The sequence below is a fragment of the Bombyx mori genome, chromosome 18, assembly GCF_030269925.1.
Source record: "Bombyx mori chromosome 18, ASM3026992v2".
NCBI lineage: Eukaryota > Metazoa > Arthropoda > Insecta > Lepidoptera > Bombycidae > Bombyx > Bombyx mori.
The window spans coordinates 732,841-804,929 of record NC_085124.1 but is presented as its reverse complement, the minus strand read 5'-3'; the positions used below and the strand labels follow the sequence as shown (position 1 = coordinate 804,929).

At 40.8% G+C, this 72,089-nt stretch overlaps 4 protein-coding genes and 1 long non-coding RNA gene across 5 annotated transcripts in view; 4 read left to right on the top strand and 1 right to left on the bottom strand.

Annotated features, from left to right (window-relative positions):
* The window catches only part of LOC105841600 (uncharacterized), a 9,810-nt gene extending 1,327 nt beyond the window's left edge, over nt 1-8,483 (top strand). The window contains exons 2-3 of the long non-coding RNA XR_009975499.1: nt 7,214-8,142; nt 8,306-8,483. This is a non-coding gene — a long non-coding RNA (uncharacterized LOC105841600). The remainder of the gene's footprint in view (nt 1-7,213; nt 8,143-8,305) is intronic.
* Nucleotides 8,484-12,737: 4,254 nt separating this feature from the next.
* LOC134200609 (uncharacterized) lies at nt 12,738-14,354 on the top strand. The gene is made up of 2 exons (XM_062673792.1): nt 12,738-12,874; nt 12,948-14,354. Exon 2 carries the CDS (start codon nt 13,036-13,038, stop codon nt 14,092-14,094), a length of 1,059 nt encoding a protein of 352 aa, XP_062529776.1. The 5' UTR covers nt 12,738-12,874; nt 12,948-13,035; the 3' UTR covers nt 14,095-14,354.
* An 8,468-nt stretch (nt 14,355-22,822) lies between these two features.
* On the top strand, nt 22,823-39,555 carry LOC692824 (lectin 5). The gene is given in 7 exon segments (NM_001046670.1): nt 22,823-22,872; nt 27,696-27,824; nt 28,979-29,040; nt 29,498-29,619; nt 30,363-30,495; nt 31,316-31,379; nt 39,398-39,555. Coding segments are annotated over 6 exon segments (522 nt in total). The 5' UTR covers nt 22,823-22,872; nt 27,696-27,801; the 3' UTR covers nt 39,516-39,555.
* Nucleotides 39,556-42,682: 3,127 nt separating this feature from the next.
* Nucleotides 42,683-53,637, top strand: mRpS12 (mitochondrial ribosomal protein S12). The gene is given in 5 exon segments (NM_001047027.1): nt 42,683-42,786; nt 42,877-42,946; nt 51,106-51,278; nt 51,889-52,052; nt 52,814-53,637. Coding segments are annotated over 3 exon segments (336 nt in total). The 5' UTR covers nt 42,683-42,786; nt 42,877-42,946; nt 51,106-51,188; the 3' UTR covers nt 52,896-53,637.
* A 4,502-nt stretch (nt 53,638-58,139) lies between these two features.
* Nucleotides 58,140-59,266, bottom strand: LOC105841599 (transcription factor VBP). Its single transcript, XM_012690177.4, has 2 exons — nt 58,867-59,266; nt 58,140-58,375 (listed from the first exon to the last, which is right to left on the bottom strand). The coding sequence occupies exons 1-2, from the start codon at nt 59,264-59,266 to the stop codon at nt 58,140-58,142; spliced, it is 636 nt and encodes a 211-aa protein (XP_012545631.1).
* Nucleotides 59,267-72,089: the final 12,823 nt, after the last annotated feature.

The window sequence follows — 72,089 nt, the reverse complement described above, 5'->3', positions numbered from 1 at the left end:
ATAACACAGGTAATCCTAAATTGGGGCCGGATAATCGTGCATGATTTGAAGTCGTCGTGGCCTAAAGGATAAGACGTCCGGTGCATTCGTATCTAGCGATGCAACGGTGTTCGAATCCCGCAGGCGGCTACCAATTTTTTTAATGAATTACGTACTTGACAAATGTTCACGATTGACTTCCACGGTGAAGGAATAACGTCAACGCAAATTATAATTTGCGTAATTACTAATGGTAGGACGTCTTGTGAATCCGCGCGGTAGTAGGTACCAACCACCACCCTGCCTATTTCTACCATGAACCAGTAATGCGTTTCAGTTTGAAGGGGCAGCCGTTGTAACTATACTAAGACCTTAGAACTCATATCTCGAGGTGGGTGGCGGCATTTACGTTGTAGATGTCTATGGGTTCAAGTAACCACTTAAAACCAGGTGGGCAGTGAGCTCGTCCACCTACTAAGCAACAAAAAATAATTGTTTTCAGTTATTTATTTATTATTTTTTTAAGTTCATTTTAAACTGTTTGCTTTAAAGCCGAAGTAGACCAGTACAATTGACCAATTATTTACGTGTGCTGTTGTGTGTGAAGGTCATCTAGGTTCATCTAAACTAACCACGAGAGTTTCCTTATGATAGATTCGTCCCCCAAACGAAATATTTATTATAATAAGATATGACGTTGTTTTAAAATACAAACCACAAGGAAGTTTTTGAATAACAAAAAAAATACAACCAAAAATAAATTATTTATTAAGTCAAATTAATATATAATTTACATAAACACTACATACATACGTTGGACTGTTAATTTCAAAATTTTGAAAAAGCATTTGATTGCTTTGTCTATTAATATAATAATATTATTTACAATTATGATTATTTAACATTATGAATTAATTAATGGTCTGTAGTTAGCTAGGTAACTTTTGTGTATATAATCAAATTTATTTTGCAGTTTAAATTTATACATATGTTTACTATTGTGGTATAGTAAGAGTGAAGAAGTGAAGAAGTGTGATGTGCAGAAAGATAAATGAGCACAGGGTAAATGCTGTTAAGATACCAGAGCCACCACCATCTCAATGTATGGTGGGGCCAGTGAGACAGAACCATAAATAATTTTGCATTGAAATAACTAATAACCCAAAACTCTTCATGGCAGAAACAGGCATAAGTCACACTAAAGTGTAAGTTCCATGTGAGCTTTGCTAAAATGTATTATATGAAAATAATAAAAAATGAACTTATTTCACTAGCTAGTTAAATTACCTTAAATGACCTAAGCTAATTTGTGAATGTTATTAATACAAAATTTTATTGTAAACTAGCTGACCCGGCAGACTTCGTAGTGCCTAAGCCTAAACCTTTGTATAAAATAAACTTAAAACAAACAATCCGTCCGACACATCAAAAGAAAAACAAAATCGTTATTTTTATGTAATTCCGAGCATTTCCATATTTATCTACCTTTTAAACCATATCTGGGCTTCCACAAATAATTCAAGACCAAAATTAGCCAAATCGGTCCAGCCGTTCTCGAGTTTTAGCGAGACTAACGAACAGCAATTCATTTTTATATATGTAGATAGATAAGAAAACGCGTTGTAAAAATGTTCATGATCCACAAATTTAACTTGAGCCATAAAATAGGGCTTACCGAGCGCAAGGTCCTATGGTAAACGGGTCGCGCCCGGTTGTACCCGTCTAATAAAACCTGGTAACTCTCCCAAGTGACTTTTGAGTTCTACTATGTCGTGCTTCTTATAAAAGGATCCACTAAAGTACAGTACGTATCTAAATAATTCACAAATTCAATGATTTTGTAATGAGCAAGTGCCGCACAACCAGTTTCGTTCGCTATTTCGCAACATGTCCGAGTTTTAAGTATGCTAACACTTCTAATAATATATGTAGTACTTGTACATAGCAAAAGGTCATAGAGCAGTTAACCAGGCGTTATGTGTAACTAACATAGATTCTGCGTTATGCCCATTCCGAATTTCACACAGCTTAATTCAAGAAATAGAACTTGTTCGAGGCAAAAATAGGTAAGGTATCGATGCGGAGAACTTAGGTACTCTGCATCTGGACATAAGTCTTTAGGAGATCGATACCTTGTCGGACAAGCAGTACAGACCTAGTATTTTCTTAGGCCTGCAGCAGATAGATGTAGTCTAACCTAATCTCTTACGATATAATTATTATTAGTCCTTGACCAAGAAAACTGTGAAGTTTTTTTTATTGCTTACATGGGTGGACGAGCTCACAGCCCACCTGGTGTTAAGTGGTTACTGGAGCCCATAGACATGTACAAAGTAAATGCGCCACCCACCTTGAGATATAAGTTCTAAGGTCTCAGTATAGTTACAACGGCTACCCCACCCTTCAAACCGAAACGCATTACTGCTTCACGGCAGAAATAGGCAGGGCGGTGGTACCTACGCGTGCGGACTCACAAGAGGTCCTACCACCAGTAATGCAACTGTGAAGTGTAGAAATTATAAAAGATAAAACAAATAGATTGCGTTCTAGATGTCTATGGGCTCCAGTAACCACTTAACACCAGGTGGCTCTGCAGGAGCTCGTCCACACATCTAAGCATAAAAAAAATAAAAAAATAAATAAAAAATAAATAGATGCGAACAAAAACGAGATTAATTATCGAACTAGTAATGTTCAGTTATTTTAAATCCCTGCATAAAAACCGCTATTAAATTTTAACAAGTGAGATTAACAGGTTAACGTATAATATATTAAACAAGTTTACTCATAATATAGTAACTTCGAGGTATCAAACTCGAAGCACGCGCGATGATTGCCTTCATACACGTAACATTTATCTTTAGACGTTTGTTAGCTGTTTTTAACGCCGCTTCATCAGTAAAAGTGTTAATAACTGTAAATATAATTTATAACTACATTTAGTCAAAATATCTTTGACAAAATATAAATTGGGGCCAATGAACTGTTTTGACTGCATTTTATCTTTATATTTTTACGATAAATCATTGATTAGACGTTGTTTTAATAAATGTGCTTTTCTATTTTATTACTGAGACATTAATTAACTAGCAGATCCAGTAAGAAGTGTGCCGTATGTATACACGTATAGGTGATCATCAATGAGCGTAATTTCGTATAATTTTAACTTCCAAGCGAAGACTAAACCTCTGCTCTGCTGATTTGAAACTGATGCCTCTCCTGAACTTCTGCTCTGCTAATGCATATAAATAGACAAACAGTTAAAATTAATTCTAGAGTATACTCGAGTTTTTTCCCGTCATTTTTCATTACTGGTGGTAGGACCTCTTGTGAGTCCGCGCGGGTGGGTACCACCACCCTGCCTATTTCTGCCGTGAAGCAGTAATGCGTTTCGGTTTGAAGGGTGGGGCAGCCGTTGTAACTATACTTGAGACCTTAGAACTTATATCTCAAAGGTGGGTGGCGCATTTACGTTGAGGATGTCTATGGGCTCCAGTAACTACTTAACACCAAGTGAGCTGTGAGCTCGTCCACCCATCTAAGCAATAAAAAATAAAAAATAAATTTTTTTTTCGGACCTTTTCAACGCTTTACAGTTTTTCGTGATCATAAAAAACGGAAGAAAATACTACAAATAAAAGAAACTGTAATAATAAATTGCTCCGACTCTAAACATATCTGTGTTCAAGGTAGGATTCATGTAAATGAAAGAGAATCAGGGCTGTATAGTTGTAAGATGTCCATATAAAGAAGATAATTTTCACCTAAGTGAATTTAGCTTAAACAAAACTAAATTAATATAAATATAATAAATTAAATCGCCTTTAATGGTGAGTCTTTCTACACTCCAATTATATGTTCTAATGAATCCATGCGACGATGGCAACAGCGCGTGTCAAAGGCCACAGATTTCTTGTATAGAAGAAAACTAAAAGGTATACACATCGGTTGGAGATGCTGGTAACCTCGAGAGGTTAAGCTTAACCGGGCGAGTTCTTTCCACAAATGATGTGCAAAACTACAGGAATAAATAAAAAAAGAAACATGTGTGCAATTCACACGTATTAGAAGTGAAACCTTCAAAAATTAAAATACAATTATCCTAAATGTCTAAGTATATGTAAAATTTTGTCATTAGTAAATAATTGTAAATCATCTTTTATAGTATGAGGTAGCGCCCTCTGTGAATCGATTTTTGACGTCACGTATAATCCTAAATTGAAATTCACTACAAGAGGATTCATACGCACGTTAGTATTAAAAAATCTCATAGATGGCGCTGTATTAAAATTTTTCGACACTTCCGTTGCATACCTGCGTGACGTTACATCTGTAAAAATTGTACCCTCATGCGCCTAAAGAAGTTTCACTTCAAAAAAACATCAAATTTAATAGAGATTATATATCTAATACCATAGATTCTGTGTGCAAATAAACGTAAATGTCAAAAGATAATTTTCACTACACTTTTCATTTATTTATTGCTTAGTTGGGTGGACGAGCTCACAGCCCACCTGGTGTTAAGTGGTTACTAAAGTCCATAAACATCTACAACGTAAATGTGCCACCCTCCTTGAGATAAGTTCTAAGGTCTCAGTATAGTTACAACGGCTGCCCCACCCTTCAAACCGAAACGCATTACTGCTCACGACTGAAATAGGCAGGGTGGTAGTACCTACCCGCGCGGACTCTCAAGAGGTCCTACCACCAGTAAGACAAAAGTAGACATTTTTCATATTGTACACAATAAGAGTAACATTAATAAATGATACAAATTCTGAAATCATCGACCAGTAGCTTAATATGGCAGTGCTGTTTTGTTAATAGAAAATAAACATAGCTAAATAATCTTAAACTAAACGCAAACCAAATTTAGTTCCCATTTAGCCAATCAATGTTAATTTTGGAAAGTTGCCTAGGCTGCCCGCCACGCCGCCGATTTGTCTAAAACATTAATGACTAATTATAGTTCGTAAATCAGATTTAGGCGGTGCGACCAACATTCCGATGCTGAATAAGTTTTAGGTTAGGTTGCGCTAACAATAAGTTTATGTCAAACCATGACACCGCGTTTTCAAATTGATAATAATTTAAAATCGAATATCAAAGTGACATTTGAATTATACCGCTAGTTTTCTGTTTATCGAAAGTCAGAATATGAAATGACTTTTTTTTTATTGCTTAGATGGATGGACGAGCTCACAGCCCACCTGATGTTAAGTGGTTACTGGAGCCCATAGACATCTACAACGTAAACGCGCCACCCACCTTGAGATATAAGTTCTGAGGTCTCAGTATAGTTACAACGGCTACCCCACCCTTCTAACCGAAACGCATTACTGCTTCACGGCAGAAATAGGCAGGGCGGTGGTACCTACCCGCGCGGGCTCACAAGAGGTCCTACCAACAGTGACATCCAAAAACCTGTCTACCCAGCTACACCAGCTAAAATAATTCGAATACCTTATAGATTACAATACAATGTCTTCTTAACAGACGATAGATAACATTCTGTAAATTCCCAGACAAGTTAAATCGTTTATATTCAATAACCGTCTGGAGTGTATTTAAACTTATCAACGAATCTATTTGAAGTAGACCTTACCACTCACGCAACGACTCTTGATGAACTGTCAACTGAGGGGCGAACACGAATGACTATCAAAGTATTCGTATCCTTACCTCCTGATCCATTAACGGTGCTTTTAGGCACCACAAGCACCGGTCACCGTCCTCGTCGAACCGGTCGCTTGCGACAAAGGGCTCGACGAGTGAATTAACCCACAGACACAGCCCACTGAGTTTCTCGCTGGATCTCCTGAGTGGGTCGCGTTTCCGATCCGGTGGTAGATTCTGCGAAGCACTGCTCTTGCTAAGGTCAGTGTTAGCAACACTACCGGTTTGAGCCCCGTGAGCTCACCTACTAGTTAAGGTTACGCTGATATAGCCTCTCAAGGCTATCAGCTTAGATAGGAAAAAAAAAGTATCGTTATCGATAAAAAAGTATAGGGCTTAAACAGCGCCCCTACCGTCCGTAAAAATAATTAATTTCATCAGCACCAATGAATTTACTAACTTTCGGTTCGCAATTGAATCGTCACGTTCTAGAAATTCGAAGCTTATACTCATAATCGAGAGCACGAATATTGTTTTGACATATGGTAAGGTAAATCTCGAAGGCTAGCTGGCTATCGAGTACTGCCGTCTAATGTAGTGATCCGTTTTCGTATCGAAAACTCGATACATTTACATTACGAATTCGATAGATTTTCGTGCTTTGGCGTACTGATGATACCTTTTTAATTATCTAGAATGTAGCCTAAAGTATTGCGAAGCAGATGGTAATAGTATCGGCGTTGAACAAGATAATCCGGCTCCTTTGTCTTCGGCTGCAGTCTCCAATCGGAACTGAGCTTTAAGCTTCCTTAATTACTTCACAACTCGCTTTCGCATTGAAAAAGTTACGTTTTAATCCGTTTCCGGATCCGGTAGAGGAAATTTTGTTTTCAAAATGTCAAGTAAAATGTGTTACTTTTCAACTTTCAAGCTTTATGCTTAATAGAATGCTCGAAATAGGCATAAAATAACATAATGGCGGATAGCAAATACACTCACGGCTCGCCTGTTGTTAATAAGCAGTGCCTATTTTTTATTAAAATAATAGCTGTAACATCCTTCAAACTAAGGGCATGATGAGTAAGCATTAATGCGGCCTAGCATAGACTTTAGTTAAAATAAACCTAGCGTTTACACACTACCATATCGTTTCTTACTATTTATTTATTTACAGCATACATCATGGGAAATAGGCTCACGGTCAACATGGTGTTAAGTATTACAAGAGCCCTTACCGGAGCCCCCAAAATCTTAATTAAAAATTTTAAAGCGGTTTTTTTTTATTGCTTAGTTGGGTGGACGAGCTCACAGCCCACCCGGTGTTAAGTGGTTACTGGAGCCCATAGACATCTACAAAGTAAATGTGCTACCCACCTGAGATATAAGCTCTAAGGTCTTAAGTATGGTTACAACGGCTGCTCCACCCTTCAAACCGAAACGCATTACTGCTTCACGACAGAATTAGGCGGGGTGGTGATACCTACTTGCGCAGACTCACAAGAGGTCCTACCACCAGTAAAAATCGTTAAAACGGTTATAGTACTAGCCCGTGCGATACAAGCGTTCCTTCAGCATTGCAATCAACTTGTCTTAATATCTCTTTACCTGTTCTTTGCAGATGTTTACTCAGCTTGTCATCCTGCTAGTGATGCTTGACCTACCCGACGTCTTTAATTCGCCGTTACTGAGGACCACGGACACAAAGAGTCTTAAACACCCCGTCATACTAACTCATGAGCCGACACACATTCAACACATACACATACTACCGTCGAAATATCCCAGAAAGAAAAAAGCGCCAAACTTGACCGTAATTCCCTTAACCCATCAGCTATACGTTCCCGCAAAATTCCATGTTTTACCGTCCCAGTCGAACGTGCAAAGCTCAGTACACACGAGTGTCAATCACATAGTCAGCAACAATGTCAGGATTCCGGTCGTGACGCAAACCGTGGCGCACAGTAGCAACATCACCCATTCCCCCTCCCTGATCCTGATTCCCATCCAACACAATCTCGTGCCTGTACATGATCTAACCGTTCTTCCGTTGCAAAGAACGGTGCAGAACGAGAAGACTGGACATTACAGGACAGTGGAAAAGAAGAGCGAAGAAGATGAGGAACCGAATCGTTATAGAACTTTTTACGGTGGTTATGGGGCGGGCCTGTTCTTCGGAGGACACGGTGCTGGCCACGGCTTTTATTCTTATGGAAAGTAATCTGACAACATTTCGACAATCAGAATCAATTTTTTTTTATTGCTTTTGATGGATAGACGAAGCCCACCTGGTGTTAAGTGGTTACTGGAGCCCATAGACATCTACAACGTAAATGCGCCACCCACCTTGAGATATAAGCTCTAAGTTCTCAAGTATAGTTACAACGGCTGCCCCACCCTTCAAACCGAAACGCATTAGTGCTTCACGGCAGAAATAGGCAGGGTGGTGGTATCTACCCGCGCGGACTCACAAGAGGTCCTACCACCAGTAATTACGCAAATTATAATTTTGCGGGTTTGATTTTTATTACACGATGTTTTTCCTTCGCCGTGGAAGTCAATCGTGAACATTTGTTGAGTACGTATATCATTAGAAAAATTGGTACCTGCCTGATGTTCGAACACCGGTTCATCGCTCAACACGAATGCACCGGACGTCTTATCCTTTAGGTCACGACGACTTTTAATATAATATACTATATATACTATATAGGTATATTAGATTGATTTTATTTCTAATTTTATTTATACTTCAGAACTGTTGAAATTGTATTGATGAGAGTCGCTTCCTCGAAAGGAGAAAAGGTATAATAATTAATCATAAGACATCAAACAACAAATTTATGTACTAGACGTAAGGAGATAGATTAATAAATTATTTATTGTACCTACCTCTGGTATTATTTATAAATGCGTACAAATGATGTATGCTGTTCCGTTACGAATATTTATTAGTAGTAATTCTGCTCCGAACTGGATTCCGGTAAAGACTTTGATAGATATTCTCTAATATATCTTATAGTAATGTTTTACTTGCAAATGGACATTCTTCTTTTACATAATTGTTGGATGAAATACTTAAAATGATCGAGACAAAATTTTCAAACCTTAAAAGGCAAAAAATACGAGTCCAAAAAATTTGTGACTAGCTTTAAACACAAAAGTTTAGACTCGTGCTGGATGTTTAGACATGACTCTCGATATAGACAAAGAAATAAATAGATACAAAAATCGCGTTACTACCATACGCTACATCATGAGGAAGTGTGAAAGTAGCCTTGGTAATCTACAAATTAAAGAGCGGACGGTTAGCGTGGCATGGACATGTGATGCGTAGAGAGAAGATGCATGTGACTAGGAGATGTATAGAAACGGTAGTGCAAGGTAGGCGGAGGAAGAGGTCGACCGGAGAAGACATGGATGGAGTGTGTGAATGACGATATGAGAGAGAGAGGAGTGAGTGTTGAGATGACGGCTGATAGAAGAGAATGGAAGAGAAAAATTAGCTGTGCCGACCCCACCTAGCAGGATAAGGTGGAGAAAAAGAAGAAGACATCATGTTCGAATATTGAAAATAGTCTTAGGCCATCGCGTTATTACATTATGCTACATCGTGTTCAAGGATTTAAAATAATCTTAAGACGATTTTAACCCATTAGAGAGCCGAAGGCCTCGAAGATGGCATCAGTACTCTCCGTATCTTTTTTTTCCCTACCTATTCGCTGGTAGGCTAAGAGACTATTAGCCTATAGGCTCACGGCCTCAACCTAAGAGAATTTACAACACTAGCCCTAGCAAGAGTAGTGCTTCGCAGAATCTACCACCGCATCGCGACCCACTGAGAAGATCCGGCGAGAAACTCAGTGGGCTGTGCCTATGGGTTAGTTCGGTCATCGAACTCTTCGTCATAATCGACGAGTTGGAACGAGGACGGTGACGGGTGCTTGAGAGGCCTTAGAAAACCGACAGTAAATTCGGAGGGTTCGACAAGACATGGGCGTTAAGGGGATGGATTCATGGGAGAGTTCGGGCAACGGAGGCTTTGCGTTGCCCCGTCGCGGTCGGATAAGTCTCCGTATCGTATTAATGGGCCCACCTACACAAAGGCAAGAAAAACAGAAAACTATGTTTTTTTATGCTCTCGCGTTGAAAACACATTTAAAAGTACCCGATTACATACCCGATCCTGTAGACCGAATGGTAAACAGTCTACGTTGCCCAAAACACGTCATTACGGATCCTCCTGATTCATTAACGGTGCTTTTAGGCACCACAAGCACCGGTAACCGTCCACGTGGAAGCCGTCGCTTGCGACGAAGAGCTCGACGAGCGAATTAACCTACAGACACAGCCCACTGAGTTTCTCGCCGGACCTTCTTAGTGGGTCGCGTTTCCGATCCGCTGGTGGATTCTGCGAAGCACTGCTCTTGCTAGGGCCAGTGTTAGCAACACTCCAGTTTGAGCTCCGTGAGCTCACCTACACGTTAGGGCGAAGCTGAAATAGCATCTCAAGGCTATCAGTATAGGTAGGAAAAAAAATATAAGTACCCGATTTAAATAATAGTCTAGGATGGCGGTGGGACAACAATTTAGCAACCTAACAATTTACCGATCGACCGAGGAAATGTTTAACATCGTAAACAACAGGGTCGTACTCGAGGCATAAAAATGATAGAATTGAAATTAAAATTACTCCTCAAAAAAAGTATCTGGAAAGGTGATGTGAATGAGCGCACTGCTTCCCGATAGTATAGATGAACATTGCTCGGGTGGTGAGTGGTACGATGGTAATAGGGAGATACCGGATCATCTCAAAAACTTGCTGAGAGTACAACTCATAAGATCAAGGGGTATCAATCACAGAGAATCCGAAGCCTCTTGGCCCACTGAGAGGTTCCAAACGATTCATGACAGCGGGATCATTGACAATAAGAACGGCCCTCTTGTGTTTGGAGTCAGGTAAATTTAACTGGTAATTAGAGACATCGACCCAGAGATGACAGCAGTGCTTCTTGCGAGGTCCAGCTGAACCTTTATAAAGCTTAGTTATCGCGTTAAGTACTGTGTTAATACATTTCTATAGTGCATTCTGAATAGTAACGATATTGTAGGAAGTGCAAAACTTTCATATGATATTAAAATAAAATAATAAAAACCCTAATACATAGAAGAATAGCGTGATAGTGTTATAGTTATTTAAAGCAAATCAAATAAAAAAACTACCTGTCATCTGTATGACCGCATAATTCATAGGCTAAAGAGTAATAAATAGAACGTACTAGCAAAATCTTCATCATTCTAGAAATCGACTGGTTTTTCGCGTTCTTTTTTTATTTGTTTATTGCCCTTGTAGGCAGACGAGCATACGGCCCACCTGATGGTGAGTGGTTACCGTCGCCCATGGACTTCAGCAATGCCAGGGGCAGAGCCAAGCCGCTGCCTACCCTTAGTTGTACAGTTGACGAAAGTCGGTCTTTGATACAGAGTTCCTTGAGGATGGATGCATTGGTGCGCAATGCCATCCATGGGATCATTAGGAGACATCTCCAACACCACATCTCCAGTGCATCCATTTTAAGGCGATCCTGCAATCTTAGAGACCAGGTTTCGGCTCCATAGAGAAAGATTGGAAACAAGACATTTCATCAATCTCATCTTAGTCTTCTTGGTAATCCTCCTATCCCTCCAAATCTTTCCCAGCCGGTCTACTGCTGACCTGGTGATGGCGCATCGTCGTCTGATCTCTTCACCACATCTTCCAATGCTTGAGATAGCAGAGCCGAGGTAGATGTAGGTCTACTATCATCATCTTCGTCTTATCTCGGTTAATAGCAAGTCCGAATTTAAGGCTGGTATTTTCAAGACTACTCAGTAGAATTTCCATGTCTTCTCTAGTCTGTGCGAGAAGGGTAGTGTCATCAGCGTATCTCAAGTTGTTTATCACTCGTCCCCCAACTGCAATAGGTACCTTTATCCCATTCTTCCAAAACAATGCGCATAAAGTACTCTATGTAAGTATTGAAGAATAACGGTGATAAGATGCATCTCTGTCGTAGCCCGGCCTCGGTCTTAAAGTTTTCTGAAAAGGTGTCATCCACTCAAATGGCCGCAATACCTTCTTCATATAACGTTCTTAAAATATTTATTAGATGGGGCGGCACACCCATTTCAGCAAGTGTTCTCCAGAGGTCCATTTGACCGTTAAGTACTCTTTGTTTTAAGATCTTAATCCGGCCCCGTGGAACCGAACGAACCATACCGTAACGCGTTGACATCACGGTGACTGATTCTTTCCCGTTATCTAAAGACTGTACACGATGTATGAGCGCGTCATTTCATTAAAACTGTACAAAACTTTCGGTTCGAATATAGTGTTAAATTATCAAAAATACCAATCGATTAATGACAGTGAAAATAACTTTCTCTGCTGCGCTCTTTTTCGTGTCATAACAAATTTCACTAAACTTTTATTACAACGGTAGTAGATATCTATACTTAATTAGCGAACCCAACAGACGTTGTCCTGTGAATGCGTACACAAAAATGCATTCAAGTCAATCCAGCCGTTTAGTTGCAGTACAGAGAAATAACCTAGATACCGCAACGCCATCTGCCGGGCTGATTTGTGAATCTAAACCATCCAGGGAGCCACCCAAATGCATACGAAAAAATTCATTCAAATCGGTCCAGCCGTTTAGGAGGAGTTCAGTGACTTACACACGTACAGTAGAATTACACATGTCGGGTTGAGCTTTTTTTTTTATTTCCCTTGTAGACAGACGAGCATACAGCCCATCTGATGGTGAGTGGTTACCGTCGCCCATGGACTTCAGCAATGCCAGGGGCAGAGCACAAGCCGCTGCCTACCGAAATAAGAACACAATTAAATAACAGCAGACTAGAAACGCGATGATATAAGAGATGCGTGCGATAGTCATTCCACCATCATAGACTAATTTCAAATGTACACGTCATCCACAGATTCACTGACACTTGCCATAAGTCATTGTCTATTGAACGAGTCAATGACAAGTCTACCCATAAACAATTACGATCGCAGCGCCATCTTCGATTTCACCCAATTAATTAACCAGACATTTCCAATCTAATATATATGTAAGCTTGTAAACTGCATGTTGTGTACGTGGCCATAGAGTAAGATGATATATAAGAATGACATTGGCACTGACACACTCAGATAGAGAATTTGATCTTAACCGTGAAGTGATTTATGAAATATTGGAAGTAAAAAACCTTTAATTGTCGATTTTTCTATTTTTAGGTGAATAGATTCACAATGTTTAAATGTTTTTAGTGTTTAATTTTATAATAACAATAAACTTTTCTATTTTTAGATAAATCAAATTTGCGTTATTTACTCCAGTACCATCTGACATATTACAAATCGACAATTGTCAGAGTTTGATTGGATAATAGTAGATCATGAAAAAATTACAATTTGAAGTTGAGCTGGCGGCAGATGAAGACCCGAAGAATAACATCTTGATTATAAAATCAGTAACAAAAGAAGATGGAACAACATATCTCATACCACCATGTTTGCAAGCAGCGAAACATCACCCTCAATTGGTAAAGTTACCAGAATTTTTGAAAATAAAAAAAACATTACAGAGAAGAGGTCATAATAGAAAGATGTGGATGTCCATGCCAAGTGATGTTTTAGCACTATACATGGATGATGCTGAAAATATGGTATTTAATGATTATTTATTACAAGAAATGACTCAAGTCACAAGCCAATCTATTACAGATGGAAAATTATTAGAAATATTAGAGAAATTAAGTGATAAAACCAAGGTCAACAAAGAAAAACATAACAAGTTAAGCAAATTGAATGAAAAATTTGTTTTAAAGAAGTTTGATAACAAAATCACTAACGCCAAACAATGGTTGCAAAATTTTGAGAGTGAATGTACAAGATTTGATTTAAATGATGATACAGAGAAAATTAGTGCTTTGAGATTATTTTTAAATGACTCAGAAAGTGACTGGTATGAGTCTATGTTAATTAAACACAGCTTAAACTCGATGTGGCAAATATGGCAAGCAAGTTTCCTAAACACGTTCGCAGATAAAAGTTGGTCCTCTGTAATGTATGCATTGAGTTTCAAACATTTAAATGGCTCTCTTCTGGAATATGCATTGAAAAAGCAGAGATTGTTACTCGAGTATAATAGTGATATAGATACCAGAACTCTCACTGATTTAATTGTTATAGGATTGCCAACTTATATTACAAGTAAACTAGATAGACAAGAGGTAACCGACCCAACTCTTCTATTTAATGCCTTACGGATGCATGAAAGTCAGAATAAATATGTAAAAAACATTTTACTGAAAAGAAAAGCTCGACTAAAACAGAAGCTGAATATAAAAAAAAAATACCTTGTCAAATATGTTACAAGATGGGAAAGAAAAACAGATTTCACTCTGAAGATTTGTGCTGGTTCAAAGAAGACAAGAAGAGTAACGACAGTGTAAGACACTGCAAAAACTTGATGTTGGAGATTGATGAATTTCAGGATACAAAAAACTAAATATTCCCCCACTAATAGATGTTGAAGTTACACTGGATGACACATTGAACTGCACAGGTATTTATGACCCTGGCTCAAATATAACCTTAATAAATTCCAAATTAATAAAAGTAACAAATTCAAAGAAAAATTACATAGAAAGTAAATTCAACACAATTGGTGGTGGGGGAAAAACAACAGGTTTAATAAGATTAAAGGGAAAAATACTGAATATTGAAAAAGAAATAAATGCATTCGTTTGCAAGGATAAAAACTTCACTCATGATTTACTTTTGGGACTGGATACAATAAAGCGGTTTGGATTGACCCATGATGGGAATTTAAACATCCAACTACAGAAAGGTGCCAACCCAATTGAAAATAAATATGTCAGCCCCACTAAAGAAATGGAAACCAGGGAGTTTAATTATGAAATAAATTTCAATGAGGGCATAGATGTGAATAATTTTGATATAGATACTACTTACTTGGAACATGACCAAATAATGAAAATTAGTACATTATTAAATGATTATAAGCACATATTTGCCAAAGATAAATATGATGTAGGCCAAGTGAAAAACTATGAAGCATTTATAGACCTACAAATAGATAAATATTGCTCAAAAAGACCATATAGATGCTCCTTAGATGATAAAGAAGAAATTGAGAAGCAAATTGGACAATTGCTAAAGAAAGAATTAATTGAAGAATCTTACAGCCCATTCGCAGCACCAGTAACATTGGCATTCAAACGGGATGAAGGAAAGAAGTCAAGATTGTGTATTGACTTTAGAGATCTTAATAAGATTATTACCCCACAGCCACAGCCGTTTCCTCTAATAGAAGATCTAATGGTAAAAACGATAAACTGTAAATATTTTACCACCCTCGACATTAATTCTGCTTTTTGGTCTATACCATTAAGGATCAGCGACAGAAAAAAGACAGGCTTTGTTACACAAGAAGGTCATTATCAATGGACTTGCCTTCCCTTTGGACTGAAAACATCTCCGGCAATTTTTCAAAGAATCCTGACTAATGTAATAAGAAAACATAAGCTGTCAAGCTTTGTGATTAATTATATTGATGATATTATGGTGTTTTCGAAAACTTTTAGTGATCACATGAACCATTTATCGAAACTACTGGATGCAGTTGCTGAAGAAGGATTCCGTCTGAAATTAACAAAATGTAAATTTGCAGCACAGTCTGTAAAATTCTTGGGACACGTAGTAAAAGGTAATACAATCACACCTTTGAAAGATAACCTCAGATCTATAGCAGAATTTGCAGCACCACAAAACAAGAAACAAATAAGACAGTTTCTAGGTAAAGTAAATTTTTATAATAAATACATTCCGAATGCTACAATAACTCTTGACCCAATACACAATCTACTTAGGAAAAACGTCAATTTTGATTGGTCAGCTGATTGTGAAAAAGCTTTCCAAACAATAAAAAAGAATTTATGCTCTGCCCCAATTCTTGCTATTTTCGATCGAGAAGCGACAACCTTTATATACACTGATGCAAGTATAAAAGGAATTGGCGCAATACTAAAACAAACACAGAAATGTGGAGAAATCAAACCAGTGGCATACTTTTCAAAGAAGTTGAATGAATCACAAAAGCAGAAGAAAGCCATATTTTTAGAATGCTTAGCCATTAAAGAAAGTTTAAAGTTTTGGCAACACTGGCTAATAGGAAAATCGTTCACAATTTATACGGACCACAAGCCACTAGAAAATTTAAACATAAAAAACAGAACAGATGATGAACTGGGAGACATGACTCATTACCTATCACAATACAACTTTGAAATAAAATACAACCCTGGTAGAAATAATATAGAAGCGGACTGCTTAAGCAGAAATCCTGTGTTTGAAAGCCACGAAAACGAAGAAGATAATTTGAAAACAGTAAATATTGTAAGGATTGAGGAAATATTGGAGGACCAGAACAAAAATCTAAACATACAGAACAAACATAGTTTTATTAGAGAAAATGGTATATATTACAAAAGGAACAACAAGAGGAAAAAAATCATTTTGTCCGAAGACTACAGTAAAATATTAATAAAAAAGGTGCATGAGCATTTGTGTCATGTAGGAATAAATCAGATTGAGTCAAAAATAAGACCTTTCTACACAGCACCAAATCTACTGGATAATATAAGATTGATTTGCCGTCAATGTGAAGTTTGTATAAAAAACAAATCACGGTTGAATAGGAATTATGGAGTCATGTCACAATTAGGACCGGCAGAAAAACCTTTCCAAATCATGTCCCTAGATACAATAGGAGGATTCGGTGGTAACAGATCTTCAAAAAAGTATCTACATTTGTTGATAGATCATTTCACACGTTATGCTTACATATCATGCTCGAAGACACAACTGGCTAAGGACTTTATAAAACTGGTAGACCAAGTAATCAAGGATAATGAAGTTGAAATATTGCTCTCTGATCAATATCCAGCACTGAATTCAAAAGAGTTTAAAAAATATTTAAAGGACTACTCTGTTAATTTAATTTTTACAGCAGTAGATGCTCCTTTTTCAAATGGTCATAATGAGAGGTTGAACCAGACGCTGGTAAATAGGATTAGATGTGTCCTGAATAGCAAAGAGAAAAGAACAGCTTGGACAACCGTGGCAATGGATTGTGTGAAAGCCTACAACTCAACAAACCACACAGTGACAGGTTATTCGCCTCTATATCTGTTAAGTGGGGAACCAACCGATGTACTACCAATGAATCTAATAAAAAAACAAGTGGAACCAGGAGAACTGGAAAAAGACCGTCATACAGCATATCTCAGATCAAAAAAATCACATGAATTGAACAAGGCTATTTTTGACAAAAACAGAATAAATTACAAGTTTCAAAAAGGTGATATGGTTTACATAATGGACTGTAATAAGTTAAACAGATCTAAAATGGATGAACTAAGAATAGGTCCTTTTGAGATCGAAGAAATGATATCAGATTCAGTATGTAGAATCAACACTGGAAAGAATAAAAAGTCTTTGGGATTGTACCATGTGACAAAACTCATTCCCCAGTTGGATTATTCAAATTAGCCCGAACTAATTTGCACTTTTGAGGGGGGGAGATGTAAGCTTGTAAACTACATGTTGTGTACGTGGCCATAGAGTAAGATGATATATAAGAATGACATTGGCACTGACACACTCAGATAGAGAATTTGATCTTAACCGTGAAGTGATTTATGAAATATTGGAAGTAAAAAACCTTTAATTGTCGATTTTTCTATTTTTAGGTGAATAGATTCACAATGTTTAAATGTTTTTAGTGTTTAATTTTATAATAACAATAAACTTTTCTATTTTTAGATAAATCAAATTTGCGTTATTTACTCCAGTACCATCTGACATATTACATATATATGTCGTGGATAACGACTTTTAGTTGTCGTGGATAACGACTTTTAGTAAAAGACGGTGGTTTTGATTATTATTTTAAATGATGAGATGTTGTTTTGATAAATATCACAAAATGAAGGGTAGACTACGTAACGCCACAGTATAAAATGGCGGTACGTGAACAGAGTCGTGGCATTCGTGTCAGACAGTCATTCCGTCCGTCTCAGTCAGTCGGTCTGTCGGTATGTGCAACGAAACTGTCGGTTTATCCTGTCATTGTGAAAGTTGTGTGTGTTGAGTTTCAATAATTGTTATTCAAAAAGTTTTATTAACTAAACTGAGTTCAATCGAATACGAGTGATGACGGAACCTACCGCTCAGCCATCCCTGACGTGCTCCGACATCAGAAGTGGGATCAGGACTCTACTCTCACTGGCGTGACGTGTTTGAACATGTTCGAAGTACAGCAAAAAAAAAACATGATGCAGATCAGAGTACTAGTAGTGGTACGCCACAAGAGCGTGAATGCAGCATACGTAAGTCGTGTAATAACGTCTCTGTTACCTCGATGGAAGATCTGAGCCACGAAGAAATCGTCACATCTTACGTTCTGGCTCATGTTGCCCAGTTTGACTGTCGACTTCATCACATGGCATTTACTAGCGGAAATACAACACGTAACAAGCTATTGCAAGAAATTAAGGCAAGTGCAAATCTCAAGTGAAACTTCGATCGCAATAATGGATCTGTCATGACGAGTGGGTAGTTCCGACAAGAATTATTTTAAGCGGCTGACTTCTGCTAGAGTTACATGGCACTAGTGCAGTAAAACCAGGACATGAGACTGTGAATTGTCGCTGAAATTTTAGAATCTACTAGATTCAATACCAATAACATTACACGTTCGATGATTTCGGGCTCCAGCAAGCAAGCAAACAAGAAAGCAAGCAAGTTTCCGTGGAGAAGAAAAATTGACACATCTGAAGTCGTCGTGACCTGTAAGATAAGACGTCCGGTGCGTTCGTGTCTGGCGATGCGGCGGTGTTCGGGTTCCGCTGGCGGATGCAGGTTTTTCCGGTGAAGTGCGTGCTTGTGCGTGCTTGACAAGTGTTCGCGGTTGGCTTCCTCAGTGTGGGAGTAACATCGTGTAGGAGAGGTGGAACCCGTAAAATTGTAGTTTGCGTGGTGGCTGGTAAGATTTGTTGCAGTAAGAAGTTTGCATGGTGGTAAAATGTCTTGTGAGTCTGCACAGGTAGCCGGAGGTGAGACTTCCGCAGTCGCGGCCCACCCAGTCCGCGAGAACCGGCCAGATCGCCTCGACGGTACGGAGGCCGGCCGACAGGTCCGCCAAACGACGAGACCACGCCTCCAGCACGGACTGCCGAGATTGGAGCCTCCGCGCTCCGGCTGCACTTGCGCTAGGGCGCGCCGCCTCGTAGGAGACTGTGAGGTATCCTTGAATAGCTCTGACTGCGATCGCGCGCTGCCGGCGTCGCAGCGCGGCGACGTTCTCGTGGGTAAGGACGTGGCACCAGACTGGTGCTCCGTATAGTGCCATCGACCGCACGGGTACCGTCACCCTGCCTATTTCTGCCGTGAAGCAGTGGTGTATTTCGGTTTGAAGGGTGGGACAGCGGTTATAACTATACTGAGACCTTAGAACTTCTATCTCAAGGTGTGTGGTGCGTTTACGCTGTGTATGTCTATGGGTTCCAGTAACCACTTAACACAAGGTGGGCTGTGAGCTCGTCCACACATTGAATCGAAGAGCGTAATCAAACGAAATTAGATACGAAGTTTAAAGGGCCGTTTAAAGTAGTTGAAGTATTGAATGGTGACCGTTACACATTGAAAGCTTTAAATTCAAAACGTACTTACAAATACCCACATGATAGGCTAAGAAAAATGCCAGCATGACACATACCAGTCGAGGTTGATGTAAATGATGATGATGAAGAGCAAGCTTAAATTGTGGTGAAAACTCGAGTAAGGATAGTCTATCGGCCGTATTGTGTTCGACCGTACCAGTAGCAATTACGTAGTCGTAGCCCGGTAGAAATCGGTGTCTCTTGAGGCAACTCAAGTAGTCCGTGGGTGCGCGGTGCGCGTTTGGCTCTGGCGGAGGTCGGGGTCTGTAAAGACCATCGTGTGTAGTCAGCGGGTGATGCACACGGGCGATCCACGCGGTGGATGCGCATCATGAGGGCAATTGCGATTGCTGGTCGGCTGGAGAGCCGTGGCGTTAGATATTTTTACTCGGAAGTTTTGTTTGATCTGAGTTCCTGTAAGCTATGCCTGATTTGTACAGAGTAAATTTGAAGTTTGATGAACGACTGTGGTACGTGCTCTGGCTGCTGAATAGTAAACTTTGTATACCCTATTGTTTGATTTGGTTAAAATGGTATTAAAACAGTTTAAAGCTTTGATGACTTTAAATTTTCCGATAAGTCGTAAAGTGTAGTCAGGAGTGATCGAGCGGAACAAGTGTTCTCGTGGATGTTTTTGATTGTAGGTTAACCATCACACGAGGACGTGTACAATCAGGAAGGCCGTATCGCATTCGACACGTGATTGCTGCAGCCAATACGAGATATGGGACGCAAATGCCGTCTGTCGGCGCTCGATGGGTCAACTATTCACCGGCCGAGCGGAGCAACGTGCCGGTAGCTGCGTAACATCGGGCAATTTTGGTAAATAAGAACAATCTGGTGAGTCGTATTATTTTTATTTGGATTCGGGTGCCGAATGCTCTCTTGTCAAGAAATCTATTAGTAGTAGCTTCATAACTCATCAATTTTATACGATGGTTCTCATAAAGAGTCTGTTGTTTTGACCAAAACTGTACGGAACAAATCCTATGCGATGGTTTATTGCTTACTCATTTTTATGTCACGTACTACCCGATAGTTGTTTTAATCGGTCCAGTGAGATTGAGCATTCAGCGAAATAGAACACTTAAATCTAGTGTCCTTATTCGAAGCCCAGACTTGCGTTATTGATGACCAAGCTCGCGATGAGCTCATAGAATTGTTCTTGACAAGAAGTGCTAGAAGCCGTACATCTTTTTTAAATTGTTCTACCCAAAGAATAACAGAGGCGAGCCCCTTCGAATTCTTAATAGTTCGCGTGCCATATCCCTAAAGGTTTTTACTTAAAATGATACTGAAAGTAAGAGATTAACTTTGACGAGACCAGAACATTGGAAAGTTAGTAAAATTTGATGTTGAATTTTGTGGCTTTAACTGGTAATAGAACCTATGATTACATAAGGTTGCCTCTAAGTAGTGCTACTGACGAGACTGATCAGTGAGGTGAGAGCATCTCCATCGATTGGTACAGCGGAGACCTGGGTCTCAATGGAGACTATTGTTGTGTTGGTCTAGTAATGACTTTGACTCTATATTGTGAAATGATGTGTATTGGTTTTATCATTTGTTTTAATGATAATGTGGGTGGCAATGTCACTAGCTGCGCCGGCAGCCAGGCCAGAAGCGTTCTATACGATTTTGTTGAAACTAGTGATGTAGAAGATGTAGGATCAAATGACCACGATACAACTGACTGATTAAAGTAAGGATTTTGTTGTCCTATTTTGTGTGATTAGTAAAGAACAGTATTCGGTGTCATTTATGACTGGTAATTGAACACATCGCTCGATTTAGGTGATGTGTTCGTTTTATTGCCGGATGGAGGCATTGTGATGTGTTTTATGGTTGAAGTGGGTACTGGATGGAAGTTCCACTTGCGTGCCGGATGGAGGCATTAGTGTTTTGTGTTGAAGTTGGGTACCGGATGGAGGTCCCACTTATTTGCCGGATGGAGGCAATAAATAGTCAAGAGCTACTTGATGGAGGTGGCACTTGAATTGGTTTATCGTCACTCGATATAGGTGGCATGAGTTACTCTCACTAGATGGAAGTAATTGTAACGATAGTTTGTGGTTGATACAGAATACTGATGAAATACTGCTCAGATTGAGTTGTTTTGTAATAACTCGGGTTTCTGCTCAAAATGCTTATTGAGCATTAATGAAATTTTTCAGTTGTATAGTGTATCACTAATAATTGGGTAATTAAGTTATCTACTCACACAGGTTAACATGGTCTGTTAAAGATCTTGTTGAGAGCTAACGTTATGGTTTGTAATGAAAGGAATCCCAATCCTCAATCGTGAATGTATCAGGATTGGCCGAGACGAAACCTGTTTGATATTGCAAAAGGTTGTTTTTCTTGCAGGAGCGTCACACAGGGACGTGTGACATGTCAGAATGGCCGTGTCGTGGATAACGACTTTTAGTTGTCGTGGATAACGACTTTTAGTAAAAGACGGTGGTTTTGATTATTATTTTAAATGATGAGATGTTGTTTTGATAAATATCACAAAATGAAGGGTAGACTACGTAACGCCACAGTATAAAATGGCGGTACGTGAACAGAGTCGTGGCATTCGTGTCAGACAGTCATTCCGTCCGTCTCAGTCAGTCGGTCTGTCGGTATGTGCAACGAAACTGTCGGTTTATCCTGTCATTGTGAAAGTTGTGTGTGTTGAGTTTCAATAATTGTTATTCAAAAAGTTTTATTAACTAAACTGAGTTCAATCGAATACGAGTGATGACGGAACCTACCGCTCAGCCATCCCTGACGTGCTCCGACATATATATATATATATATATATTTTTTGCCTTTAAGGCAGACGAGCATACGGCCCACCTGATGGTGAGTGGTTACCGTCGCCCATGGACTTCAGCAATGCCAAGGGCAGAGCCAAGCCGCTGCCTACCGCTTAATACTCTCCACAAGCCTCGTTTGAAGAAGGACATGTCATAGCACTCTGGAAACACCGTGGAGGGGAGCTCATTCCATAGCCAACACAGCTATTTCCACTGATGCTCTTATATATAAAGATAACAAGTCTTATAAACTTAACAATAAGTCGTACAAGATAATCTTACAAACAACATGATCGTCGGCGGTACAGCCAAGTTATCACAGCCGCGCTGTTTGCCGCTTGGGACTCTTTAAACCTCATTTGAGGAAGACTACGCTGAAATGACCGTGTCAAACCTAAAAGCCCATTTCTATGGTTATGCTGTGCTAAAAAAATTGTATCTTTAAAGAAACTGTGGGTGTACAGAATCAGACTGTAGGATGTATGAACTAAAATAAGCGCTTATTACGTTAATTTTCAATTTTGATAACAAAAAACTTAAAACGTCACATTCCTAACAGTATGCACTAGGCCTAACAAACATGAAGAGACTCACTACATAAATACATCGGGCGTCAATAGTCCATAACACATCCCAATACACTTATACACACTACGCACGTGGCTATATATGGAAAGAGGAAACAGTGAGTTTTTTTTTTTTAAATAATACGTACCTAGTGTTTTTTTATTTAATAACATACAGTAATTCGTCGATCACTAATTAAATTTAGTTTATTTTATTTCATAAAATTTGCGGAAAAAATTATTTATTAATTGGATTGGATGTTTTTTATTTATTTTTTATTGCCCTTGTAGGCAGACTAGCATACGGTCCACCAGCTGATGAGTGGTTACCGTCGCCCATGGTCTTCAGCAATGCCAGGGGCAGAGCCAAGCCGCTGCCTACCGCTTAATACTCTCCACAAGCCTCGTTTGAAAAAGGACATGTCAATATGTTTCTAAAAATGACTTTAGTTCTATTAGTTTATTTGGGAAATTAGTTCACGTGTTAAGTCCGCTGTATTTATACGAAATCATTGAAATACGGAGTTTATATATAATTAATATTCCAAACGTTTGTTTTCTATTCGGTGACCGAAGAACCTCTTTAGAAGAAACATTTATCAATAAAGGTCACGAACTATTGAACACAAACTTAAAAATAATGATTAATTTAACGACATTAGCTTTTCCACTTTGCGTATTATTTTGGAATTTATCTTTGCGATCATAATCTATATATTAATACGTGAAGCAAAAACTTTGCATCCCTTTTTACGAAAATTGCGCGGACGGAGGAGTATGAAATTTTCCACACTTATAGAGAATATAGAGAAGAAGTGCACAATGCTAATATTTTTTTAAGATAATGCATTAAAGATACATTAAATCGATAAAGAAAACATTACACACACTGCATACCATGTATTTGACGCACACACGCATGCATACTATTTATTGTCAAACTTTGTGTTTTTTTGTTCTTGACGTCTGTGGTCAAATTGAGAATAGATTAAAATTAAATATTGTTTGTCTTTATTAATATTTTTTTATAGAGTAGCCTTGGCGAAATTTGTGATTATAGAAGTATAAAATACAATCATAATAGTGTACAAACTTACAATTCCAATTAATTATAGTCGAATTTCGACTACTGCGGGACCTCTAGCCATAACAAATTTCTGTCCAGAAAAACATTTCACTCGAAGGAAGAAAGATATTTATAACTAGCGACCCGCCCTCGCTTCGCTTCGGAAACTGTAATTTATTATTGATTTCTCCACTATTTAATAGATGTTATTATACATATAAACCTGCCTCTTCAATCACTCAATGCCCACTGAGTTTCTCGCCGGATCTTCTCAGTGGGTCGCGTTTCCGATCCGGTGGTAGATTCTGCGAAGCACTGCTCTTGCTAGGGTCAGTGTTAGCAACTCTCCGATTGAGCCCCGCGAGCTCACCTACAAACGTTAGGGCGAAGCTGAAATAGCCTCTCAAGGCTATCAGCATAGGTAGGAAAAAAAAAAACACCCTATCTATTAAAAAAAACCGCATCAAAATCCTTTGCGTAGTTTTAAAGATTTAAGCATACATAGGGACAGACAGATATAGGGACAGAGAAAGCGACTTTGTTTTACACTATGTAGTGATTAAACCAGTTAATAATCAACACTAGTTGTACGGTTTAATCTCACGTTTTTTATTGTCATTATATTATTTCGAATGTTTCGATTACTTTACGGCTTCCGCAGCCACGGACGACTGGACCAGTTAATGCAATCGCTTCGTAATTATGGCCTGAATTAATTCAAACACGGATCAACCGATAATTGATAGCAGTACATAACAATAGTTAAAACATAACATAGATAAACTTTGGACATAGTATAAAATGAAATCTGATTTTGAGTCAATGTAATTAGTGGTGCTGGAACTTGTGGCCCCTTCGTTAAGTAATTACCGGGGCCCAATTGAAACGCTGGCTCGTACATTAATTAACACAATATGTGGTCAAAGTTTCAATTTAATGTATCACAACTGCCTTAATCTTAAAATGCTTTAACTAATTAAACTAACTCATAACTATAGTTTATATATATATATTTTCCTACCTATGCTGATAGCCTTGAGAGGCTATTTCAGCTTCGCCCTAAAGTGTGTAGGTGAGCTCTCAGGGCTGCTAACCCGGAGTGATGCTAACACTGACCCTAGCAAGAGCAGTGCTTCGCAGAATCTACCACCGGATCGGAAACGCGACCCACTGAGAAGATCCGGCGAGAAACTCAGTGGGCAAATAGTTTAAATCAACTTACATCTCCACCGGGAAAGCATTGAATCGCAACACACGTGCCTTTGATGACAAGTATATGGATGGTCGTCATGTGAGCCGAAGATATAGGCAGCGCGTCTTACTAATTTTCTACCAAGTTAGCATTACCATCATCGGCCCACTGCTGTACACAGACCTATCCTAAGTTTCACCACAATTACCCGTCCTGCACCGCCCCATCCATCGGGTTCTCGCGACTTATACCGTCTATAGACTCATAAAAATCTGCACTCACATACATTAACGTTTTAACCTTCAAACAAATTCCAATAAAATCGTTCTTAGAAACTCATATCCAAAACCAAACTAGATAACAATTCGTCAATCAAAAAGTCTAATTAATTATCCCAGCACTTCTTTTATCCTAGATCGTTAGGTCGCCCGGAGTCTGGGTCCAGCAGTAATCACTCACGGGCGGACTCTTATTAATTAGTTTTATACTGCTATCAATATTCGACGATCTGAGCGATTTACTTTCGAAGTTACGTAGAACTTTTGGTGAACTTTTACAGCCGGAAATAGGGACGAACACCCTCGCTATATTGAACAGACCACAGATCCCAGTAGGTTTCCGATACGTGATATCGTGGCGGTGGTTTTTTATATACGTGCAAACAAACTCACCGACCATCTGATCTAAAGTGATTACCGATCCTTTTTTTCCTACCTATGCTGATAGCCTTGAGAGTCTATTTCAGCTTCGCCCTAGCAATTAGGCGAGCTCACGGGGCTCAAACCGGAGTGGTGCTAACACTGGCCCTAGCAAAAGCAGTGCTTCGCAAAATCAACCACCGGATCGGACACTCGACCCACTGAGAAGATCCGGCGAGAAACTCAGCGGGCTGTGTCTATGGGTTAATTCACTCGTCGAGCTCTTCGTCGCAAGCGACGGGTTCGACGAGGACGGTGACCGGTGCTTGTGGTACCTAAAAGCACCGTTAATGGATCAGGAGGATCCGTAATGACGTGTAAACCGATCTCTAAATTGGTTTTATTTGTCTAACGACTGTTGGGTGACTGAGGGTGCGGTACCCTACGTCGCGACATAAATAGTATTCGAGTATCCACCCGTTTAGATCCTCAGAACGCGCTATTATCAGTGACTATACTTGAGACCTTAGAACTTATATCTCAAGGTGGGTGACGCATTTACGTCATAGATGTCTATGGGCCCCAGTAACCACTTAACACCAGGTGGACTGTGAGTCGTCCACCCATCTAAGCAATATAAAAAAATAAAAAAAAGTGAAGTATGACAGCCTATTGACAATGGTAATTATACAGGCAAGTTACTTTTAAGCTATTGGGTGATCTCAATTAGAGCTCTTACAACAACCATAATTGAAGACGTTTGTAATTGAATTCCATAAATATTTCTGATAGAAAGCTTAATGGCTCGCCTTATCACTAACAGTTTCTCTTATCGAAGTTAACTTGCATATCAGTCTTCTAAAGTGTGTAGCTGTTAAATATAACTTTAACTCGACACGCCAAAGATAAGACTGATGAGACTGATGAAATATTTATTATTAACTTCAAGCGATAGTCAGTGGTTCGTCGCCACTGTTAGATACGAGGGATACGCGAGTGAAACACTTGGCTGCTATTAACACACTGTCCTATATTTGTTGTAATACCGCATATGCGTAGGCACACGCACACATACTTAACAGTTACATACCATTCACCTTGACGTGGATCGTCTGCTAGTCCGTTTACAAAAGCAATAAGACACTCACAGCTTACCTGATCTTAGGCAGTTTCTAAAATTCATAGATAGCTTTTTCAAACGAGCCCACAGCACAAGCACACTTATGAGTGAGTAGTTACCCACTTACCATTAAAAGGACCGTTAGCTCGTCTGCCTAGTTGCCTACAAATGAAATATTTAAAAAACATACAGACTAATAAAATCGATCTCTCTGTTGAATTACCATGTCTGCTCTGAACCGGTTTATATTAAAAAGGGGTTTTTACGACGGCCATCGCTCGTAGCTCACCGGATCTTCTCAGTGGGTCGCGTTTCCGATCCGGTGGTAGATTCTTCGAAGCACTGCTCTTGCTAGGGCCAGTGTTAGCAACACTCTGGTTTGAGCCCCGTGAGCTCACCTACATGTTAGGGCGAAGCTGAAATAGCCTCTCAAGGCTATCAGCATAGATGGGGAAAAAAGTAGTAATAGTCAAAGCAAGGCAGTGTGTGGTGTAGAACTATTAGAATATCACCACCCCTCTGACCCTGGGTGTCGTACAAGGCGACCAATGTATTTACCAGAGAATGAGCGGCAGCATTCTCTAAAAACTATAATATCAGCGTATTGAGATTCGCGGGGTTCCGCTGAATGCAGGTAGCGCAGGACCGATCCTTGTGGCGAGGCTTGGGGAGACATATGTCCAGCAATGGACGTCTATGGGCTGATAGAATAGGATAGTGGTAACTGACTCGTAGTCGGACAGGCTCTGCTATCCAGCCAACAGTCGGGAAGTAATCTCGTATTTCAATTTTAAATCAATCGTTACACAATTCAAACTTCGACCTGCTTCAAGTTGGGTTAAGATCTACGCTCCAAAACCACATAATAATAACCGGTGACTCATAGACTCAGTTAGTAAATAAATAACACTTTGATTTCCTTTCAGAATTTCAAGCATTATATTTGTCGTACACCTAAATAATTGCCATAAGGAAATATTTAAAGTCCCTGTCCCACTTGAAACGCATAAGTGAATAACTAATTACCGCGTTATGTTGTTTACAACAAAAATGAGGTAAGTACTCACTATCGTTAAGTATAAGGAAATAATTCAATTTCATGCTTCTTTGTGGTGCTGACATACATACACACTGACGTACACTGATTCGATGTATTTAGACGTATTCATTAATCATTTTTGTCGTTATCGTAACCATATAGGCCATCGGGCTCATTCCATTTAAGTGGTTAACCAAAAAGCGCAACAAACCAAAGCCTACTCCGAAAGACTTTACAAACTTCATTTAAAGAAGTGTAAGACAAGGGTCACGGAACACCGTAGCAGAAATTATGATCTCTCGGGATGTACGGTCTCTAATCGCAACGGTTCAGGTAGTGGAATCAATTCTTCTTCGATGGTGGACAGCACAAAGCACAAGAGAGGATATGCATGTGATTAGGAGATGTATGGAAATGGTAGTCCAAGGTAGAGGGGGAAGAGGTCGACCGAAGAAAACATTCGCTGTGCCGACCCCACCCAGTGGGATAAGATAGAGACAAAGAAGAAGTTGGAAGAAGAAGATTCAAAAAATAAATGACAGAATAATCTTAAACATTCATAAGAACACTCTCACTTTGACAGACAAAGAGATTAACCTTTCAATAGACCCGTTCGAAAAATCGATAATTTGAAATTATTGTACCAATATACTTAGATGTGCATTGAAATATTGGTAATCAACACAGTTAATATTGACGTGAGGAAGTGTGAACTCCATTTTTTTTTAAATCTTCTTTATTTTATTGCAAAATGTATGACTTTGAAAGACAGTACCTACATAACTATTACTATAAGTAGGAATGCGGGCTTTATCGCGAAAAACTATAGGATAATGCGTTATTACTGTTAAACTGTTTGTAACAACCTATCTACTGATTTATCGGCAGTGTCTATTTTGCGAAGTTAGATTTGTCTACAGTTTGTCCATTACTGCTGCCAATCAAAGGCATCACGAGTATCCACAGAAATTGTTTGTATCAGTTAATGTCCTTCAATTTTATCACCAAAATGTACCTGATATTGAAAACCTAGTATCTATTAAAACGCCAATGCTTACTAAATCTCCAAGAATCACCATTCACTACATTGTAGGCTTTGAATTCGTTAGCTAATATAACACAAGGATCCGCATTGCAATACTGAATTTACCTTAGTCTTTTTTGTTTCAGACTGTTAGCTATTTCCTTCTTTTTCATAGCTATCGCATATGTGCAGTCGCAGCCAACTGATGGTAAGTTTGTTTTATTGTTGTACATGGTTAAAAGAGTTCCGAGTCCGTCTGACCCTCTAAGTCTAAGGCATTTTTTAACAGGCCCTAAGCAGTAGGCGCGACGTGGATGACATCACAAACCTTTACACTTCAAGGTTGTTCTGTCCTTGAAACTTATAAATCATACTTCATCTTAAATAATGAGTGGCGGTACGTTAAATGCTTTAGGCGTTCACTCGTTGATACAAAAAAGAGACATCTGGTACACTCAGTCCTTCTGACCGAGGTCGAGATTAAGCCAAGACCCACAGACAGACCTAGATATATTGTTCTGAGAAGAAACAGCAAAACTTATTTTGTCTGTTCTTCAGAGTTCTTTAGAGAATTTCGCGTCATAAAATTTTCGCAAAATCGCAGTGAAAATATTAACAATCTTCCAATTCCTTAAATCTACCAGCCTGTTAATACCATATTTCAGGTTACGTGCTAGAAAAGGATGTTGGTATAGCCTACAAACTGGTGTATCAAGCACAAAACTGGACTAAAGCTAAGGAATATTGTGAACAAGAAGGCGCTAAATTAGCTGTACCTAAATCTGAGGTAACTTATAAATGGACTCTTTACGCTACATACGCTTACTTGGCAGCGCTCTACCATTAAAATTATCAGGAACATTCACCTTCCGAGATGTCTCAAGCTCTATGTATGTCTTCAAAGACCATAAAAATCAACAGTTTGAGCCCCACACGTCACCACGATTTTTGAGCGTATGTACCTACTATACGATTATGTAGGCTTAATTCTTTAATACACTCTGCGGCCCAAGCTACTGGATGGATTTCAACACAAAAGTGGTATTTAAATTCGTCTCAGTTCAGAAGTGAGAGGGAAAAATTATTTGATGATGGTAGCCACGATAAAATAATCAAATCACTAAAACAGTGAAATAAAATTTATTACTTAAAAAAAACTAATATATAAAATAAAATGATAAGAACGTCTGCCATCAACACAAAAGTGGTATTTAAATTCGTCTCAGTTCGGAAGTAAGAGGGGAAAATTATTTGAAGATGGTATCCACGGTAAAAGAATGAAATCACTAAAAATAGTGAAATAAATTTTTTACTTAATGAATATATAATAAAATTTGAAAGATATTATACCTCTGCCATTACCTAAATTTAACATGAACAATTTAACACCTTTAGGTATTGTAGGATGGAGAAGCACAGAAAGAAAATAGTTATGTGTAATTTAAACTTAAATACAAGCTACTAAGGTTGTTTTGAAAACGACGGCTCCCGAAACCTTGAGATACATTAAATCTTAATAATGTTTTACAGGAAGAATTCGCTTTAATACAAAAAATAGTTCGACACATGCACTTTCCCAGTGTGGTTAACGCCGAAATCAAACTTATCGCTTGGCTGGGCATCAACAACCTGGAAAATTACAAAGTCTGGAAGAATATCGATGGTATGTTACACAAGTGAAGTGCTTACTAACAACATAAGGCTCCGTTCATAATGCAACTTGAAAACAACGAAAATATTGCAATCGGTATGAGTGTTCAAAAGTTTTGGTCGGAAATGAAGTTTGTTAAAGGCTATCCTGATGTTTTCGCGTAAGGCAAGTTTGGTTGACTTTGTGTATCGGCTTGGGAACATCAGTATGAACAGCTAGCTCTTTGTCTAGGCTTAAATTAAAATGCTTTAACCTTTATTTCTCAATAAAATTGGTTTTCAACTCTTGAATTACACCAATGTGTACACTGCGTCATCGTTCGAACAACTTATTTTTTTATTGCTTAGATGTGTGGACGAGCTCACGGCCCACCTGGCGTTAAGTGGTTATTGGAGCCCATAGACATCTACGACGTAAATGCGCCACCCACCTTGAGATATAAGTTCTAAGGTCTCAAGTATAGTTACAACGGCTGCCCCGCCCTACAAACCGAAACGCATTATTGCTTCACAGCAGAAATAGGCATGCCGGGGTACCTACCCGTGCGGACTCACAAGAGGTCCTACCACCAGTAACAGTAAACATAATTATTAGGACTGTAATCAGACCGTTTACTCTGTATAATTGTGATCAGCAATGAAGACATGACATTATTTAAAAGCACCACGTTTTGAATAACACATAATTATACCTCATGATAATTGTTATTTAACTCTAAATAAATATCTACAAATGCAAACAAACAACTTTATTAGCAGCAAGCATGTTTTGTGTGACGAATATCACTCTTAGAGCTATTTCAACTAAACACGTTCATTATATTATTATAAAGGTCAAAACATTGAAGACACCGGATTCCACACTTGGACGGGTCAAGATAACGGTCGCGGCTACAGGTAAGGGAAAACGATGAATGAACTCGCCGGATCTTCTCAGTGGGTCGCGATTCCGATCCCGTGGTAGTTTCAGCGAAGCACGGCTCTTGCTAGGGCTAGTGTTTTTTTTTTTTTTTTTTTTTTTTTTTTTTTTTTTTTTTTTTTTTTTTTTTTTTTTTTTTTTTTTTTTTTTTTTTTTTTTTTTTTTTTTTTTTTTTTTTTTTTTTTTTTTTTTTTTTTCCACAGGAGAAAATCGCCGGATCCCCACCCGCGCGGCAGGTGGGGTATGTGGGAGTTGAACCTCACTAAAAACTCCTGCCGCTCACAACCGGCGCCCTACCTCGGACCGGGCCGGAGCCCAGTCGGGGCTATTGAAACGGCGGGACAGGGTTGACGCAGAGCACATTACATCCATCCCACCGTCCCACGGACGCCGGACCGGTGGCCGCCAGCGAAACGACCACCGGTTCCCTCGTTCAGCGGGCCGAGAGCCCGCTTTGATGGCGCCGCGTTACACCTTCCCCCAGAGCGGTCGGGGGAACGCGGTCTACCATCACCCGGCTTCCTATTGCGGGTGAGCGTGCAGAGCACGCCACCCCTCGTCTGGGTCCCTCCCCGCACAAAACGGGTGGGACCCCTAGCTCTTAGGGGGCCAGGTCACGGATACGACCCCGGTCCCGACCCCCTGCTCGGCGGCGGCGGGTTTCTGCGTAGTGAGGAGAGCTTTCCCTCACTCGCCCCGCCGCCTCCTTCTGCGAGATGGTGCACTCGCAGAAGTCGAGCATAGCCTTCCATGACTCATCGCTGCCAAGCATCGACGCCACGACGCCAGGCAGCGACAAGTCAGGTCCTATCTTTGCGACCAGGACACGGCGCTGCACCTCCCAAGCGGGGCAGACAGCGAGCGTATGCTCCGCCGTGTCCAGGTCGTGTCCACAATGGTGACACCTCGTCGTCGGCTCAGCCCCTATCCGGCGCAGGTACTTCCCGAAGCATCCGTGCCCGGTCAGCACCTGCACCAGACGAAAGGTGAGACGTCCCTCGCCACGATTCACCCAGTCATCAAAGACCGGGTAAACCGCCTCGACGGTCCGTAGCCCCCACGTGGGGTTGGCCAATCGCCTCGACCACGACTCGAGCACGGACCGCCGAGAATGGGCCTTCCGCGCCCGCAGCTCACTCTCGGGGACACGCGCCACGCCCCGAGCACGAAGCTCGCTGCGCCACCGATAGTCGGCAGCGAGCGACTCCGCCTCCAGCTCCCATGGCGGCGTCCCCGCCAAAACACACGCCGCCTCGAAGGAGACGGTGCGATATCCGCGGATGACCCTGATGGCAACGGTGCGCTGCGGCCGGCGCAGGAACCGAGCCATAGTGGCCCGGTTGCGCGGCTCAGCCCACACAGGTGCACCGTACAGGGCCATCGATCGCACCACCCCCGCGTAGAGACGGCGCACAACCTGATCCTTTCCCCCAATATTCGGGAGCAGCCGGCTCAAAGAACCGGCCGTCCCCATCAATCGGGGGACCAGCTCCGCAAAGTGAGCACGAAAGGCCCACCGGCTGTCCAACACGAGGCCGAGGTACTTCAACTGCACCCCGACCCCTATCCGGACGCCTCCAACCACGATGTGGGTGTCAACGGCTGGCGCCCTCCGCGGCCCGTGAAACCACAGAGCCTCGGATTTATTGAGCGCCACGTCGAGACCCAGCCTCCTTATCCTTCCGACGACGAGGGCCACTCCCGCTGTGGCGAGACGGGCAGACTCCCTAAAATCATCCCCCCGGGCCACGACCAACGTGTCGTCCGCGTAACAAATAACGCGGAGGCCCGGGAGGAGGGCGCCCCTCAGCACCCAGTCGTACCCGATATTCCACAAGAGGGGGCCGAGAACCGACCCCTGCGGAACACCACGCACGACCGGAAAGCGATGAAGGGTCCCACCGTACCCGGTACATACGACCGACCTGGCCCCCAAATAGGACCCAACCAGCCGGCGGAGGTAGAGGGGCACTCCATGCCTCTCCAGTGCCCCCCCTATCACGGTCCAGGGCAGAGTGTTAAATGCGTTGGCGATGTCAAGAGACACCGCCAGCGCCACCCCACCCCGAGAGACGGCCTTGTCCGAGAGGGACCGCACGCGAAGAATTGCATCCACGGTCGAACGGCCCTCCCGGAAGCCGTACTGCTCCGCCGACAGGTCAGGCCCCACCCCGACCAGGTGCCGAACGATGCGGGCAGCCAGAATACGTTCCAGCAATTTTCCCGCCTCGTCCAGCAGCACGATAGGACGATATCCGGCGGCTGTATCCACCGGGCGCCCCTCCTTCCTCAACAACACAAGTCTACCCGTCCGCCAGAGCGACGGAAACCGTCCCGACTCCAAGCAGCCATTATATAGCTCAAGGAGCCGGTCCCCCAGGGCACCGAGGGCCAAGGCCAATACCCGGCCGTGGACTCCGTCCGGGCCGGGGGCCGTGTCTCTCGCAGTCATCTTGACAACGGCCACCCGGAGCTCTGCCTCCGTAATACGGGGCACCTCAGCAGGAGCTTGGCCGTCGACGATTTCAGACGGCCCGCCCATAGCGGGAGGGACAAAACCCTCCCGCTCCTGCGGGATCAACGCCGAAACGATGTCCCGCAGCTGCTGGGGCTGGAGACGCTCAGTCATAGAGGGGGCCCACGGGCGCAACTTGCCGCGTACCAATTTGTATGGGCTCCCCCACGGATCCGCTTCGAGCGCCTCCAAGAGTCTCTCCATGTTCTGCTCCTTGGCCCGCCTGATGGCCAGCCGCAGGGCGTCCTTCGCAGCGCGATATTCGCGGTGCAGCCGAGCTTCCTCCTCCGCGAACGCGACGGGCTCGTCGCGCCGCAGGCGGCGGCGACGGCGGTGTCTAGTGCACCGGCGGCTCGCCCGAATGGAGACCGCACGCAGTCTTGCAATTTCGGGCGACCACCAGGGCGACTGTCGCCGTCCAGAGTGCCGAGAGCCGACCCGGGGCATCGAGGCATCACATATGCGGTGCATCGCGCCCCGGAACCATTCGACCTCGGTTTCCACATCGACAGGTTGTGGGCGCTTGGGCGCCCACGCCGCCACCATAGAGGCCTCCACCAGGAGCTCCCTGTTCAGGAGCTTCAGTGCCCACCTAGGGAATGACCGGGATGCACTCTGCGGGGGGTCAACCCCGCGGGCACCTGCAGCCGGCGTCGGCGCAGGGGCAGAAAGATCGTACCGGATATACCGGTGATCGGACAACGATTCCGCCCCCACCACCACTCTCCAGCCGAGGATGCGCCGTGCGACGGGCGAGCTCGCGAACGTCAAGTCCACGATAGACTCGCCCGTCCACCGCACGCAAGTCGCGATCGAGCCCCTATTAACGATACAGAGACCGACCGCGACCGCCCACTCCTCCAGCAGCCTACCACGAGCGTCCGTGAATGGGGAACCCCAAGCGACAGACTTCGCATTGAAGTCCCCCGCCAGTATCACTGAACGGGGAGCGAGGTGACGAGCGATCACCTCTAGCCCGTCCAGGAACCGCTCAAACTCGACGGTAGGCCGATTCGGAGAAAAGTACACCCCGATCACGACGATATTTTCTAACTGTACCGCGACGATCCCGGGGCCCCTGGTCACCATCGCCAGGGGGGGGACCATCGCAGTTCTTCTGATATGTATGGCCGCCAAGCCATCAACGTCCCCAAACCAACAGTCATCCGCTGGGGGAACGAAGTATGGCTCGGCGACCACAGCCACGTCAATTGACCACTCCGCCATGGTCTGGAGCAACATGTCCTGAGCCCCAGCGGAGTGGTTCAAGTTTCCCTGCAGGAAGCGATAGGTGTGATCCATTAAGGCTGAACCACATCCATCGCTCCCTCCCCTACTCCATTGCCCCCGCTATCGGGCGCGAACGCCTCAGCGGGGGACAAAGTGCCGGCTGGTGCTCCCCCGGCCAACCGCTTCTTTTGACGCCGCTTAGCTTGGCGGCGCCGATTTCGTTCAGCATTCTTGCTGGCCGGAGGGCAGGCCTTGCCCCCGGCCTGGTGGTCAGCCTTGCGCCCGGCCGCCGCACATAATAAGCAATGCGGCGCAGCCGAGCACACGGCCGCCTTGTGTCCCGGCTGACCACAGCGAAAGCACAATCCGCTGCGGTCAACCGCACTCGCGCATTTTGCGAGGCAGTGCCCAGTGCTGAAGCATCTGAGGCACCGCCAGGCGCGTGGTTCGAGAAGGCGCACGCGGGCCGCTATCCAGCCCACGCGCAACCTGCCCGGTTCCCCCGACGGTCTACCGGGCGGAGGAGCAGCCAAGGAGGTGGCCGCCTCTACCGGGCAACGCACCCAAACAGAGCCAGCCCCGGTATAACCGAGGCGCAGCTCGCCTACAGTTATATTCTCCAGGGCGCAGTTGCCCCGGGCGGCAATAGCCGCCGCCACCTCATCCTTAGTGGTGCAGTCGTCCAGGCCGGTCACTCTCAATTCAGCCATTTTGACCGGCCTGTGCACTCGAACCTCTTCCTCAGGCAGAACCGTACGGAGCTTCGCCGCCAGACGCTCCGCGATGCCGGAACTATCGGCACCGGGACACTCTAGCAGCTTGGCCCCATTGGCCGTCAGCCTACAGCGGAGGCCCTCCCCCGCCCCGATCTCGTCCAGATCAATAGCCGCGCGCGCCCGGGAGACTACATCTCCGTATGACACGCCCTTGGCCTCGGCGGCCGGCAGCAGCGTTAAGACCACTGCCGCCGACCGCGGCGCGCGCGACGACTTCTTCTTCATCTTCTTTTTCTTGGCGGCCACAGGCGCTCGACCCTGTTGGGGAGCAGCCTGAGACGCCGCAGTGGCCGGTGCTCCACCCACTTGGGGAGCTGTCGGTACGGCCCTCTTGGCACCCCGCCGGGCCACCACATTCCACCCCTCGTCCATGTTAGACGGGGGCGGGGGCAGCGGACGGGGTTGAGGCGCTTGCGATGTGCACTTCGCGTTAGCGCCGCCCCCCCGCTTGGCTCTGTCTCGCCCCGGGCCCGCCCTAGTGGCTGGAGCCTGTACGGGGGTGGAGCGGGTCACTGCAGCACCCGACACCGCGGCATGTGTAGACGCAGGCCGTTCAGCGTCACTAGCGACAATACGTTTCGCTTCGAGTGCCGCCAGCCCGCCACCCAGCCTTTCCATTACAGCCTGGACGGTGCGATCGATAATCTCGTCCAGGCTGTAGCAATTCGGTTCCGGCAGGCCCACGATCCGTGGCCCCGCGGATCCCTGCTGCCGCTCGACGGCCGTCGCCTCCCTAGACCGCGGCGACGGGAGACGCGAACGCCGCTGTACCGCGCGCGATGGTGGCAGCACGGGCCACGGGTCGCCAGCCGCCGCTGAGGGACAGGGACCCCGAGGGACCCCGGAGACCAGCGGCGACACAGATGCCGGAGGAGTCCGCGACCCAGCGGCACGCGGCAACGCGGGTGACGACCTCGTCGCGGCTACCCGCTTGGTAGCAGCAACCTTGTCATCGGGCCGCCGCTGCGCCTGTAGCTGTGCTCGGAGCCTCAAATTCTCCGCCATCAGCTGCACCACCTGGTCATTGGCGGAAGCAACCGAAGGCAGAACCTTCGAGACTCGCGAGACGACTTCCCGCAGCCTGCGGCCAGCAGCTTTGGTTTTGGCACTGGTCGCCGCATACGACTTGACGGTCTTCATGGCCCTGCCTATGACCAAGGCAGGGTCCCGAAGACCGCCCTCCTCCTCTTCTGTCGTCCGCCCGTCCAGCGAGGCGACAGACATCGACGCCGATGACGGCGCCGGTGACGGTGCGCCCTTCCCCCGAGCGGGTCTCCCTTTAGGGGGCGGCATCTCCTCCGCGGCAGAGGCCGAATCGGAGACTACCACCACTTTCTCCGGTGGGGCATCCGTGTCAGAGGACGACGTTAGCCCCCCCTTCCCTTCGCGGGAAGAAACTCCCCTCGATTTCCTCTTCCGCCTGACTTTCCCTTTCGGGCCAGCCGCCTCGCAGTCGCTGACGAGCGCAGAGCGCGTCGAGCCAGCGCTGGCACACCTCAGTTCGACGGGTTTTCCGCTGCCCGTCGCACAGCCCCCTTCATCGTGGCATGCTTTGCCCCCCCCAGAATACGTGGGGCAGCATGCTCCCACCGAGGTGGAAGCACGGAGGGATTCTCCACCTAGAGTGGTACCCTCCTGGGGTAATTTTTTCGTTAAGTCTGCCATCATTTATTTATTCCTTTATTATTTAACCAGGGGTCGGTCCCCTGGGACGGCCCTCACGACTGGACACCCTCCAGCCACTCATCCCATCACCGGGCACGTCACAGGCTTAGGATTAGGGCATTTTTTATAGAGGTTTGCATCCTCGCGGCCCCTACTAGGCAGCGGCCCCCGCCCCCCACCAAGTGGGGATTACGGTATGGGACAACCCTTGGGACTAGACTCCCTCCAGCCATTCATCCCATCGTCAGGTGTCAAAAACTTGGGATTGGGGCATTTTTTATAGAGGTTCGCATCCTCACGGCCCCTGCTAGGCAGCAGCCCCCGTCCCCTACTCGGTAGGGATTGCGGTGTGCTTCTTCGAAGCCACGCCGGTAAACCGGTACCCCCCTTTGGGGGGCCTTCCCCTGTAGCCGCCAAGAGGCAGCCGGGGACATGGCAACCAGCGACCGGAAGGGAGTGCCCTCCGGTTCACTTCTCATCCACGTGGGGTCTACCATTACTGACAGACCCACACGTCCGACCACGGTGTGGCCACGCCGGCGTACCGGTACCCTCCTCTGGAGGGCCTTCCCCTTTAGCAGCCAAAGAGCTGCCGGGGACATGGCCTAGCATCCAAGAGGGCTCCAGAAGGGAGCCCTCTCCCGCTTCACACACACTTTGTCCAGCAAAGGTGGGAAACGGGAACACGGTGTGCAGTCTTCTTTGTTCACGGCACCCCTGTGCAGACAACGCTGCTCCACGGTATCGGGGTGCACGCTTAAGCCCCACCGCCGCGACAAGGCGAGACCACGTTCGGTGGGGAGGGGCTAGTGTTAGCAAGTTCTTTCAGGTTGAGCTCGTGAACTCACCTACCCGTCCGGGCGTAGTTGGAATTATCTCTTAAGCTACCAGCAAATAGGTGGGGAGAGGGGGGAGAGGGGAGGGGATGAATAAACAGCTCGCCGAGTATGCTTCTTAACAAAACCACATTATTTGTGAATTTCCGGCTTTGTAATGAACTCCCCTCCACGGTGTTTTCCGAGACGAGGCTTGCGGAGAGTACTTAATGGTAGGCAGCCGCTTGGCTCTGCCCCTGGCATTGCTGACGTCCATGAGCAACGGTGACCACTTGCCATCAGGTGGGCCGTATGCTCGTCTGCCTACAAAGGCAATTTTTTTTTTAGAAGTGAACAATGCACAAATCGCCGTGTTTTATTCAAAAAAGATCGCACATCGATCCTGGTGCACACAATATTTTTTTCAGTTTATTTGAAAGGCAAACAAATAAGCTATGAATAGTACAGCGAAAATTTTATCACCTTGAGATATCAGGTCGAAGTTCTAGTTATTTTTGTGTATCCGCTGTGCCACCGTTTAATCGGGAATGTATCATCATCATCATCATATAATAGAAATTGTCAGCACCGCTCCTGCTTATCCATAGCGACTCACAGTATGTCCTATCAGTAACAATCAAATCCCACTTAAACATAGACGTATTCTTCTTAAGGAAATATGTACAATAGACTTTTTTTATTGCATAGATGGGTGCATAGATAGGTGTGGAAGAGCTCACAGCCCACCTGGTGTTTTTAGTGGTTAGCGGAGCCTACACACCTATAGCATAAATGCCGCGACCCACCTTGAGATATGAGTTCTAAGGTCTCAGTATAGTTACAACGGTTGCTCTACCCTTCAAACTGAAACACATTACGGCAGAAATAGGCAGGGTGGTGGTACCTACCCGTGCGGACTCACAAGAGGTCCTACCACCAGTAAAGAGGTTCTACCATCAGTAATGGTGTAAACGTACCAATGATTTATTTTGTAGTGATGACCCAGCAGAGCCTCACTGCGCCGGCATCGATGCCATCAACCCTGGACTAAGAGACTGGTGGTGCCACCGACGACAACCTTACGTATGCCAAAAGACCGTCAATCCAGTTTAGTTTATGTATTTAGCGAAATAAATTATTTACAAAATAAATATTACTTGTCTTTTTAATTTTTCCGTCGCTGATTATTGACCTTTCGCGAGTTTTTTTTTTGGAACCAGTTCAAAACTTTTTCTTTTCCATTAATTCGGAACGACATGGGATTAGGTTCACAAATTAAAGAAAAATAATATTAAAATAAGCTCTAAAATCAATAGGACATGCTATCCGTGTAGGGAAAGGGGAGATGTGTATGTTGTTTGAGTACAAAAAAACAATAAAATTGATACTACTATAGTATCTCCGCCATCATTAATTTTTTAAGTACCCTGTAAATACTTTGTTTTTATAAGTCGCACAGTACACATTACAAGCTGTTCAGGAATTAAACAAAATGATAAAATTACATTTTTATACATTTATTACTGCTTTTTATTATTTTATTTTATTCGATTAACATTAAGTTCTGCCGCTTATTACTTATGTTGGTGTTGCGTGCGCGTCTGTCCGTCTTCAAGTTTTGTTCGGTCCCCACTCCGCTTCCGCGTGACCCGCTCGTTTGGGTATCGTCGCCGACACAAGCTACAAAAAAAAAGATACACAATAAAGACCTACAAGTAAAAAATCTGGCTTCTAACTTAAGACATTCAGCCACGACTAATCAAAATAAATGTGCTAAGTACACAATGTTCCTTACAACTATCGGATAAAATAATATGACAACGAAAACTAATCTAACTCAAAATGTTATGACAGTAATTCTACTTAATTAAGTTTCAGTAGCAGAGAATACTCCACCTGGCAATAAGCTCGGTGCAGCCATTTTGGAAATTAGGAGGGACAAACACACAAAGTTAATTTAATCAAGTGTAAAAATAACCACATTAATATTGGGAGTGTAACAGCCATTATAATTAAAACAGCTTTTCGGCTTAATCTCGCCAATACTTCGCAACTTTCGTTGTCACCGACGGCTGAGACATAGATAAAACACTTAATACTGTTACGCGCTGAGGTTCGGGATAAATAACAATCCTACCGAATCACAAGTTGACAACTGTATTCAACACTTAAAACACTTAAACACTTCACAAACACTTTAAAACACTCAACAAAAACTTTAAAACTTTCAATTCGCTTGTTCCGCTTCACTTCAGGTGATCCGTTCGCTGTTTCGCTTCGAGTAGTTCCGATCACTAACTGCCTGCGTGTTTTTTTTTTATTCCTACCTATGCTGATAGCCTTGAGAGGCTATTTCAGCTTCGCCCTTACGTGTGTAGGTGAGCTCACGGGGCTCAAACCGGAGTGTTGCTAACACTGACCCTAACAAGAGCAGTGTTTCGCAGAATCTACCACCGGATCGGAATCGCGACCCACTGAGAAGATCCGGCGAGAAACTCAGTGGGCTGTGTCTATGGGTTAATTTACTCATCGAGCCCTTCGTCGCAAGCCACGGGTTCGGTGAGGACGATGACCGGTGCTTGAGGTACCTAAAAGCACCGTTAATGGATCGGGGGGATCCGTAATGACGTGCTTAGGGCCAGAAACCATGATAATGATGTACAGTACATAAAAAAATTATTAACCTTTTACGTTTCTTAGCACACAGAAAAAACTAACAATATCTTAAAGTCTGGCGGTTTGTTTGATTTAGGTTTTTATCTTCTCTGGTACTTCCAAGAAGTCCACTGAACTCTTAGCAAATACCCACTATTTTACCTTTGAATCCTTTTTATTTTATCCCAATTAATTAGTCTCAAACCAATAAATAACTTCATCTCCTTTCGTTTCATATCATTGTTCGTATTGTTCTAAAATTTTCATAATTTTTTTTTTCTTTTTAAATCTATAAAATTTCTGTTAAACTCTGTTGAATATGTATTTATTAACTGAAGACTCATTTAAACTAGTCACTGTAAACTGGAAAAAGACGAGGTCGCAGAAGCCAATTACTATATTTAAAAAAGAAGAGAAGGAACTCAGTCAAGCGAAAAACGTCAGTTATCTTTTAGGTGATTAAACCGTAAAAGTAGATTTAAATATGTCTAGGGTTCGCGAAAACCCGATAAAAATATTTTAAAAGCCATTATTTTGTGATCCTGTTAAGAGACAAATTGATGAACTTTAGCTATAAGTGTTATTTTTGGAATAGTGAAACCAACCGTGTCATTTTCGCTAATTAAGTAGTAAAAACATCGACTTTTTAAAACTAGCGCGTCACCTATCGCAATTTGCCGCTACTACGACAGAAATTTGCCAACAGGAACTTTACTACTTATGCTTTATCAAAATGATGAATGATGATAGTTTTCATTTCCAACATTCATTTTTATTTGGATAGTACAAAACTCTGATACAGACGTTTGAACTGAGTTTTTGTATGCACTATATTTGACTGTCTGTCCGATGTGTTGTAGTTAACTAGTTATGTGCATAGGTAATACAAATAAATTAGTTATACATAGGCAACTCAAGCACTCAACAAAAACGTTTACGGGCGTCGGCCACTAGATGGCTTCGCTTCAATTAGATTCTCAGTGCTCCTGTAGATGGCAGCAAAATATTACCTATCCTATGTTTTATTTTTAATAAAGGATTTTGTAAGTTCTTGGATACCATAATTGATAATATTTAATCAATTTGTCTATAACAAATAAAGACTTGCATGGTTTTCTATTTTCTCTGTTTAGTTAAACAATAATAAAATGCCTTAAGTTTAACAACATATAAGTTTAGGGGCATCCGCTACAAGATGTCGCTGGTTCCCGTACACAAAAAATATTTGTCATAATGTGTCGCAGTTTCAAGGCCCTGATTATGTGTACAATCTATGCTTTGTGGCTGAAAGGCAATAAAAGTAACAAAATGAAATGTTTGGCTTTCACTCCACCTAGCGTACTCTTTGTAAACTATATCGAAACTAGACTTTTGCGTCTCGCTTATTTCTTTGTAACACTAGGTGGCCACACACGACTATTCAGTTCAAACAAATTAAAAACAAATTAAAAACTGAAAATTGTAGTTGACATCAAAATAAGGAACTGAAATCGAGAAAAAGTTATCGCATTAGTATTCCTAATTAAATTACCTACTGGTCAAGTCTCTGAGTCAATCTCAATTGTCAATGTCAGCAGTCAATTGTCAACTGTCAAGCTGAAGGCAGCTGAGCGGTTAGGTTAGGTTTTAGTTGTTCTGGCCATAATAAATGGGATTTGCATTAAAAAATCATAATATTTGGCTGTAAAATAACTTTCAATACAGTATAAAACACAATAATCAAGTAAAGGTAAATTTATTGTTTAATATCCTGAAATTCTATCAGTACATTCAGTCAAGAAAAACTTAAGTTTACTAATAAGAAATTTAACAATTCTAGATGAATCTTATAAGAAGAGGAATGTCGCTCCTATCTCTCGGCTTCAAGACACAGTGCACAACTCTCAGAGGTAACTGAAAATAACGATTCAGAAATTAATTATCACATTTTCTAAAATAAATTTTAAAAACTATATATTTTAATACCTAGGTATTTCAGTTCTATGTTGTTAAAAATATATAATAGTATTCTCAGTCACTCTAATCTCTATTTCAGTTTTAATTTATAAACTTATAATTATAATTTTAATATTTAGTTTTGTGTTGCAAATCTTACTCAATAAGTTATCAATTTTTAAAACTTAATTTGTAATTTGTTTCAAATAATCCTGACAAAAAAATTAATCAAAAAAGGTAAAAAATTTGTAAACCGAATTTAAAATATTTGAACATTTATGAATTTACTTACAACGCGGTTACATTATCTCTGGACCTGGCGAAAGGGAAACAGCGGGGGCTTCACTTTCCAGCGAGGTCCAGAGATGCTTTAATACAGAATGAGTAATTGATGTTGCTAACTTTTTCCATACATGAAACCACAATATTCTTTGGTAGGTTTTTAAGATGCATTACTTTTGTTTTACATAAATAAATGACTGAATTGAGTACATATTAGAAGCTTTTTTTTAACAAGGTTTAAAATTAAGCCTGGATTAGGAATCAAATCACTAAATGATATTTAATAATTCTTCTGTTTTTTCATATGAAGGCAAAACACTAATAGCAACAAATGATTTCAGAAGGATTTCATATTTCTGTATTAGGTGTTTGTATGGAAAGCTGCAATGCTTTGTCCACAAATGTTATATATAAGGAAGTTCTATTTCACTGCTTTTTTAAATTTAAAATTGCATTTTTCAAACATACTTGTGATCTTGGATCATTTAGGTGTTATTAATCTTATACGTCAACGTAAGAAACATCACCATTACTAACCATTTTTTAAAATTATGAGATGGCTGTCAGCAGCATTTGAAATTAGAAATAATAAATACGAGTTTTCCCCTCAAATGTATTTTTTAAAGCCAAAAAGAATACTAAATCACAAGTACCCTAACAATGCATTTAAAATAATGACTATTTGTTGTGGTAGATAAATAACTAAGCTGAAAGTGTTTCCGCAATTCAGTCATAATATTTATTTTTTTGGCAAATTTCTAAACAGTGTAGGTACCCAATGACAATTTGTGGTATGATTTTGTGTTTGTTTGTTCTTTAAAATAAAAATCAGACTGTCTACAGACTTGAGCGACAATGATAGTCCTTGGCACTCACTAGTGAATGGCTTGACATTAGTGATAACCATGAACGACAGTAGCTACTTACCATCAGGTATCAAACACTCATCTGCCTACAACGACAATAAAACAAACAAAGAAGTTTGATTGTGAAAGGTGTAGTATTTTTAGGAGCATCGGTAAGTTGGGCAAATATAGAGAGAACGCTTAGCTGTATCCTCTGATGATTTTTTTTTCTACCAAAGCTGATAGCCTTGAGAGGCTATGTCAGCGTAACCGGGCAAGTAGGTGAGCTCACGGGACTTAAAACGGGAGTGTTGGCAACACTGGCCCTAGCAAGAGCGGTGTTTCGCAGAATCTACCACCGGATGGGAAACGCGACCCACTGAGAAGATCAGGCGGGAAACTCACTGGGCTGTGTCTATGGGTTAATTTACTCGCCGAGCCCTTCGTCGCAACCGACAGATTCGGCAAAGGCGGTGACCGGGGCTGATCTTAAAGAACTTTCGCAGTCAGGAACCGCTTAATGTTATAGAATGATACTAAATGAACACACGCGTACACAGAGCCACCTTGTATGCTCTGATGACCCAGGGATCGCTGGCCTTAGCCATCGATACATACGAAATACCCAAAGCTAAATTCGAAAATCAAATCGATAAATAAATAGGAAATGCAATAACTGTCAATGTACAGTGGGATTTACCGCAAAAATCAACATCTGCAAACCAACGCCAGCTGCCTTCGCAGTTCACGGGAATATCACCTCTAATGCATACAGTTTCTCGTGTTAAATTGTTTTTTTCCCTTATTAAGTTTTACTAACAATAATATTGTGTTTAGGATTGAGACGCGCGCCTGTCATTTGAAACCCTTCCGTGTGGACATTCGAATTGATCATGTACGGATAGCAAAAATGGATGAGATAGAATGACAATTTATTTGATTTGCCAAATAATTTTAAAAATTATCTAGATTACAACGGTCCATATTTGGAATATTCTATTCCATATACCTACGTAGAAATTTCTCTTTATATTGATAAATATTTAATAACCACATATAGTCGACATCTTCAGTTTTGGTCCAACCACCGAAGTCTTTTTTTTTTCAGAAGAAATCATCGAAATATAGAGCCTGAGTTTTATACGGCAAATAATTGAGTAACATACGAGTCGATAACATATCTCGCCTACATGCGATGCTGACACGTTCTCGAACGACCTCCATGGCAAAGGAAATATGTTATTGTTGAATAAAATCTAACTTGAAACTTTATAGTTTATGTAATTAGAGCACTTTAAAACCACGGTGTATGCTATCTTGTCTATTTCCGCCGCGGAGAACTCATACGTTCCGCATTGAAGGATATAAAGGCTATTTAACATGATTGTGTGGTCTATAGACTTCGGTGACCATTAAAAACCATTAGTCATCTACCGCAAAAGATAATCGCCAAATTGAAAATTACTTCTTAAAATTGAACCCCGAATCAACTTTACAGTATCTGAAACGAAAAAATAAGTCACTCGATTTATTTATTTGCAAAAATCAACGTTACAATATTAGAGACAAAAGAAATAATAAACATAATTTTATTTATCTGCAAACGGTACTGAAACCAACTAAACAGTAAAGGGTGAGTGACGTTGCACTTTTCGCAACTGACCGACGGCCAATCCCGGACAGTGTAATCTCTGGCCGATCTGTACACCACCGCCATTCATTCACACTTCGCAACAATTGTGCCATTATGCTTGCGTGACTAGTTGGATTCGCTAAAGCATTAGATTTTGCAGTTCTGTACGCCTTTTGTCTAATATACGTGTTTATTGGGTAGATTTTTTGTAGATATATTTAAATTTTGGCTTTGCGATCCAGGTGAGAATGGTATGCCACAGCTATATTGAAATATCGAAGTCACTGACAGCTCAAACATGTAAACTATCAAGACAGTGTTAGTAAATAATAGTCATTTCACACAATGTCCTTTCGTTACTTCGAACAATGCTCCTTAACTTGCCTCCGCCGTGGGATCGAAACGCCCAATAAATTCACACATGGGTCCATGGTTTGCCATATAGTGTGTGTCTTGGCATTCTGGTCTCCACCATTCGAACTACATGTCCTGCCCATCGTAGGCGTCCATTTTTTTTCCAAATTTTATAGTTTTTATGATAAGTTAAATTGATATTGGGTTTGCACCCATAGACACAGCCCACTGAGTTTCTCGCCGGACCTTCTCAGTGGGTCGCGTTTCCAATCCGATGGTAGATTCTGCGAAGCATTACTCTTGCTAGTGTCAGTGTTAGCATCACTCCGATTTGAGCCCCGTGAGCTCACCTACTAGTTAAGGTTACGTTGAAATGGCCTCTCAAGGCTATCAGCTTAGGTAGGAAAAAAACATTGGGTTTGCTATAACCTGCGTGTAGAAAGTTTTAACCATATTCTTAATAAATTCAGGGAGTGACACGTACTTTCTGCCTATGTAAACCTACAGTAGTTAAGAATACTATTTTTGAGCAACGAATAAAATAACAAACGCAACTGACCGCTGAATATGTTCCGCGTTCCCGAAACGGTCACGTAGTGTCCACTTCTTGTTATTGTTTGGGATAATCTGCGAGAGTTTGTGCCGTCGTATGACGGGTATGACAGGTTTGCATCTGCCAATGCAAAAACTAAACGCGGCCCAAGTGATGAGATACAGCGGTCTGAAATGTTTGCATTGCACAATAACCTTTGATAATAAAGCGATTCTACCATTTTCGATTTCTTAAAAATTTTTATTAGATTTTTATATAACGTTTTAGTGATTGTTTCTATCTACAAAGCTATTTTACTTTTTTTTTAATTTCTAAAATTACTTGGTTACTAGCGATTCGGTAATTTTTACTACTACCACCCTGTCATGCGTATAAGTAGTACCTTACTACACTCGTTACCCGTTTGTACTCCTTACAGTATTATCTAACTGCGAAGCACGGCTCTTGCTAGGGTTCGTGTTGGCAACAACGTCAGGTTTGAGCTCACCTACTCGTTCGGTAAATCTAGAATAATCCCTCGAAGCTACTGGAATAGGTAGGCAAAAAAAAAGATGTGTGGTGTCGTGGGACACCGCATAGGAACGAAGTTACTTATAATAAAAATATTAATTTAAAGTTCTATTAGAGTTATAAAGAACATAAAACTGGAGGTTTCGCAACAGCCCACGGTCATTCGGTAACGTACGAACTTATTATAGTACACTTCATACACGGTTGTTTGCATAAGAGTTTAGTGTATTGCGCAAACGAACGCTCTGAGATCGTGGTCAATGAATGATAAAAAAATATGTTATTTTTTGTACGTTATTACAAAGTTAAGTCGAACGCTGTGTGCATTACTAATAAAAATCTTACGTTACGGACGTTTTTTCCCGGTTAAGGGTACCACTCCGCATCATCCCATAAGGAACTTCGTTCCAAAAAAAAAAGACAAAAAAGATTATCTAAACTTTCCCCGTATCAGTACTTTATATTCTTATTTACGTATGCAAGACCTATCATTACCAAAGAGGGTTAAGGACCTGGAGGACAGGTCGTATTCCAAACCAGACCGGAGTACGAATTTTTATGTACCAGTCCCCACCTAGTTGAAAAAATGGCGAAATTAATAATTTGTGTAAATAAATAATTGCCTATACCATTTCGTTCTACTCTTTAAACTTGCACCAAACCCGTGCAGAGTAGGTACCTGCTCTTTTTGCGGATAATAATCCGCTAATAGTGGGCATTGTCCGCAGATGACGGCCACAGATTAAAAATGTATTCCTTTCTCGCGCTGTGACTCTTTGCTTGGGAGTACCGAGAAAAAAAAACTTCGCACAATAGGCAAGAGTTGGCGTAGCTGTATTGTCGCTACCAGCATAAATCATATTTGTGTAAAGATAACATTTCTCGAATGTGGTTTTGTATTTGAGACTTCGATTTTGGTAACAAAAATTTTAATTTGTTTCTTTTGAATATTATGTCAGTTTCAAAATTAGTTATTTATTTAGTTAATAAATAATTCAGTCGAGGCAATGGTTCAAAAGACTATATCAAATTAAGATCAATAATTAGCGGTAGCGCGCATTGTAAGGCCTAACGGATAGGTATCGCTATATTGACTATTACCGCTACATAACAATTGTGCACTATAATTTTGTGGGGAGACCCGTTATACAAAATAAACTTTCGATGTACATATATACATTCATAAATATCTCAAGCAGGGTGACGGCACTTAAGTCATTCTGTCTGTGAGCTTCAGAAACCACTTAACGTTGAACCCAGACGTAGTTCAAATACAATAAAATTAATAAACAAAGATTAAATTATATTAGATTAGTAAATATGGCCTCTTGTGTTACCGATATACTATCTCCAATGTAGCCAAGAACTCCTCTTCCTCTAAAAGCCAATAAAAAAGATAAGAAAAATACTTTCTTATTTCTTATACCAAAAAACCACTATGTACTCTTTCTTGCAAATAGACGTGTGTTAATCTGTTGTCTCGACAAATTCGAAACAGATTTGAATTTATCTAGATTCATGTCTAGTTATTTTTTTCAATACACTTACTGGCAACCACCGCAGAAGAGATTCCAGAGCTAATAAATATATATGTCTATAAATAATATGAGGGTAGATGTTGCAGACTCTGAATAGGGATAAACATACTCCAGTCCTAGTCTACTCCAGTCTCAGACATTTGTTGGAACTAAATTCGAAAATGTATCCATCAGATTAGCGCTTCGTCCTAGGAAAATTGAAAATTAGCCAACAATTCCTGCGCAGTATTCAATAATAATATTGACAATTGTTGGTAGTTGGGTAAAAAAAAGCTTTGCCGAATAATTGGAAGTCCCGTGAATGACTAATCCCGTACAAACTATTGCACATAACGTTTTCAATTCATAAATAGATTATAACGTTTCTAAGAAGCATTCTGTTTGTTCGTGGATGTATATTTTGGAATCTGGTGTTCAATGGATTATATTTCAAAAGAAAATTGCATCTCTTTATTAGTTTTGATGTGGCCTTAGATTAGTCTACGTTCCAACTAATCTAAATCCTTACAGCAACGTAAACGTCATCACATTGTTGTGGTCAATATATCATGATAAAAGTATGCATATTTACATTCCTCGAGGCCATATAGCGAGCGAACTAACCTATAGCCCCAGCCCACTGATTTTCTCACCGGATCTTCTCAGTGGGTCGCGTTTCGGCGGTAGATTCTGCGAAGCACTGCTCTTGCTAGGGTTAGTGTTAGCAAATTCTCTCAGGTTGAGACCGTGAGCTCATCTACCGGTCCGCGCGTAACTGGAATAGCCTCTTAGCCTACCAGGGAATAAGTAGGGAAAAAAATTGTGTTACATTCACTTAACTCATCCACGGTATTTATTTATTTATTTATTTATTTAAAAAAGTACTTCCACATCACAAACATTTAACATTGAAAATAACTTAAGCTATTTAATTTATGGCCTGATGCATGTGACAATAATGGCGTAGGTACCTACATAACATTGGCAATTCATCGGCTCGAAGATGGAATACAATAATAATAATAATAATAAAAGAGAATATCTAATGAAAACATACTTTGATATTCAAATTTAACAAGTAAAACAGTAATAATTGTTGAAATATTAATATGAATGTCTAATTAATGTCATGTCATATAAAAAAAAAGAAGAAATGTCAATTTAATATAAAGAAACAACAAGTCAGTTATAAAACAACAAATGATTAACGATTAAAGATAAGCTGCGTTTAATCTTTCTTTTCTTATTTTGTCCTTAAATACATAATCAATAAAACATCATAAACAATCAATCAATAAACATTGCTGTACTATTATTTTCTCTCACTTAAACTGCAACGCAATTCGGTGTAAGGACTAAAATACCACAAATTTTGTATAAAAATAAAGACGGGTATAAACAAAACAGTACCACCAAACCGGGACCTCTTCAAGGAGTGACAAGGGTACAATGCAGAATATTAAATAACTGTACTGAAGTGTTCGTAAGTCGTCATGCGCCAACAAAAACCCTTTTTTTCGACGTCACTTTGTGTCGCAGTTTTGAAATTCTGCAATTTTCGTTTCGCAAATATGTAATCCGTCCGTCGTATACGCTTATATCACCTGCTGCTCATATTGTGATGTTTTAATAGCGGTTCGGTCACCTGGAAGTATTGTAATGATACCTAATCCTCCAATTGACGTTCAAGTCTATTAGTAATATATATAGCCAAAGCGAGCTGTAATAACTGCCCCATTAACGGTGCTCTTGGGGACCACGAGCACCGGTCACCGTCCTCGTCGAACCCGTCGCTTGCGGCGAAGGGCTCGACGAGCGAATTAACCCTCAGACACAGCCCACTGAGTTTCTCGCCGGATCTTCTCAGTGGGTTGCGTTTCCGATCCGTGGGTAGATTCAGCAAAGCACTGCTCTTGCTAGGGCTAGTGTTAGCAAATTTTCTCAGGTTGAGCCCGTGAGCTCGCCTACCGGTCCGGGCGTAGCTGGTATAGCCTGTTAGCCTACCACCGAATAGATAGGGAATAAATACTTTTACATTCGCTTCAGTTTTACATTCGAGCCGTGGAGTTCTTTTTTTTTTCTTCTTTTTTTATTGCTTAGATGGATGGACGAGCTCACAGCCCACCTGATGTTAAGTGGTTACTGGAGCCCATAGACATATACAACGTAAAATGCGCCACCCACCTCGAGATATAAGTTCTAAGGTGTCAGTATAGTTACAACGGCTACCCCACCCTTCGAACCGAAACGCATTACTGCTTCACGGCGGAAATAGGCGGGGTGGTGGTACCTACCCGTGCGGACTCCCAAGAGGTGACATCCAGGACCAGAGTGACCAGTGACATCAGGTTCAAACCGTATAAGTAATTTTACTTCTGTCTAGGACTTTTATAAATGACTTTTTTCATTTTGTTCACAGCAATTCAACCGGCGGCTTCAACAAAACCAATCGTGCCATCGTCCAGTTTTCTAACAGCCCAAACTGGCCTCATCTCGAGGGCAATGGCGTCTTTGGCCCAGATGCACAGAACTGGACCTCACATTAAGAAGAGGAAATCTAGGAATCCGCTTAACGGGAATCCCTTCGCTAAGGTAAACGTTAGGCCTTCTGCATATTTCTATGCACGTACCCAATACATGCGTTCAAATTTGATTAACCATCATAGCATAGTAACTACGCCAATTCAATACAGACCATTTCTTATCAAAGAAGATAGAGTAATAAAAAACGTGTCATCTTGTTTTTGACCACCTGTTAGCAGATCACATGTGAAACAAGAGGCTAGATAGCCCGTCCTTCTACATCAGCAATAATATTATCTACTTTTTTTATTACGAAATGGGTAGTCTGCATTTCTTAAGCCATTACAAAATGCACCTACCCAATTAACCGAAACCTGCGACTTTTTGCGCCAAAAATATAGTAGTTAATACTCACATACTCATATATAAAATCACAAGCCGCACTCGCCTGCTTCGCTGGGCATTTAAAATTAACATTATTATTTATTGTAATTATTATTAGGGAGTCCAACACTCATATAAATATTAGCCTATCCATTAAGTACGTGTATTTTCTACATGGATACCGAGTTTCAAGTCAATCGGATGCATGCTTCAGTAGTTATAACGCAACATCCGTAAAAACCACTGTAGATTTATATATTAGTATAGATAAGCACTTATCGAAAATATGTTTCAGGGTGTCGTTCTAAAGACCGTAATAAAAAAACCTAAGAAACCGAACTCCGCGAACCGTAAATGCGTTCTGGTAAGATTGTCAAACGGCAAGGAAATGGTGGCGTATATACCCGGCATCGGACATAACTTACAGGAACACAACGTGGTCCTGGTCAGAGTGGGAAGGTAAATTCATTACGTAAATTTTTTTATTACTTAGATGGGTAGACGAGCTCACAGCCCACCTAGTGCTAAGTGGTTACTAGAGCCCATTGTCTTGATCAAGCCTTCTTGTTGAACACCGACCACTAACACACCAAACAATAGTTGTCTGTCCGATTTTCAAAATGGACTCTTTGTTTGATGTTGCTGAACACAATTAGCTGTTCTAATCAAATAGAACGGGCGACTCCCACCGACAGCGGGAGGAACATTTTTTTTTATTGCTTAGATGAGTGAACGAGTTCACAGCCCACCTGGTGTTAAGTGGTTACTGGAGCCCATAGACATCTACGGCGTAAATGCGCCACCCACCTTGAGATATAGGTTCTAAGGTTCCAAGTATAGTTACAACAGCTGCCTCACCCTTCAAATCGAAACGCATTACTGCTTCACGACAGAAATACGCAGGTGGTGGTACCTACCCGTGCGGACTCACAAGTGGTCCTACCACCAGTAATTACGCAAATTATAATTTTGCGGGTTTGATTTTTATTACACGATGTTATACCTTCACCGTGGAAGTCACATAACATGAATTCTGCATATCTTCTCAATCATGGACCGTAGCCACAATTGGCCAACTTTGCAATAGAACATGGCATAGCATAGCATAAAATGGACATTCAAATTGTTTGTTTGTTGTCGACTAAATACTAATGACACTTTCATGCAACAGTGAGTCAGGCGAATAGATTGGGCAATACGTGACCTAACTTATTTTACAGGTTAAAAGATTGTCCCGGCGTGAAACTAAAGTGTGTGCGAGGCAAGCACGACTTGTCGCACGTCATCAAACAGAAGGCGTAGGTTAGGAAGGTCACGCTCGCAACGATCACAATAATGCTACTGATTCTTCTATTCAAATTCAGAATCATTTATTTCAACTTAGATGTCAGCATAACACACTTGTTGAATGTCAAAATATAAATAAAAATGTTAACTCTACCACCGGTTCCAAAAAGAGCCACAGTCCTGAGAAGAACCGGCGAAACAAACTCAGCGGGTATACAATACAAGCACGATTTCGGACTTGAAGCTAACACTTCCGAAACCTACTTGTATGGTCTATTGAATATCCCGAAATAACCCAAAATAACCTGACTGAATACAATTAGTTCTAAAATGACGTATTGATATCTCTCTATCTCTTTCGCACGCTCGCGTAACTGATTATGACGTCATAAAACAAATGCATCTTTTTTGCTGTTTGACAACTCGCATCGCCCAATTTGATAGGTTTTCTAATTTTGCATCACGAATTGAGAGTTTACTTTGTGTTTTAAATATTGGTATTAAAAATTGTTAACATTTAAATGGTTATATTTTGTAAAAATTACTTTTTTCACGATTAAAATTTCACAAAGGGTTTCATATTTTGTACACATCTCTTTATCCTGCGCTCTTATTGAATTAAAACAACCGCGCTAACCCGACTTTATCCGTGGTTTGAAATGTAACATTAATATTATCAATGGCATATTATTTTGATTGAAGATTATTAGTTTTTTAGTGTTTTAGGTGAATTAAAAGATTGCTAGTTAAGAATAAAGTTTGTTTTATTTCAAAGAATTTTTCTTACGTGTAAATGGAGACATTTAACTCCGAGCAGATTGAGTTGGGTGTAGATTTTTGCAAACGAAAGGAAGGATTGCCATTTTTACTATATTAAATAATCAGGCAAGTCCCAGTTCATATAACGTTAAGTTACCGGACGAGGACGTAGACAACACGGGCATCACACCGACCTTGAGGCGTGAGGCTGGAAGTCTCAATTGTATACGACGGACGAATGGAGTGGAACTGTCTCACGCTCCAAACACATTACTACATCGCAGCAGATATACTCAGATCGGTGGTACCTACCCGTGACGGCTTACAATAGGCACCACCAAAACACGTATATTGTCTCAAAGTGGTATGGACTCAACACTAGGACAATGAGCTACTGCCACTAAGCAATTAAATGGAGCGAACGCAATACACAGTTTTCACTACAGATATAAATCTAAATTGCATCATCAATAAATTTCAAAAAATACTGTGTGTTTTACCCGAGTAACTGAGAGAAGTATTCCCCGAAACGAGTTTATCGTTCAGGTGATTGTTAAATAGGTACCCTCTCAAAAATAATACGAGCCTATTTCGTTAACGAACAACTGCTTTTTTCCCTTATTTACGCGCTGGTAGGCTAAGAGGCTATTCCAGATACGCCCAGACCGGTAAGTAAGCTCACGGCCTCGACCTGAGAGAATTCACTGACACTAGCCCAGCAAGAATAGTGCTTCATAGAATCTACCACCGGATCAGAATCGCGACCCACTGAGTAGATCCGGCGAGAAACTCAGTAAGCTGTGTCTATGGGCTAGTTCGCTCGTCGAACCCTTCGTCGCAATCGCCGAGTTCGACGTGGACGGTGGCCGGTGCTTGAGAGGACTAAAAGCACCGAGAGTGAATTCAGGGGACCCAACAGCCCACCTGGTGTTAAATGGCTACTGGAGCCCATAGACATCTTTTTTTTTTATTGCCCCTGTAGGCAGACGAGCATACGGCCCACCTGATGGTGAGTGGTTACCTTCGCCCATGGACTTCAGCAATGCCAAGAGCAGAGCCAAGCCGCTGCCTACCGTTTAATACTCTCCACAAGCCTCGTTTGAAGAAGGACATGTTATACCGCTCGGGAAACACCGTGGAGCTCATTCCATAGCCGGATGGTACGTGGCAAAAAAGACCTCTGGAAACGCACTGTGGATGACCGCAGTGGCTCCAGGTAGTATGGATGAACTCTACTCCGGTGGCGGGCGGTGCGATGGTAAAAACGAGATGCCGGTATCATCTCGAACAATTCCTCAGAGCACTCCCCATGGAACATACGGTACAAATTACAGAGGGGACCGAAGTCCTTCCGCAGACCCAGAGGTTCTAGACATCTACAACATAATGCGCCACCCATCTTGAGATATAAATTCTGAGGTCTCAGTACCTATCGTTACAACGGCTACCCCACCCTTCAAACCGAAACGCATTACTGCTTCACGGCAGAAATAGGCGGGGCGACGGTACCTACCCGTGAGGACTCACAAGAAGTCCTACCACCAGTAAAAAAATTGCGTTGCCCCGTCTCATTATCGCACGTAATGTATACAACGTTGACGCGTGGGGTCGACGGACTCTCCCGAGCGCTGTGTGCCTGTGTCGCTCAGCTGCTGTGTGAGACTGCGTTCAGCTCAGTTACCTACTCAATTTCGTTAAAATATAAAATAACAAGCCGTACTCGCCCGCTTTGGTGGGCATTTAAAATTAGCATTATTATTTATTGTAATTATTATTAAGGAGTCCAACACTCATATAAATATTAGCCTATCCATTAAGTACATGTATTTTCTACATGGATACCAAGTTTCAAGTCAATCGGCTGCGTGGTTCAGTAGTTATAACGGAACATCCCTAAAAACCACTGTAGATTTATATATTAGTATAGATTAAAACAATAGCTATACGTTCATAGACGTTCTAACTTTACATTTATGACGTAATCTAGGGCTCTGTGCAACTTACAATTGTCGGTACTTCAAATATGTACTTTACAGTTTTCATGGACCTACCGACTGACTTGGAGTAATGATAGGCAATCCTCGTAAGCGTAGTTTTAAACGTGTCTCCGAAACACGAGAACTGAACCAGATCCTTGCCACAGTCTTTGAAAAAACTAGGTATACCTATATTGTAATGAAAAACTCGAAATATGAACTCCTCTGCCCATTTACATTTAATCCGGTTAAAGGGCAAAACTATTATTTAAATACCTTCGTCTTACTTCGAACATGATGTTAAAGTCACAGTGAACTCAAAATGCTGGTCCCAACTACCATAATATCTCTTTATGGTACCGGTGGTCAAGCACCGGTCACCGTTTTCGTCGAATCCGTCGAAGGGTTCGGCGAGTAAATTAACCCGCAGACACAGGCCACTGAGTTTCTCGCCGGATCTTCTCAGTGGATCTCGTTTCCGATTCGGTGATAGATTCTGCGAAGCACTGCTCTTGCTAGGGCTAGTGTTAGTAATGTCCTCAGGTTAGAGCCCCGTGTGCTCACCTACTCGTTTCGTAAAGCTGCCATAGGCTAAGGCTACTAGATTAAAAGTAGTAAAAATACACTGTGTGTGCACGCGGACCTTTAGAAAGATACGACTTTTGGAATTGTATCAAAACGAGCCACGCCGCGCCTACTCATCTTATTTTTTGAGCTTCGGTTACCTATCATCAGAAACGCTGACTCGTGAGCTCGCCAGTAAAAAAATATATCACACTCTTCACTACATAACTTCCATTCTTCATTACAGAATAAATGCCTACAATCAATTACGAATGCCGAAAACACGTTGTTTTCAGTTTGTCCAAGCAACGCGAATTATTTTGTAGCGGGTTCACTATAGAAAAACATTGCAATAAATTGAGTGTGTCAGCTGCACAGGTGACGGTAACATTAAAAGGCACGACAACCAGCTTAACATAATAAAGTTTTGAAAGTAAAATTGGAAATTTCCCTAAGATTGTAAACTTTATAGCGATAGTTGCACCCTTTGTTTGAAAAATGAAAGTAACAAAGGCGGTAGCAATAGACACAGATTGTAATACATAAGAACACTATTTATGGCTCAGTATGCAAAGTAAAAGAGCAATTTTTATGATATTTTTTTATTAAAAAAATTGCAAGTCTTAAAACTAGTTGATGTTGCACACAAGAGCTGGTCATAGACAATTAGGGCTTGCTCTGAGGTCGTACGGGTTAGAACACACTACATCTACTGCCATACTATTTTAGCATGACGTCATTGTCAAACCAAAATCTATGTGCACTTTTTGAGATCTTTACTTTTTGACCTTTTCGTATAGCTCACAGCCCTATCTACCGTACAAAAAGAAACTGTTATGTGTCTATAGCTTTAATATTTATCTCTAGCTTTCATTTGATATAGGTATATCTTAAAAGTTTACCTTCATATAAAATTTTATACGAAAATGTTTTTACTCGTTAATTCAAAATAGAGTTTTTGCACATAGCAGATTTTGGTTTGACAGCGACGATAAGCAATACTAAAATACAATTTATAACAATAACCTAACTCTCATTGCATTGTCAGGTTATGTAACGTCAGACCTATAAATTCGCGCCAAAATTTTAACGCCGAACCAATGACATTAAAATTAAATGTCACAATGAATTCGTTTACAATTTCATAAAACACTTACTTATACTACTCGTTTAGATACGTTACTCTATACGCTAAAAAGTACAACATCTAATAAAGTAATAAACATTTTTTTTTGTTTTTTTTTTTTGTATGACTAAATTGCACAATTACTTATTTCAGACATGCAGACTAGTTACATCGAAAATTGCACGTTCACAATAAACCTGGGTAGTTTTTAATTGTTTATACAATAGATCAAATGAATATAGTTTAATTACAATTTTGTTAATCTTTCGAGAATTTTAATCTATACTAATATTATAAAGAGGAAAGATTTGTTTGTTTGTTTGTTTCGAATAGGCTCCGAAACTACTGGACCGATTTGAAAAATTCTTTTTCCATTAGAAGCCGACATTGTCCCTGATGAACATAGGCTACTTTTTAAAAAAAATTTTTTTTTGTTTTTTTTGTTTCATGTGTGTTTTAATGTTTCCGAAGCGAAGCGAGGGCGGGTCGCTAGTACCCAATAAGACTGCACAGGTCAGTTAGAGAAAAATGAATCAGCTTGAACTGTCTACAAATTAATCAAACTATGCAGATTGAATGTACAAACTTATCGTAAATGATATCAATATATTAAATTTTATTTTATGTCGAAATTTATAAACTTTACATAATCCTTTATGTACAAGAAATATTCCAAAGTCTTAACTACTTATAATTCCGTCTTTTATAGCATTGAAATGCTCAATCAAGAAAAAAAGACAAAAGTTATTATCACGACTGAATTTACATAGAACTTTTAGTCTGCAATTTACATAGCATTTACAATTTAGTATTATTATAATTAATTATTATTACTTAACACGAGCACAGTTGTTGACATTTGACACATCTCCTAGATGCCAAAACAGCTTTCAAACTTGATAGCTCTTTTCTTAAGTAATTCACTTTCAACGCCAAATGAATTTCTCTGAGCTTTCTTCTGTCGCGGCTCTGTTTTGCCGCGTAATTGTTTCTCTCTCGCTGTCTGCGGTATGTTTCATCAGCCGTCTCGTTCTTCGACTGTACAGTTCTGCGCATACGAGGATTATTGCCTGGGAACAATGGAAATTACATTTTTGAAATAAATACATTTTTTATTCATTTATTTATTGCTTAGATGAGTGGACGAGCTCACAGCCCACCTGGTGTTAAGTGGTTACTGGAGCCCATAGACATCCACAACGTAAATGCGTCACCCACCTTGAGATATAAGTTCTAAGGTCTCAAGTATAGTTACAACGGCTGCCCCACCCTTCAAACCGAAACGCATTACTGCTTCACGGCAGAAATAAGCAGGGTGGTGGTACCCACCCGCGCGGACTCACAAGAGGTTCTACCACCAGTAATGAATGAATTAAGAAATAATACAAACTGAATCATAGTACCGACATAATTTAGACATGAAGTAGTCACTTTTAACACTTCAACATATTTACTGTCTACTTTTATATTGTAACTCAAAATAAATACGCTAAAATTAAATTAAAATTAAACTAAAACCAGTAATACACATTTTAATAAATTTTCCAGAAGCACTACGTACCCAATAAAGTCCCTCCATTTTTTTCCGCCATCGTTCTCAGGGCGACACGTTCGAACTCTTGAAAGTCAGGGTCATCAGATAAATAATCAGAATCCACCATGCTCAAACTTCTTTTCCTCATATTCTCGTATTGTTCCGGCGATATTGGGGGCGACAAATTTGTGCGCGGATAACTTTGATAAATCATTTGATCGTGTTGTTGGGCTTCGTAAGATATGTAACTGTTTGCCGATATTGGAGAAATATGCGCTGGATTAGCGTAAATCGGCTGAGGATAGACGACGTATGGAACCTCTGGTGTCCGCGGCTCATCTAGCCTTGTGTACTCGGTCTCTTCTTTCAGACGAGTTGTGGTCAAATCCAACGCAGTGTCGTCTGCGTAAGGTGTCCAAAGAGCCATCTCAACACTGCACTTCACTTGATGTTTCACTCCCGGAAGACGGTGGTGTAATGTTTAACGCAAGGGGTTGCTCACGAGTCTTTCGGTACGAGAGGGGGCGGGGCTTAGTTATAGAGTAGGGGATGATTATTAATGCGGTTGGGCGGTCGTCTCCTTACCTGTTAACTAACGGGATCAGAGATTTATAGTTAATGATTTTAATTAAGCTAACAGACGCTTAATTTTTTTTTCTCTAATGTAAATAATTTTTTTGGAACACATTTAAAATATACAGTTTATGAAATGATATTTAATAAGAATTATGAAAAATAATGAATAAGTACTTTAGATTGGATATATAATCAAATTTTAATATTATGAATTTGCGGTAAAAATCTTTTATTTAATGACAGAATAATAATAATAATATATTTATTTATTAAAGTAACCAGCACTCATTGTGTTGTAACATGTAACATATCTTAAAAATATGTTAGTATCAAAGTAACAATTATGTATGCATAAACGTAAAACCATATCTGACCGAGCGACGGGCCAATGCAAAGTCACCGTCGCCCAAAACATGTCTTGTACAAGAAAATATCAATTAAATTTTTAGACTTTAATTTGATCTTCAATTTCTTGGCACCACTCTATAATGCTTATTTAAATATTCTCCTATTCGTTTTGAAAACACCCACCCATGTGTAGACTTTCCGTACCAATCCCAAGTTAAAATCCACAGCAACTTGCTAATATAAATTATACCTATAACTACAATTTTGCTGTCATGCTATTTTTTTTCTGAAGACTAGAACCTAGTTTGAACCAATAATAATGCCAATACAATTAATAGGGGTTAAATTAAAATTGCCGATTTGTACTGAAAAATTTAAATTCGTTTTTTATTTATTTAACATATTTATTTAATCAAAATATCTACCATTAATATCTATACATTGCTGTCATCTAATAGAAAGGTCATTTATGCCTTTGCGATGGAACTCTGGCGATCTAGATTCTACAAACTATGTGAAAGCATTTAGTACTGCCTCTTAGGAAGAAAACTTTTTATCACGTAGAAAATTGTTCAAATCACTAACTATAAACTAACAAGTTGGCGTAATATTGCCTAACAAGTAGCTACTATGAGCGCCCACTGAGTTTCTCGCCGGATCTCAGTGGGTCGCGATTCCGATCCGGTGGTAGATTCTGCGAAGCACCGCTCTTGCTAAGGCTAGTGTTAGCAAATTCTCTCAGGCTGGGCCAGTGACGCTCACCTACCAGTCTGGTCGGAACTGGAATAGCCCCCTAGGCTACCAACGAATAGGTAGGGAAAAAAGAGCGCTAAGAATTTCGTCCCGATTAGACTAACTAACGGAAAATTCTAGCCAAGTGTTATATCATCAAGAACTAAACCACATTTTAAGACTTTTACAATTTCTGACGAGTCAAAGTATTTTGTGTCCTGACGATAAGTTCGTTTTATTTAATTAAAACATTTCCGATATTTCAAATGCTACTGACAAAGTCATTGGCAGAAATTAAACCATTTGAGTAAGTTTTAATATTGTGTACGACTCGCGAGAGTCAAAGATTAATGCTATAAGGTTTTATTTGTCAATGTTTTTATTGAAATATCGAATAGACTGCTTTTGAGAAGATTCTAGTCGGCTAATCAGCAGGAATACGTAACCACATCTAGCTACCGCTTTCCCTCAACTCACCCTTAGCAATAGGTATCCCATCCCCAGTAACCATGATCCCAAAGCCTTTCAACTCCGTGATTACTCAAAAATAATCCCAATACTATAATAGAGCGTATCGCGATGGGTGGACATCCTCATACTGCCTATTTACGTCACGAATCATTCGTATTCGAAGCATGGAATAAGCACCACCGCCCTACCTATTTCTGCCTTGAAGCAGTAATGCGTTTGGTTTTGAACGGTGGGACAGTCGTTGTACTATAAAACTGCGACTTGAACACATATCTCAAGATAAGTTTCGGCATGTATGTTGTTGATGTCTATGGGCTTCAGTGACAACACTACAGCCGTGAGCTCGTCCACAAATCCAAGCAATAAAAAAGTCGACACCGAATGTACCCTGAAGCCCATTAATAGACTTTCAAAAACAACAAATTAAATATCAAGTTGATTTAGACTACGTGTCGGACTAACGAGGACGTCCCAACTAATGATTTTGTTTTTCACTTCGCAAGCTATCTGAGGATCGTTTGTATTGTTTTCAAATTTTAATGTGTTTTGTTGTTTTTGTACCGATTTAACGATCATTAAATCATTAGCAAAACAAACAATAATATTAGTGATTTCTATTCGAAAATGTTTTTATCTATTTCTATACAAAATATCGGCATATTTGTTGGTGCGTTAACTGGAATATTTGTGTCTGTCTGTAATGTTAATAACGGAAAAAAATCACTAAACCTACCAGGGTTAAAGAAAAGTTAGATAGACTCCTTTTTCATATGCTGTATCGAATAAAGTAGATACTTAATTTGACTGTGTTAATTTAATAAATCTGTGAACTAACACGAGTCTTGTCTGGTCGATCTTCGGCCTGTCTTTTGGAAAATAGCTACCATTCACATCTCATACCATAACATATAGACAACCAGTAAAGCGAGCAGTTAGGACGGTGACCGGTGCTTGAGAGGTCTAAAAACACCGAGAGTTAATCGGGGCTCAGTCCACCTGATATTAAACGGCTACCCGAGCCCATAAACGTCAAAACTTGAACGCCGCGGCGCCGCTTCTCACTGTAAGACAAAAAATCAGGTATCAATAGCGTTGATACTCTCTCATTGATCTCATACATCGACTGTCCCACCTCTAGGACCCCGTAAGGGCGGCAGAAATATGTAGAATGTTGGTACTCACGCTGACCTCTTATCAGTTCTACCACCATTACAAATCAAACACGCACAAAAACTAGTGGTTCCCACGACGCATCTACTGTTCAATGTAACGTAATACACCAGCGTTTCCGGAAATCTAACAGATTAAGCCATCAGACTGTCTAACGCTCTAGCAAAAGTACAATATCATAACTAAAAGGATTGAGTAAGGACCACCATGACAAGATCGTTTCATATCATTCATCTAAAGTTTAAAAGGATTGCGCTTGAGTGACACGCCGGAAGCTGTGTCCATTTCGCATCTAATGACAGTTGCGTTAACGCTCCAATGCCCAATGTTAATGCTGAACTGGACCCAGTGAGGCAGTGGACGGAAATTATGGGCTTTTTTTTAAATGACCATATGTCCTTCGTCGCTAATGATATAGTTCTTTTGAAATGTATCGTTGCAATGGTCGTATATTTTGCATTTAAGATTTTTACAATCATAATTTGATAATTTAAATGTAGACTTTGAGCTGGTCACTCTGCAGAACAATAGAAGTCTTACGGTCGATATGGTGTGTATACAGTCTGGACACCACTCGACAGCAAGTGGCCCGTTAGTTTATCTGCATCACGGTAATGAAATAGCTAAATGATAAGAAAGAAAAGTTGTATTCGAATCACGATCCGCACGCATTAATGTATTCTACACATTGACACATGAATTGTTTTGTGGCGAGTCTTGGAGGAGGACGATGTCCAGTAGTAGACGTATGTGGGTTGATAGATAGATAATAAAGTGTTTTTAAGAGTTATTGTCAGCAGTTTATCAACAGCGTGTCAACATAGTCATCTAAATCTCTTTAGCCACTGATTATGTAAAAGATGTACCAAAGTAAGTTGAAAGCGCTTTCAAATATTTGTAAGTTTAACAAATAATGCCGTTTACATATATATTTAGGTATTGGCTGCAGGGGCCCGACGGGCGCGGCAATCATGGTAATACTCGCGTACCTAAGCACTTGCAGGATCCGCTGTCGGGAGCTTTTATAACATTGACCATATCAAATAATTACAAGTCAATGAACAAATCCAGATTGAAGCGTGTTCTGTGAGAGAATATATGAGGACCACACTATTCAATAAATCTATACTAATATTATAAAGCTGAAGAGTATGTTTGTTTGAGCGCGCTAATCTCAGGAACTACTGGTTCGATTTGAAAAATTCTTTCAGTGTCAGATAGCTCATTTATCGAGGAAGGCTATAGGCTTTATAACATCACGCTAAGACCAATACAAGCGGAGCACTAATATAGAATGTTTCAAAATCGGGGCTATTTTTTCCTTTTGAGAGCTTCCGCTGTGTGCGCTGTAGAGACGGTTAAAGTTTCGCTAAATAAAGCATTATTTGTAAACTATTCCAGGCGGACGAAGTCGCGGGCAAAAGCTAGTTAAATTATAAGATGAAGGCCGCTAACATAAGTCATAACTGAAAGCAATAACCACCCGTTTTTCTCGTGAAGTAAAACAAAACAATTTTTTTCGATAATCCGAACCATAGTTGAGACTTAAAATAAGACCCTGGGCATCAACACAAAGGAAAATCGAGCTTCAGTCATGCCCGCATAACGAAACTCTTTGACGACATAAAAAAACGCAATTCCAATCACCATAGCCAATAAAACTAAAGATTTTACAACCGTCAGACTTAAAGTCGGCGGCCACAAGAGCCCCGCGTCAAAAAAACAGCGCAAATAAGTTTAATCCGGTCCCTTTTCGGAAATTTATAAGTAGCGTCCTGTGTTTTGGTATTGGCCGTTATTTCTATGGGCCCATTGTAAGGAGCCGGTGAGTAGCAACTGTTTATGACGTCTCTCTGAAACAAAAGACGGGGCTTTTATGACCTTTCGCGCAGGTAAGTAAGTGGCACGTGCACAGACGTGGCTGGCACTGACAATTTTCAACCCTTTCAAGCCCTTCAAATATTACAGTTTCATTTTGAAAATTTATATTTTCTTTAAGAGTTTCACATATTTTTATCATTTATAGAATAAAAACATTCTCGAACTACGGTCACCATTCGTCTTTTCGCATTAAAAAGTGTACAATTTACTAAAATATTCAAAATTGAGTTGATATGCGGAATTATTTGGTATCACCAGTATTTTTCTCATAAATGTCAAAAGTGTGTAGTTTTGACTATCATTAACAAAATTAATGCATAATTTTATCTTACTTTAATACACAGATAATGTAATTGATAAAAAATAAAAAATTAATGTTGCAAAGATCATTAATATTAAAAATATCACATGTTAAACCTTTAAAACGCTCTCCTGTAAAATTAGTAAGTTTTGAGATTATACAGTTTTAATGCCAGAAGACGAATTAAGTTTCACTCGCGCCAGCGTCAAGTAAATCATTCGAATCAAACACCGTAAATTGATGGATTCCCATTGAATTACTCGTTGGATCTTCTCAGTGAGTCGCGATTCTGATTCCATGGTAGATTCAACAAAGCCCTGCTCTAGCTAGGGCTAGTCTTAGCAAATTCTCTCAGGTTGACCCCCTTAGCTCCTACTTAGGTTACCAGCAAATAAGTAGAGAAAAAATAAATAAATTACCTAAACCTTTTGTACTTTCTAAACAATTAATTACAAACCACATTATGTTTACCTAATATACAAATGCACTCAATTTCTTATATTCCCATCAAATTTTTTCGCTCACATACAAACAAGAAATCCTTTGCAATCACAAAACTACGGTCACGGAAATCAAGATTACTGTACTCCATTGTTGTATTTACACCTTGAGGACGCATTGACACATCAATCATGAGAGAGCTCTGCATAACAGTAAACCCATCGGATACAAGTTATTCAATTCGCTCAATGTGCGGGGCGGGTGCATTGTCGACTGACCACACGGGGAGATATGTGTTGATCGCGTCAACGCATAGCACAGAGCAACAGTAACTAGTCTAAGTTTTTTTTAGTTAGAACTTTTTGAGGGCATAGCTTTTTTTTCTAGTAACCTCGGGGGCTTATTCTAGATTCACCGAGCTAGTAGGTGAGCTCACGGGGCTCAAACCTGACAATGTTGCTAACACGAAGCAAGAGCCGTGCTTTGCAGAATCTACCGTCGAATCGGAAACGCGACCCACAGAGAAAATCCTGAAATTTAGCTTGGCTTGGGCATCGCAAGACGCGTACCTAATCACGCGATGTGTTCAACTTGGTCTTAATTACATCGAAATTCTAGATTTCAAAGCGTAACGTACAATCCTTTCGCAACTAAACTCTAAACCTCAAAGAAATCTAACCAATATAAGGTTCGCAAAATGTGTTTCCGCGTGTTCTCAAGCTATGAGTAATATGGGGACTTATACCTATATATAAACTTTAGTAGTAGTTTATAGACTACAAACGGGATAATGAGGAAATAATTGCAACTTTTTCGCAAGTACGTGTTATAGGGATGTAGAAGAGTACAATCAACCCAACTGGACCACGTATAGTGGCTTGTCAACCGCAGACATGAGATTACAGTCACATTTACATTGTAACGACCATTGTACAGAAATAGTAAAAATTTCTCTATGACTAGATGAAGTCGAGAATGTATCGCGAATGCCGGGATAATTACTACCAACAATTATCCCTCACTGTAAATATTCGTTTATTTTTATTCTAGTCACATGTAAAAACCTAATTATGTAACAAAGCAAACAACTCTCACAGAAGTCGTCGTGGGCTATTTTTTTTATTTATTGCTGAGATGGGTGGATGAGCTCACAGCCCCCCCTGGTGTTAAGTGGTTACTGGAGCCCATAGACATCTACAACGTAAATGCGCCACCCACCTTGAGATAAGTTCTCAGGTCTCAGTATCGTTCAACGGCTGCCCCACCCTTCAAACCGAAAAGCATTACTTCTTCACGGCAGAAATAAGCAGGGTGGTGGTACCTACCCGTGCGGACTCAGAAGACGTCCTACCACCATTGTTAATAAACCACCTAAATGTTAAGGCTCTCGGTACACCTACTAGAATCGAGCTATTCGACTATGCCAGAGTTCCATCATCTCGTTTTTATCATCACAGTGCCCGCCACCGAAGTAGAGTTCATCCATACTACCTGGAGCCACTGCGGTCATCCACAGTGCGTTTCCAGAGATCTTTTTTGCCACGTACCATCCGGCTTTGAAATGAGCTCCCCTCCACGATGTTTCCCGAGCACTATGACATATCCTTTTTCAAACGTGACTTATGGAGAGTACTTAACGGTAGGCAGCGGTTTGGCTCTACCCCTGGCATTGCGGAAGTCCATGGGCGACGGTAACCACTCACTATCAGGTGGGCCGTATACTCGCCCCCTACAAGGGCAATAAAATAAAATAAAAATAAAAAGTTTTAATCCTGGAGGCAGTCACATATTTTTCTAATGAAATTCCTACATAACACATGTTCAGGGAAGACTTTTGTTACTATTACATTTAATTATATATTTACATTTATTATATTATATGCCCGTTTCTGCAACACAGCAGTCGTGCCTTCTGGTTAGACGGGTTAGACAACAATTATACAATTCAATTGAAACTCCGACCTCATCTTACGGTGGGTGACGGCAATCACGCTGCGATAGGTATTTAAGTATACTACAACAACCACTTAACGCCAGGATAACTATGAGCACTTTTCTTATCTAGTGCAATATAATAAAAAATTGTGGTAGGACCTCTTGTGAGTCCGCACGGGTAGGTACCACCACCCTGCCTATTTCTGCCGTGAAGCAGTGATGCGTTTCGGTTTGAAGGGTACGGCAGCCGTTGTAACTATACTTGAGACCTTAGAACTTATATCTCAAGATGGGTGGCGCATTTACGTTGTAGATGTCTATGGGCTCCAGTAACCACTTAACACCAGGTGGGCTGGGAGCTCGTCCACCCATCTAAGCAATAAACAAAAAATAAAAATAAAAACATGGAAAAATTAAGCACCTACCCTAATCCAATACCCAGTTATACCTACAATTGAAACAGGGTTGGTCAACCCGCGGGGTCGTTCACCCGTATCTATATATTTAAAAAAAACCAATGTCGAAGTATGTAATACGACATCTGCGTTCCCTTTCATCCTAAAGCACATTACAGCTTCGTGGCAGGAATAGGCGACCTAACAATACGCTCCGTCGCCCCTAATTACGCAAAATTTGCGTGTTTCATTGTTTAATTACACGACGTTTTGTTGTTTTGTTTCCCACAGCCAACAACCTAACTCTAATTAGTCACGTTTCCTCATAACTAAAGACCAAGGATAGAACTAAAGGGTGACGTGGGCTGTATTAAACGCAAAGTAAGTTGGTACGCAAAACGTTTCGCTGCAAAAACCTGAATAAGCCCAAACAAAAACCGTGTGCAAGAACAAAAACCAACTTCGGAGACGGTAAGAAAAAAAAAATACGCCAAAAGAAAGTCGTTGAAAACGGTACAACAATATGCAAATTGTTTACGAGCAACATTTGCAAAGGATTATATTCAATGTGAAAAGGATCCCTGTGGAATGCGAACAAACGAAGCCTTACGGTACATCCGAGCTATTCACGAATTAATATCAATTTTGGAACGTACCTAACTGAGATGCATAAGGAAAGTATCGTCACAAAATTCTAGCAGATGACCGTCAACACTCAATTTTTTTTTTTTTTTTTCCTTAGATGGGTGGACGAGCTCACAGCCCACCTGGTGTTAAGTGTTTACTGGAGCCCATGGACATCCACAACGCAAATGCGTCACCCACCCTGAGATATAAGTTCTAAGGTCTCAAATTTAGTTACAACGGCTGCCCCACCCTTCAAACCGAAACGCATTACTGCTTCACGGCAGGGTGGTGGTACCCACCCGCGCGGACTCACAAGAGGTCCTACCACCAGTAATTACGCAAATTATAATTTTGCGGGATTGCCTCAAGTTGCGATTTTCTCATGTGTTCTGGGCATTAATCACACATACGGGACAATAACAAATTATATCTACGCCTAGACCCTGAATACACTGCATAAAGATATTGGATCTTATCTGGACACGACAACGAAGTTAAAGTCATTGAACCAAAGTCGCAATTAAGCAAATCATTACAGGGCTCTTAATTAGGTACGTCTTACGATTTTTGGGAACGAGAATCAGATAGCCACTGATAATGATCGATAAACAACTGCTACCGCTAACAAATTGTGTTTAATTTGTGTGTTTAATCATTTTTTTCTTAGACAAATTTAAACCTATTACCTATTAAATAAATTATTTTTAATTAAACCTATTAAGCTTACTACGGTACTATTTATTTCATGTCTCTCCGTTGAAAAGTACACTGCGGATGTCAAGAACAAACTCATACACAAGTCTACAGTTTGTATATAGGCTCTGTGGTGCCAATCTATACTAATATTATTATATATAAATCTAGAGTGGTTTTTACCGATGTTCCATTATAACTACTGATCCATACGTTCGATTGACTTGAAACTTGGTATCCATGTAGAAAATACATGTACTTAATGGATAGGCTAATATTTATATGAGTGTTGGACTCCCTAATGATAATGACAATAAATAATAATGTTAATTTTAAATGCCCATCGAAACGGGCGAGTACGGCTAGTCATTTTATAAGATTTGAATTTATATTCAAAGTTAGTCCAGGGCCGGGTAGAAGGCAGAAGATCACGCGGCCGCTCACCGACCCGCTGGATTGACCTAATAAAGACGGCAACTGAGTCCACTATGGTCGAATGTACTCGAAACGCTTCGAACCGCCAGACCTGGAAGCGCATTGCCAGGAGGGCGGTCCTCAGGAGCATGGGCGACATAACAGGTCCTACTGCACATACAGCGTCAGCGCAACCACGACCACTCTGACAAGTGTCCGACTGAGAAGATATTCAAAGTTTAGAAGGCGATTGAGCTTATCTAACAACTGGGATCATGTAGGTTATGTAGATATAGCCCTCAGTCAAACCAAACTGCCAGACCTCAAGATGCTGTACTTTATTTAACTATTCTCTGTTCAAAGAAACGAAAAAAATTATATTTGTTTTGTTAGAAATTAGATTTATCTAGAGCAATATACAAATTACAACACCCTCGTCTGTATATCTGTAAAGTTTGAATCAAAAACATTATGAAGCGACTGAAATAAGTAAATAAAAAATTAAAATAATCAAAGCTAATTTGAATTAAATTATAAACTATGACATACTATTACGTCAGTGTCTACTGAGCTTGTTAATGTTCACTAAGACAGCTTCATTATTACATTTACGACTGATTGATTCGCGACAGAAAGTGCCGCAATTGTATTACCTACCCAACGAAAGCTACTCTACACGACACTAGCTATTTGAAAACTAGGTCTAAACTCTAAACATTAGTAATGTAACCCCGAACACAAAACTGTAAGTGACTGAAAAGGTCGGAAATTTTAAAATGAAACAAACGCCAATCATATTTATGTGACTGTCTAAAAATTCAAAGCAACACAATAAAACAACAAAAAGCTGACATAAAGCACTTATATGACTTGGTATAGGTATAGGTAAATTGCGCTGTGGGTAGGAAGTTTTATGTACAACCGCCGCACCCCACCCTAATAGCACTATAAACACTAAAATACAAAGGTATTGTGCAAGCGTGTAGCTCATATCGTTGCACAAGGAGGCGGTCTTAGGATATTGCGCAACCAATCCTGTAACAGGGCTTATTCGTGGAAAACGTTCGATCAAAACAACTCTTATGCCTTATAGAATAGAGTGAAATATACTTTATATCAATTAGTTGTGAGGGAGATTTTTATTACATATTGTAAATATGTAGATACAATAGAGTTAATTACCACTGTTTCGTCTATTTTTCAACCGATATTCATTTTTTTTAGTAGCTTTGATGTTATCAGGAAGAAAACATAGATGTTTTTTTCAAAAATAAAGTAGCCATTGAGTAAATTTATCGTTTTTTAGAATATTATTTTCTGTGGTAACTCTCGAAACGAGCCTTAGTGTGATTTTTTTTTAAATCCGTTTTTTTGTCAATAGAGAAAATATAATACACAATACGAATCTAAATCTTAAGGCATCCGTGTTTATGGCCGAATTTCCGTCATTCATTAGGTAAGTATGTTGTGGATGCGTCATCGTTAAGGATAAAATATATGCTTCGTGTTTATTAGCATTGATAGACTCAAAGTTTTGCCAGACTGATGACTGTTTATAAGCACACAATAACTAGGCCGAGTAATGCCTCTTACGTTTTCTACCTTATTAACCGTATGGTAAAACCAATAACATAAAAAGCTCTATTAGGTTACCTCAATTATTAACTTCTTTAGCATCGTCGCTATGTGGCAGAATCTCTGACCGTGATGGCCACTCACTACGAAAGGTTTGATTAAGTGGAAATTTAGTACACTTATCATTCACCAAAGACAATCCAATAATTTGATAAGTTTGTACCATTATCCTGACATGCATTAGCGATTATTACAACCTAAGAGAATATAGTGTCTTGCGCCATAAACACGTTTAAAGTGTCTACTAAAACATACATCTTCGAGACAAATATTAAAAATTAAAATGAATTAAAATTATACTATCGACCCGCCCCAGCTTCGCGCGGGTGCAATGTATTTGCTAATATGGGATAGTGTGGAGTAATCTATATATATAAAAGAAAGTCGTGTTAGTTATACTATTTATAACTCAAGAACGGCTGAACTGATTTGGCTGAAAATTGGTGGGGAGGTAGCTTAGGATCAGGAGAAGGACATAGGGTTTTTATCACGTTTCTGTGGGATGTGACATAAAATGTGGTTTAACAAAACGCAATAGATATGGAATAACAAAACGCAACTGACAGCTAAACGTAATGTAGTCTATGGTTAATTATAGTAGAATTTTGAAGTTGACCGGTTGATATATTTGTTTCGAATTTCTATTTATTGTGCCGATATAGGTAAGCATTAAGAAAGTCATGTCGCGACCGGCATGATCAAATATTTCCCGACGAAGCCGTAATGCAACTAGGATTCGAAACATTGCGAGTGAAAGGACTGAAGAAGAACAAGAAAATCCAATAATAATAATAATAACAGCTAAAATACATGGCCAATAAAGTATCATTAAAGTACTTGCTATTTTAATTTATAATAATTATCCAAATAAAAATTGACCTTGATAAAATCGAAAGTCCGCTCATTTATTACCTCTATAAGTAGTAAGGCGGAACAAAGTTCGCCGGGTCATCTAGTAGGTAATTAATAATATATATTTTTTATTTTTTTATCGTTGAGATATGTGGACGAACTCACAGCCCACCTGGTGTTCAGTGGTTACTGGAGCCCATAGACATCTATAACGTAAATGCGCCACATAGCTTGAGATATAGTTCTAAGGTCTCAGTATAGTCACTTACAGTAATATACGCTTGTATTTCTATAGCCGAGATAAAATAGATTTGCAGAAATTTGTGTTCAATCTGTGATCTGCTTTTTAAAACTCTGATAACGTGTAAGATATCCATTTTAATGAAATTCTGTTAAGGGCAGTTTTGATCTACATGAAATATACAACGTATGTATTGTAGCAGTGTGGACAGCTAAGCAGTAGGCATAAGCAATAGGGTCACGATAGAAAAAAATGTGGGTTTCAATACAGGCCACGGACCCTTTTAATGTGTAAAAAATTATGATCTCAGAGCAATCAGTCATGAGGGAATACAGACATCACTATACGGCATGTATAAGAGTAATATTTTTCTGCCAACGTGAATATATTAATTTACTTTTTACTGGTAGTAGGACCTTTTATGAGTCCGCACGAGTAGGTACCACCACCTCGCCTATTTCTGCCGTGAAGCAGTAATGCGTTTCGGTTTGAAAGGTGGGGTAGCCGTTGTAACTATGCTGAGACCTTAGAACTTATA

Coding starts and splice junctions, on each gene's coding strand:
- LOC105841599 (XM_012690177.4), bottom strand. CDS start 59,266: ATGGCTCTTTGGACACCTTACGCAGACGACACTGCGTTGGATTTGACC. Junction 58,376..58,866: donor AAATGGAGGGACTTTATTGG/GTACGTAGTGCT, acceptor CATTGTTCCCAG/GCAATAATCCTCGTATGCGC.
- LOC134200609 (XM_062673792.1), top strand. CDS start 13,036: ATGAAAAAATTACAATTTGAAGTTGAGCTGGCGGCAGATGAAGACCCG.